The sequence below is a fragment of the Humulus lupulus genome, chromosome 2, assembly GCF_963169125.1.
Source record: "Humulus lupulus chromosome 2, drHumLupu1.1, whole genome shotgun sequence".
Classification (NCBI taxonomy): domain Eukaryota; kingdom Viridiplantae; phylum Streptophyta; class Magnoliopsida; order Rosales; family Cannabaceae; genus Humulus; species Humulus lupulus.
The window spans coordinates 191928256-192000344 of record NC_084794.1 but is presented as its reverse complement, the minus strand read 5'-3'; the positions used below and the strand labels follow the sequence as shown (position 1 = coordinate 192000344).

The 72089-nt window shown below is 38.8% G+C and overlaps 2 protein-coding genes and 1 long non-coding RNA gene across 7 annotated transcripts; 1 reads left to right on the top strand and 2 right to left on the bottom strand.

The window, feature by feature from the left end:
* Positions 1 to 24378: 24378 nt before the first annotated feature.
* Positions 24379 to 25814, bottom strand: LOC133816469 (uncharacterized). The gene is made up of 6 exons (XR_009885267.1): positions 25769 to 25814; positions 25023 to 25118; positions 24837 to 24931; positions 24688 to 24751; positions 24508 to 24595; positions 24379 to 24425 (listed from the first exon to the last, which is right to left on the bottom strand). It is a non-coding gene; the product is annotated as an uncharacterized LOC133816469 (long non-coding RNA).
* A 10284-nt stretch (positions 25815 to 36098) lies between these two features.
* Positions 36099 to 46819, top strand: LOC133818828 (protein-tyrosine sulfotransferase-like). 5 transcript variants are annotated; one of them, XM_062251909.1, is made up of 16 exons: positions 36099 to 36322; positions 36466 to 36526; positions 37515 to 37548; positions 37892 to 38069; positions 38158 to 38229; positions 38474 to 38762; positions 39088 to 39228; positions 39914 to 40018; positions 40210 to 40357; positions 42867 to 43001; positions 43603 to 43693; positions 44695 to 44883; positions 45957 to 46055; positions 46170 to 46276; positions 46424 to 46476; positions 46580 to 46819. In XM_062251909.1, the coding sequence occupies exons 2-10, from the start codon at positions 36494 to 36496 to the stop codon at positions 42959 to 42961; spliced, it is 1095 nt and encodes a 364-aa protein (XP_062107893.1). In that variant the 5' UTR covers positions 36099 to 36322; positions 36466 to 36493; the 3' UTR covers positions 42962 to 43001; positions 43603 to 43693; positions 44695 to 44883; positions 45957 to 46055; positions 46170 to 46276; positions 46424 to 46476; positions 46580 to 46819. The 5 variants fall into 5 exon arrangements, with proteins under 5 accessions (XP_062107893.1, XP_062107892.1, XP_062107894.1 ...); XM_062251908.1 differs by having other exon boundaries at positions 46421 to 46476; XM_062251912.1 differs by having other exon boundaries at positions 36100 to 36322; positions 42862 to 43001; positions 46421 to 46476.
* A 2070-nt stretch (positions 46820 to 48889) lies between these two features.
* On the bottom strand, positions 48890 to 50389 carry LOC133815034 (uncharacterized). The gene is made up of 3 exons (XM_062247925.1): positions 50084 to 50389; positions 49652 to 49790; positions 48890 to 49491 (listed from the first exon to the last, which is right to left on the bottom strand). Exons 1-3 carry the CDS (start codon positions 50387 to 50389, stop codon positions 48890 to 48892), a joined length of 1047 nt encoding a protein of 348 aa, XP_062103909.1.
* Positions 50390 to 72089: the final 21700 nt, after the last annotated feature.

The following is a 72089-nucleotide window of genomic DNA, read 5'->3' as shown; positions in this document are numbered from 1 at the left end:
AACCACCATTTGATCTGTCCTTGGTAAAGGAAAGCAGTCTTTGGGCCAGGCTTTATTAAGTTCGGTAAAGTTAATGCAGGTTCTCCATGTCCCATTGGGTTGGGTACCAGCACCAGGTTTGCCAACCACTTGGGTTATTGAGCCTCCCTTATGAAGCCATTGGTGAGCAGCTTGTCAAATTCTGCTCTAAGCACCTCCACCCTTGTCGTGTCAAGTAGTCGCCTCTTTTATTGTATGGGGGCAACGTTTGGATCCACGTTTAGGGCATGGAAAATGGTATTTGGGTCAATTCTTGTCATGTCTGCATGAGACCACGCAAACACGTCTTGGTTCTCGTGGAGAAAAGTGACAAATGCTGCTCGGACCTCCGCCTTGAGATTTCTCTCAATCTTGGTCTTTTTACTTAGGTTAGCCTCGTCAAGACTGACTTCCTTTAACTTTTCTGTGGGCTCAATAACTCGATCATCTTCAAGTCGGGGATCCAACTCATTCGTTTGTTCTCGCTCATGGGCAAGCTGGGCTTCAGGCTCCTTGATAGGACGTTGATCGGGGACTGCCTCAATCACCATTACTCGGTGTTTGAGGGAGACATTGTAACACTGGCAGGTTTTTTTCTAGTCCCTGCGAACTAAGCCAATTTCGACCTCCATGGGGAACTTCATGCAGAAGTTTCGAATTGAAGTAGTGGTCCCAAACTCAACTAAAGTAGGCTAGCTCATAATGGCATTTTAGGCGAAGGAGCAATCAATCACTACAAAGTTGTAGTACTTGAACGCTTGTCTCAAAACTTCCCCGAGTGTTACTAGAAATTTAATTTGTTCCAATGGGATTATTCCTTTGCCCAAGAAGCCGGAGAGGGCTGAGGTAGGAGATCGCTCGTCGACAGGCTGATGTGCTCAAATGCTTGTTTGAACAAAATGCAAACCAAACTTGTGTTATCCACCAAGACTCGAGCAACCATTTTGTTTTCTATCTGAGTCTTGATAACAAGAGGGTTATGTTGGGGGAAGTGCACTCTCCGAGCATCTTCTTCAGTGAATTTGATCACTTGGTCTATCATTTGCAGAATTTTGGCCGGGACTTGGACTCATGCGTAGACTTCATCTTCATGGTTAAGTGCCCAAGCATACCTATTTTGGGAGGCTCACAATTTCCCCCTGATGTGCTATCCACCAAAAATTGTTCCAACCCTTCTGCTAACAGGAGGAGCCCCCTGAGCCATAGGCTGTGGAACAGTTAGTACGGGTATTGCCCTTACACTCAGTACTAGTTAAGCGCCACTTGTTGTGGCTGCTGGACGATCACCGAGGAGCTCCTGCTGGGTGAGCACAAGCTCAGGTGTATTGATGAAGGTTTCCCAACTTGATGAGGGTCTCAATCTCTCTCGCAGATGTACTACATTCATTGGTGTTGTGACCAATGTCATTATGATACTTGCAATGTTTGGTTGGGTCCCTCTGCTAGGGGATAAGGCTAGTAACCTTGGTTTTGTATTTCAACTCCAAGCAATAATAACAAGTAATCTTATTCTAATGTAAGATAATCACAAAGTACACAAACACAATTAAGTATGTATAGAATGGACCTTTCTTGAAGAACAACCTTCTAACATAAAATCATGAGTATATGATTTTATGTGAACCACAAATGTTACAAGGCTTGACACAAATGAAAATTTGTTGTCCAAAAATCTCTATTCTTAGCCTTCTCCTTCGAATTTCTTGAAGCTACAACAATAGAATGAGATTGCAATTCACAAGCCTTGATCCTTCATACAAGTCAAGCTTTCTTGATGAAGATCTTGGAGAAAATTAGTAATCTTGAAAGGTAGAGAGAGAGAGAGTTCTTTTAGAGAAAGAGAGAGAGGATAGTGATCAAGTCACCAATTAACTCAAATGAACCCTTTAAATAGTATAGGAATCTCATTAGACTCATCCAATGAGATTAGAGCATTTTAATTTAAATTTTGGAGCCAAAAACACGTCACAGTACGGACCCATACGAACGGCCCAGGAGACGCATTGCCTGGCACCAGGCAATGCTTCGCCTAGTACCAGGAAACACATCGCCTGGTATATCATTTCGCGGCCGAGCAACGCGTCGCCTCTCCCAAGATTTTGGTTACTCTTCTATACTCCAAAGAAACACTTTTAACCCAAAAAGATGATTTATAAATGCCTATACCAAAAGTCAACTTTCACATGTTGACTTTGTGAAATCGTTATGGTTTTTTGCACCTCTTCGTGTCTAGCCAATCACTATGTATTTAACCAATCACTATGGTTTTTTGCACCTTTTCACTATGTATTTAACCAATCATAACAATCCTCCACTTGGTTTAAATACACGTTCTTTCTCTAGCCCAAACAATATTAGTGCATAAAATAAAGCACCTTTTGGGTTTTAACTTTATCTTAGTGAAAACACTACAAAGCTTCTACTGAAATGCTATGATATTCTTAAAATATTGAACCCAACATTCCTAGTGATAAAATATAGTAATGTCTCACACAACTCTATCTGATTACTCATATATTTCCCACTTTTCGAGCTTAGCCCTTTTAATGGCCTTGTGCTTGATCCATTCATGAACCATCTAGAGAGAAAACTCCTACTCTCTTGAGAGGTGGCTCCATCTCTAGGTTCACATACGTGAAATTCTTCCAGCATCTTTACTACCTTTGGAGATGCTTGTTGCTGTTCAACTGGGTTTCATTAAAAGCCTATGGCTTAACCATCATGTCCGATAGTAACCAACATTAACTCATCATTGATGGGACCCTTAAGTTGTTAATGTTGAAACTATTCCCTTATCAATTACTTGTTCTTACCCATTACACTCTCCACTTGATGTATACAAGTTTTGAGTTGGGTTGCCATCATTGGGGAATCTATTTGTCAAGGAGTTTTAGTCTCATCCTTCTATTTGTGGAACTCAAAAAATCTCTCCCAAGAGGTTTGGTAAACGGATCCACTAAGTTCTCACAATATTTCACATATGAAATTGATATGATACTCTTATTAGTCAATTATCTCACATAGTCATGTCTTAGACTTATATGTCTAGACTTTGCATTATATATCTTATTGTAAGCTCTAATCAAAGTGGCTTGATTATCACAATGTATCGAAATTGTCGATACATCAACCGTGGTTTTCGATATCTCCAACATGAGTTCTCTTAGCCACTCGACCTCTTTATCAATTGTCGTTAGAGCTACAAACTCAGACTCCATGATTGAGTGACAAATACATGTTTGTTTCTTAGATCCCCAAGAAACAGCACCTCCACCAAGGGTGAACACCCAACCGGTTGTGGAGAGATTATCTCCTACACCGGATATCCAACTTGCGTCAAAATATCCCTCTAGTGTCTTAGGAAACTTAGAATATTGGAGGCATAATTCTTTGTTTCTTTTATGGTATCCAAATACTCTTTCCACGACCTTCCAATGTAAGATACTTGGGTTGCTAGTAAACCTACTTAGTTTACTAACTGTAAATGCAATGTCTACTCTAGTACAATGGGCGACATACATCAAACTCCTAATTACACTTGCATACTCTAGTTGAGCTACCGCTCTCCCTTTATTCTTTTCAAGCTTTAGAATTGAATCGAAGGGTGTGTTTGCCTCAACATAATCAAACTTGTCAAGCATTTTCTAAGACTCCATGATCATACTTGTCAAGCATTTTCTCAACATAATGAGCTTGACCTAAGGCATACCCATCTACATTTCTTCTAACCTTTATACCTAGTATGGTATCAACCTCTCCAAGGTCTTTCATTTTGAAGTTAGAAGTTAGAAATATCTTCGTTTCAATTATGTCTTTCATGTCATTACTTAATATCAACATATAGACACACTATAATGACATAGTCATTTCAAGTCTTAGAGTATAAGCACTTGTCCGCACTATTGTGTCTAAACCCATCTGAAAAAATTGCCTCATCAAACTTCTCGTACCATTATTTTGGTGCTTGTTTTAAATCATATAATGATTTAACAAGCTTACACACCTTATGTTTATTTCCCCTTAGAACAAACCCTCCAGCTGTTCCATGTACACCTCCTCATCGAGCTTACCATTTAGGAATGTCGTTTTGACATCCATATGATGAACATATAGGTTGTGTATTGATGATAAGGCAGACAATAATCTTATAGATGTTGTCATTGCCACCGGTGCATAGGTATCAAAATAATATATGCATTTCTTTTGTCTAAACCCTTTGGCCACCAATCTTGCCTTATAGGCTTGAATGGTCCCATTAGTGTTGTATTTTCTTCGAAATACCCACTTACAACCTATTGACTTTGATCCTTATGGTAGATCAACAATCTCCCAAGTGTGGTTAGCCATAATTGAATCCATCTCATCATTTATTGTCTCTTTCCAAAAGTTTGAGTCCCTTGAGGACATAGCTTCTTGGAAAGTTTTAGGATCATCCTCCACTTGAAGTACCATAGTATACTTCCAAGTGACTCCCTTGTGGTTTTGCTTTACTAGGTAAAGAGTCTCCACTTGAGAGGTTTTATTTTGTGATCCACTCTTTTTAAGCCTTTGGCTTCTTCTGGGCAATATCGGTTGCTCTACAACCCTTGAAAGTAACTCCTCTTGAGTTCCTTTTAATGAGATCGGTTCTTCAGGCTTATTTTCACTACACAACAAACTCTCATAGAACATAACTTCTCTTGATTCAATTATCACATTAGACTCCAAGTCTAATAGCCTATAGGTCTTGTTATTTGAGGCATAGCCTACAAATACACATTTGATGGCCCTTAAACCAAAATTGGTCGTTTTAGGCTCTGTGCTCTTGCAATAAGCGAGGAACCCCCCACACTAAGAGATACCCTAGGTTGGGCCTCTTTTCTTTCCATATCTCATTTGGTGAAATTTGATTCTTCTTTAGAGGAATCTAATTTAGAATATGACAATCGGTAAGCAAGGCTTCTCCCCATAACGCAAAACTCAAATTTGCATGTAATAGCATAGCATTATCATTTCAACATATGTTCTATTCTTTCTTTCCACTATACCATTTTCTTGGGGTGCATAAGGGGTTGTACATTCATGTATTATACCATGCATCTCACAAAACACATTAAATGCATTGGAAAAGTATTCACCACCTCTATCACTTATAAATACTTTAATTTTCTTTTCCAATTGATTTTCAACTTCGGCTTTATAGATTTTAACATCCTAAAGGCATCATCCTTATTCTTAAACAAGTACACATATGTGAATCTAGAACAATCATCAATAAAGATAATAAAATACCTATGTCCAACTCTAGTACTTATTCCATTCTTTACCATCTTAGATATAACACATAATTCACATTTATCATGCTCAACATCATTGCATACAATTAAACTACATTTGATAACTCTTTTAATTGTACTATATCCTATATGAGCAAGTCTATTGTGTCTCAAAGTAATAGAATTAAAACCAAGCACATAAAAGCAAGATGAGTCTACATTATTATAAAAACAATTGTCTTTGGTACGAAATTTAATCATCCCATCACACACATACTATAATGCCCTACTTCCTTAGAGTCGTTACTATGTGAGTTAAAAATGTGCCAATAGCTCGCTAGTCGAGGTTTTAGGTTAAAAGTGTGACTAAAATGTAATAAAACTCGATTGAAGACAGTAAGTATTAAAATTCGGTCTTCCACTAAAATCTTAGATAATATTACAATTGGGATTCCAAAATACTGTTTAGAAAATACATTACAGATTAAAATATACACATGGTCGACTTAGGCGACAAAACAACTAATACAGTACATTTTCTAAAAAATATCATTGGCCGTGGCAGCCAGGCAGACCGAACATGTACCCGTCACTCCACACTCTCCATACTCATGGTTGGTCGACCTTTCCCTTCCCCTTACCTTCACCATAGAGCACCCGTGAGCCGAAGCCCAGCAGAAAACTTAACACAAAACATATAACATATGCATAACTATCCACATCATACAACAAAACAGCCAAGCTAAACACATAGCGACCAACGCCGTCCCAGGAACTTTACAAGGCCACAGGTCCATGGTCTTCATCAAGAGGCTAGCTGTAGCACCCTAGGAGGGTCTCTCCCTAACGGCCTACACTCCGTGTGCTCAACGCCAATCCCGGCCCCTTGTCGTACTCGGCTTCTTGCCGTTCTCAGCCTTCGCCGTTCCCGACCCTCGCCGTTCTCGGCCTCACTGTTCATTCATAAACATACATAATAATATTCACTGATATTTAAATGTATACAAAACATAAACATTATGATCGCGCCCTGAAATTCAAACAATAGGGCCACGCCCTGCTCTACGGGTAAAACCGTTTTCTTACCTGTGTCCCAAGTTATCTGAATATCGCGATCCCGAGCACAATTCTCTATCTCGAGCCTCGTTGAAAACCTAGTCACAACACATTCATAATAACCATCCATCAAGTTCTACACCAATAAATAACTTTGAAATATTAATCTAGCCTCCGGTACCTTTGATTCTACTAATTTGGGTAGTAAAATCCTTCCTAAGCCTTAACACTTGAGTTCCCAAGCTAAAAACCTTAACTTCCCTTGTTTTCCCATTTAGGGTCGTGGCTTGTCCCTTAGGGCCACAACTCACTACTTGGCCAGAAGGCCAGGCCCTCCCTGCTAGAGGACACGGGCTGCGACATGCTCCCCCCTACCGCGGCACCCGGACGAACCAAAGGCTTCTCCAGCCTCTTCAAACACACAGGTCGCAGCTCGGGCCTCCGAAACCCATAAACCATCATTTTCTATGCATATTTACTTTTACCTAAACCCTTAAGTCTCACCCCAAACACCAAATACAACCAGAATTGAGCCCAGATTTCTTATCCATACAGCCTAGACATCATAACCACTTAAAAACAACTCCCTAATCGTCACCTACACACAAAATCAAATCAACCCATCCATGGCAGAATTCAACAGCAAAATTAAGTTTAGGAGCTTACCTCAGAAATTAATTTGACCCTGAACCATTTTCCAACACAACATGTTGCCATTTCTTAAAAGGCTTTAGCCTAAAATCCATAAGGTGATTAAAACTTCCAAGCTCCAAGAGTGGGAGAGAGAACCGTGGGATTGAGAGAGAGAGAGAGAGAGAGAGCTGGGAATTCCTTTTGTTTCCTTTCCTTCTGTTTTCTTCTAAATGACCCTAGAATCTCAGCTGCCTAAGTGATCAAACCCCTCCCTAGTCAAAAAGTCCAAAATACCCTTTTAAGCTTATCTAAATCAACAACATCAATCAAGGGAAATTCTGTCATTTTCCATGTCTCGCTAATTCCTCGAGTGTTCCTATAAATCATCACTTAATCTCGACATGCCATATCATTATTAAACTACTACCTGTTACCCGATAAATCCCGAACACCAACTGTGTTCCCAAAATACCCTTAGGCTCCTCCTAGGCTGGGTATTTGACCCCGTTGTGACTATCTAGCTAAATTGCTCACTAGGACCGTCTCAGATCATACATCACAAATATATCACCACTCACTCATGGTGTCAATCACAATATACACAAATATTACATTTATTCCCTCAACGGGCTAAAATTACAAATATGCCCCTAATAGCCAAATGGGGCCCGCATGCATATTTAATTCACCTAAACATGCATCTCTAATCACATTATCATCAAATTCACATATTAATGTAATTAAATAAATTATTTCCCTCCCGACATGATAATCAAGGTCCTAAGCCTTATTAGAAAATTTGGGACACTACAACTATCCCCTCCTTACAAAAAATTCGTTATCGAAATTACCTGAACAACTCGAGATGCCAATCCCGCATATCTGTCTCAAGTTCCCAAGTCACCTCCTCCACTTTGTTGTTCCTCCACAAAACTTTCACTAAGGCGATGGTCTTGCTCTGCAAGACTATATCTTTTCAGTCAAGAATCCGAACCAACTTTTCTTCATACGATAAATCCTGATCCAGCTCCAAGTTCTCATAACTCAACACGTGCGTAGAATCTGATACATACTTTCGGAGAATGGATACATGAAACACATTGTGTACCCCTGATAGAGGTGGAGGCATCACCAATCTATAAGCTACCTCTCCAACCCATTCCAAAATCTCAAAGGGGCCAACAAACCTAGGGTTCAACTTGCCCCAGACTCTAAACCACTTCACCCCTCTCAAGGGAGAAACTCTGGGTAACACATGGTCACCGACTTAAAACTCTACGCTCCTACGTCTCAAGTTTTAGTAACTCTTCTCCCGTCTCTGGGAAGCGAGCATTCCAGCTCTAATCTTCTCAATTGCCTCATTGGTCCTCTGAACAACCTCAGGACCTAGATACCTCCTCTCTCCTATCTCATCCCAATGAATGAGTGATCTGCACTTCCTCCCATATAACATCTCATATGGAGCCACTCCGATAGTCGCTTGATAACTATTATTATACGAAAACTCAATCAAAGGGAGATACTTACTCTAAGATCCCCCAAAATCCAGTACGCAAGCTCGCAACATTTCCTCCAGTATCTGAATTATCCTCTCAGACTTTCCATCCGTCTGATGATGATAAGCGTTACTAAACCGCAACTGTGTGCCCATAACCTTATGCAGGCTCTCCCAAAACTTGGAGGTGAAGGTAGGGTCCCTATCAGATACTATCGACCTTGGAGCCCTGTGTAGTCGCACGATTTCCTTCACATATAGTCTAGCATATTGCTCCACAGTATAGGTCATCTTAACAGGCAAAAAGTGGGTTGATATGGTAAACCTATCCACAATCACCCACATTGAATCATGCTGTCCCACAGTCTTTCGTAATCCAACCACGACGTCCATGGCGATATCCTCCCATTTCAACTCCGGAATCCAGTACGCAAGCTCGCAACATTTCCTCCAGTATCTGAATCATCCTCTCAGACTGTCCATCCATCTGAGGATTATAAGCGGTACTAAACCACAACTGTGTGCCCATAGCCTTCTGCAGACTCTCCCAAAACTTAGAGGTGAAGGTAGGATCCCTGTCGGATACTATTGACCTCGGAGCTCTGTGTAGTCGCGCGATTTCCTTCACATATAGTCCAGCATACTGCTCCATAGTATAGGTCATCTTAACAGGCAAAAAGTGGGCTGATGTGGTATACCTATCCACAATCACCCACATTGAATCATGGTGTCCCACAGTCTTTGGTAATCCAACGACGAAGTCCATGGTAATATCCTCCCATTTCCACTCCGGAATCCCTAGAGGCTGCAACAACCCTACTGGCCTTTGATGTTCAGCCTTTACTTACTAGCAAGTCAAACTGTAACGACCCAAAATCACTAATAAGGCTTAAGGGCCTTGATTAGTGTGTCGGGAGGGCATAGTTGTTTTATGTGTGAAATTATTAAACTAATGCATGATTATATGATAAGCATGCTTGTACGGTTATATGAATGTACATGACATGGTCTATGTAGGGCCGCGACATAGTTCTTGGTGAGCTGCGGCTCTCTGAAGCTGATGGATGTTGGAGGTAGAGGGTGGGCCACGACATGGTCTATGTAGGGCCGCGGACCGTGTTTGGTTCTGAGCCTAGATGGGCTATATTTTGGGGCTATGCTGCGGCATGGGAGGCTTGAGTCGCAACCCTTAAGGAAATTAGGGGATTTTGGATTTTAAGCATGGGAATTTAACCTAGGGTGCTCGGGATTGAATCTACTACCGTGTTTGGTGGAATTCGATGTTCTAGAGACTAGAACCATTTTTAGAAGCCCTTTTACAATTATTAATGGCATCCCTTATCAGGTATAAGCTAGGGGCTCGGGAAACGGATCGTGCTCAAGAGGCATCTCGCGTAACCAGTACATTTGGAAACTAAAGGTAAGAAAACTGCACCCAGTTGTGGATTTATAATGGGACTAAGGGTTCCCTGTTTTGTATGCTTTAAGAAGGATGGTATTATGCCATGTAAATAGTAAACAAACAAACTAAGAGTGCCGAAGTTTACATTAGCGCACAGGGCACGGCTCGGCCACTGATAGCTGAGGACATCTTATTATGCACTGAGCTCGGTTTAAGCGGGATGGAGTTAGTGGGGGTAAACAGAGGGTGCAACCTAAGGTGTCGACCTTGATTATTATTTGATTTGATTGTTATTATTAATTGGTGGATTTGTCATGCTGGATAGCTGAGTGTTGATTGGTTGAAACTTTGGTTATGTCTACGTGCTATGTGATTAATATGGTATGTTAAGTGTATGAACATGCTTAAAGGGGGTTATTCAATTGTTATCATTGTTTGTTATATAATGTTATGTTTTCTTGCTGGGCCTTGGCTCACGGGTGCTTCGTGGTGCAGGTAAAGGCAAGGGCAAGCTTGATCAGCCCTGATTCAGAGAGCTCTGAGAGCAAAATGTACATGATCAGCTGCTCAGCCACCACAGTTGAGGGGGAGACAGGAACAGGAGAACCACAAACGTCTGTTTTTCCCTTAGAGTGGCTAGTGGTTGTTTGAACTCTGGAAATTTTGTAAACTGACTTTTAAACGTTGTTCCTTTTTGGGATCCCATGTGTAAAAGTGTTTAGTTAAATGAAATGCATCTTTTGAGACCAAAATATTTTAACCCTAGCACATTAATGGTTGCAGTGACACATTTTTAACTAAATGACTTGATTAGTAAGTGCTGCACCTTTATAAGTACACAGTGTAGCGGTCTTGGCAATCTAGGGCGTTACAACTTGGTATAAAAGCGTCCTAGGTTTAAGGGTTCCTGAAGATCGGCTGGACATGTACATTCGCTGCTAGAGACAAGCTCGATTCAGGGTTTGGTAATGTGTATATGTGCTTATATGCTTGTATGCTAGGAAAGAATTATGATTATTGTTATCTGTTGAATTTCTAGGAAGCATGAGATACTAATAGGGTCTGGCCCTTGACTGCTGTGTGAAAGTATTGAGGCATGCTTATTAGCATCGTCGTGCATGTAAATGAATATTTGAATGATTAACTGCATATTGTGTATCGATGGATGTTTATATCTTAGCTGTTGTGTGGTAATGTTGGGGCATGCTTATTAGCAATGCCGGTGCATGTGGATAAATGCCTATATCTTGGTTTTTTGTGATTGGTTATGTTCCTTTGGTGGATTTTGGAGAAGCTTTTACCCTATCATCATGGTTTGATTGCCGAGTCGTTGATGGCAGATTGACTTGGATAGCTGTGCGTCCAAGAGAATCTATGCGACTAGCCGGCACAAGGTCTAGGACCGAAGGTGATTACCAGGGCTAGATTCCTCCGCTAGTCCCTGAGAACTGGCAGCAACTTATGGCAGATATGCAAGCACGGCTACAGAGCCAGGATGAGCAGATCCGTATTCTACGACAGTAGGCTCCATCAGGGAGTGCTACCCCTACTGTGCCACCTGCAGTGGTACCAGTTGTATAGCCAGGAGTGGTTAGGAATAGATGGGAGCCATTGTATGAGCGGTTCTGAAAGCAATATCCCCCAACTTTTGAGGGAGGACCTGACCCACTGAAGGCCGAGCAGTGGCTGACTATGATTACTACTATCTTGGACTTCATGAGGATAGAGGGGCATGACAGAGTGGCCTGTGCCACATATATGTTGAGGGAGGATGCCCGTATTTGGTGGGAAGTGGCTTCACAGACCAGGGATGTCACAGCTTTGAGTTGGGAAGGATTTAAAGATTTGTTCAGTCAGAAATACTACAATGTTGCCATCAGGGCAGCGAAGGTAAATGAGTTTGTAGGGCTAGTTCAAGGCAGTATGACAGTTACAGAATATGCCCTAAAGTTCGACATACTAGTGAAGTTCGCACCAGACCTTGTGCCTACAGATGCATCCAGGAAAGACAGATTCATTAGGGGGCTTAATGCTATGATAGCCCGGGATGTTAGGATCACAACGGTACCTGGGGGAACAACTTATGCCCAGGCCGTTGAGAAGGCTCTTACCACTGAGGAAGTGGAGAACAAGATTTGGAAGGAAAGTGCAGTGAGGCGCGAGGGTCGCAGAGTGGTGCCTCCTTATTCTGGGTCAGGTAGGGGCGGAGGCCCCAGTGATTTTAAGAGAAGGACTCCTGACACTTGGACCACTGTTGGTCCTGATAGGTGGGGTCGGGGTGGTCAGGGTGGCCGTCAGGGCGGCAGTGAAGCATGGCGAAGTTATCTAGAGTGCTCGAGATGTAGAAGACGCCAACAGGGTGAATGTCGGGCTAAGGCTTGCTATGTGTGTGGAACGGTGGGGCATCTCAAGAAGGACTGCCCAATAGTGAAGAAAGGGGAAGCAGGAAAGGTGGACAGCTTGGCTCCAGCTCGAGTGTTCACCTTGACATAGGCAAAGGCCGAGGCTAGTCCCTCGGTAGTGACAGGTCAGCTTTCTAGCGCTGGCTCTCCTTTTACTGTATTGATTGAATCTGGTGCTACACATTCCTTTGTTTCTAGTAAAGTGATTGATAAATTGTGTAGACCTAGTGAGTATCAGACTGCAGGGTTTGGGACTTTATGGCCTACAGGGGAACTGGTAGTCTCTAGGAGGTGGATTAGGGCACTGCCAGTGATGTTTGATAGTAGGGAGCTTTCGGTAGATCTAATTGAGTTAGACATGGAGGGTTTTTACATGATCTTAGGGATGGATTGGTTGGTCAGGTATGGGGCTACTATTGATTGCAGGAAGAAGATGGTGACTTTTGAGCCTGAGGACGAGGATCCTTTTGTCTTCGTGGGTGCGGTATGTGGACCCCGCGTACCCATGATATTGAGAGCCAGAGACTTGTTACAGGGTGGATGTATAGGTTTTCTAGCTAGTGTGGTGGACACTACCAGGGTTATGCCAGCAGAGTTGGGGGAGACCAGGGTGGTTCGTGAGTTTTTGGATGTATTCCCTGAGGAGTTACCAGGATTGCCGCTGCGTAGGGAGATTCAGTTTGTTATTGAGTTAGCACCGGGGACAGAACCAGTATCAAGAGCACTATATAGGATGGCACCAGCAGAGTTGAAGGAATTGAAGATACAGCTACAGGAACTTCTGGATTTGGGATTCATCAGGCCTAGCTACTCTCCATGGGGCGCTCCAGTTTTATTTGCAAAGAAGACGGACGAGACTCTAAGGATGTGCATAGACTATAGGGAATTGAATAAGTTAACCATCAAGAATATGTACCCTCTACCAAGGATCGATGACTTGTTCGATCAGCTACAGGGAAAGACGGTGTTCTCAAAGATTGATCTTTGATCTGGTTATCACTAGTTGAGGATCAAGGACGAGGACATACTGAAGACAACCTTCCGAACACGGTATGGGCATTATGAGTTCTTGTTCATGTCTTTTGTTTTGACCAATGCCCCGGCAACTTTCATGGATTTGATGAATAGGGTGTTCAAGGACTTCTTGGATCAGTTCATCACTGTCTTCATCGACGACATCTTAGTGTACTCTAGTTCAGAGGTAGATCATGAGCGACATCTTCGACAAGTCTTACAGAGGTTAAGGGAGCATCAGTTATATGCCAAGTTTAAGAACTGTGAGTTTTGGTTGTCAGAAGTGACTTTCCTTGGGCATATAGTTGGCGCAGAGGGGATTAAGGTGGACCCGTCCAAGGTGGAAGTAGTGAGAGATTGGCCGAGGCCAAGGAATGCCTTGGAGGTGCGGAGTTTCCTCGCATTAGCAGGTTATTACAGGCGGTTTGTAGAAGGATTCTCAAAGATTGCTGCATCGATGACAGTGTTGACTCGGAAGAATTAGAAGTTTGTTTGGTCAGAGAAGTGCGAGCACAGTTTCCAAGAGTGGAAGCAACGACTTATTACTGCACCTTTGTTAAGTCTTCCTTCGGAGGAAGGAAAGTTTGTGGTATACTGTGATGCGTCGAGGATGGGTCTAGGTTGTGTGTTGATGCAGCATGAGAAAGTTATAGCTTATGTGTCGCGGTAGCCAAAGGAGTATGAGCAGTGGTATCCTACCCATGATTTGGAGTTGGCGGCAGTGGTATTCGCACTGAAGGTTCGGTGGCATTACCTGTATGGGGAAAAGTACGAGATATACACTGATCATAAGAGTTTGAAGTATTTCTTTACCCAAGAGGATCTGAACATGAGACGGAGGCGTTGGTTTGAGTTGGTTAAGGATTATGATTGTGACATTCTTTACCACCCAGGGAAAGCCAATGTTATGGCAGATGCAATGAGTCGGAGGGGCTCGGGGTAGTTATTTAGTTTTGTTCAGATCTCTAGAGAGTTAGCAGATGAGATGGCCAGGGCAAAGATAGAGCTGGTGGTGGGATGGTTGGCTAATATTACCTTGCAGTCGACCTTGCTAGAGCGGATCAAGGAGGGTCAATCGGTAGATGCACAGCTACAGGAAGTTCGAAAGAATGTCTTAGCAGGGATAGCTAAGGATTATTCTATTTCTGAGGCTGGTATGCTTCGATATCAGGGGCGGATTTGTGTTCCGGCAGATGAAGGGATCAGACGAGAGATACTGGATGAGTCTCACAATATGCCATACTCGCTTCATCTGGGTACCACGAAGATGTACCAGGATCTACGGACATTATATTGGTGGCTTGGGATGAAGAAGGATGTGGTGGAGTATGTGGCCAGATGTTTGACATGTTAGCAAGTGAAGGTTGAGCATCATCGACCAGCGAGATTGCTTCAGCCTTTGGGTATTCCGGAGTGGAAGTGGGAGGACATTACCATGGATTTTGTGGGAGGTCTACCCAGGACAGTGGGACTTTATGACTTAGTGTGGGTAATAGTGGACAGATACACCAAGTCAACTCATTTTCTGCCAGTGAAGTTGACTTTCACAGTGGAATAGTATGCAGAGTTGTATGTGAGGGAGATAGTTCGTCTCCATGGGGTTCCTAAGTCTATTGTATCTGATCGAGACCCTATCTTTACCTCCAAGTTCTGGGAAGCTCTGCAGAGAGCCATGGGGACTCAGCTGAAATTTAGCACAGCCTTTCATCCCCAGACTGATGGACAGTCTGAGAGGACGATTTAGGTGTTGGAAGATATGCTTAGGACGTGTGTGATTGACTTCGAGGGATCTTGGAGTAAGTATCTCCCGTTGATTGAATTTTCGTATAACAATAGTTATCAATCCACGATTGGAGTGGCTCCTTATGAGATGCTATATGGAAGGAAGTGTAGGTCACCCATTCACTGGGACGAGATGGGTGAGAGAATATATTTGGGGCCAGATATGGTTCAGAAGACAAATGAAGCTATTGAGAAGATCCAGACCAGAATGCTAGCTTCACAGAGTAGACAGAAAAGCTACGATGACCCTAAGCGTAGAAACGTGGAGTTCCAAGTTGGGGACCACGTGTTTTTGCGAGTCTCACCATTGAGAGGGGTGAGGAGGTTCGGAGTAAAGGGCAAGCTGAGCCCTCGGTTTGTTGGAACTTTCGAGATTCTAGAAAGGATTGGACAGGTGGCTTACAGGTTGGCCGTGCCACCGTTGTTGTCGCGAGTTCACGATGTATTCCATGTCTCTATGTTGCAGAAGTATGTCTCAGATATGACGCATGTGCAGAAGTATGAGGATTTGGAATTGTAGACAGATTTGTCTTATAAGGAATGACTGGTTCGGATTTTAGATTGGAAGGATAAAGTTCTACAGAATAAGACGATTCCGTTAGTTAAAGTATTGTGGAGAAATAGCAAGGTCGAGGAGGCAACCTGGGAGCTTGAGACAGTGATGCGGGATTAGTATCCCGAGCTATTCAGGTAAATTTCGAGGAAGAAATTCTCAGTAGGAGGGGATAGTTGTAACGACCCAAAATCACTAATAAGGTTAGGGCCTTGATTAGTGTGTTGGGAGGGCATAGTTGGTTTATGTGTGAAATTATTAAATTAATGCATGATTATATGATAAGCATGCTTGTATGGTTATATGAATGTAAATGTGATTATATATTATACTTGTGAGAACCACATTAGTATGTGGGTAAATCTGCAGCATGCGACTTGAGGCAATCCTAGGGAGCTAGTTAGCGGGAAAGTCACACCGGGGCTTAATACTTGACTTTGGGCAAGTCAAGGGGTATTTAAGGTATTGTATGGTTATTTAGGTTATCGGGTTATGGAAATAAATAATTGGAGATATATTTGAGGTTAGGAAGCTTAGGTGGGAATACTGGGGAGTTTCACCATTTTTCCTCGGGGACGTTTCCGGCACCCCGAGCCTCGGGATTAACTTAATTACCTAAGGATAGACTAAGTAAAAACCCAGAACTCGGTGGAAACGAAAAGAACCAACCTTCCCTCCTCTTCCTTTTCTCTCTCAAAGGAAACCACTAGAACTTAAGGAGAATGTAGCTGGAATTCAGTGGATTGAGCTGAAGTTTTGGAGGATTAATCTAGTGTTCAACTAAGGAGTTCAACCAGAATTAAGGTAAGCTAAAAGCTTTATGCATGGTGGTTAAATTCTGTGTTTATGGCTGAGTTTTGAGGTGTTATGGGTTTTGACATTGAAGGATTGAATTGAAGCTTGGAATCTAGGAGTTAGCTCAGAAATATTTTAGAGAGCTCGTTCATCAAAGAAGGTATGCTTGAATTTATGGTTTAATGGTTGAAGTTTAGTGTTTCCTTGACTGGTTTTGATGTTTTTAAGCTTTTAAGTTTCATAGATTGAAGTGAGATTTTGGTAAGTTTCTAGGCTAAGTATTTGCTGGGTTGTGTTGCTGGAATTGTGTTGGAAGCTTTGTGATGATTGAGTTGTGGAATTGGGATAGTTTTGGATGGTTTTGAGTGAGGTTTGAGATTAAAAAATGGAGGTTTTTCTGGGTTCGAAGGGGTCGGGCCATGGCATAGTTCTTGGTGAGTCGCGACCCTCTGAAGATGATGGATGGTGGACGTGGAGGGCGGCCCACGACATGGTCTATGTAAGGCCATGGCCCGTGTCTGGTTCTGAGCCTAGATGGGCTCTGTTTTGGGGCTATGCCGCGACATGGGAGGCTTGAGCCGCGACCCTTAAGGAAATTAGGGGTTTTTGGATTTTAAGCATGGGAATTTAACCTAGGGTGCTCGGGATTGAATCTACTACCGTGTTTGGTGGAATTCGATGTTCCAGAGACTAGAACCTTATTTAGAAGCCCTTTTACAAATATTAATGGTATCCCTTATCTTGGTTGTGACTAGGTATAAGCTAGGGGCTCGGGAAACAGATCGTGCTCAAGAGGAATCTCGCGTAACCAGTACATTTGGAAACTAAAGGTAAGAAAACTGCACCCAGTTGTGGATTTATAATGGGACTAAGGGTTCCCTGTTTTGTATGCTTTAAGAAGGATGGTATTATGCCATGTAAATAGTAAACAAACGACCTAAGAGTGCCGAAGTTTACATTAGTGCACAGAGCGCGGCTCGGCAACTAGTAGCTGAGGACAGCTTATTATGCACTGAGCTCGGTTTAAGCGGGCCGGAGTCAATGGGGTAAACAGAGGGTGCGACCTAAGGTGTCGACCCTAAGTATTATGTGATTTGATTGTTATTATTAATTGGTGGATTTGTCATACTGAATAGCTGAGTGTTGATTGGTTGAAACTTTGGTTATGTCTACGTGCTATGTGATTAATATGGTATGTTAAGTGTATGAACATGCTTAAAGGGGGTTATTCAATTGTTATCATTGTTTGTTATATAATGTTATGTTTTCTTGCTGGGCCTTGGCTCACGGGTGCTTCGTGGTGCAGGTAAAGGCAAGGGCAAGCTTGATCAGCCCTGATTCAGAGAGCTCTGAGCAGAATGTACATGATCAGCTGCTCAGCCGCCACGGTTGAGGGGGAGACAGGAACAGGAGAACCACAAACGTCTGTTTTTCCCTTAGAGTGGCTAGTGGTTGTTTGAACTCTGGAAATTTGTAAACTGACTTTTAAACGTTCTTCCTTTTTGGGATCCCATGTGTAAAAATGTTTAGTTAAATGAAATGCATCTTTTGAGAACAAAATCTTTTCACCCTAGCACATTAATGGTTTCAGTGACACGTTTTTAACTAAATGACTTGATTAGCAAGTCTTGCACCTTTATAAGTACACAATGTAGCGGTCTTAGCTATCCAGGGCGTTACACAAACACTTAGCCACATAATCCACCACATCCCTCTTCATTCCCGGCCATCGATACAAAGTTCTCAAATCTTGGTGCATCTTCATCGTACCCGGATGTAAAGAATAGTGAGTGGTATGAGACTCATCTAAAATCTCTCGTCAGATACCAGAATGCATCAAAACGCAAATTTAGCCTTTATACTTCAATAATCCCATCTCTGAAATAGAAAAGTCTTTAGCCGCTCCAGCTAAGACGCCCTCTTTGTGCTCTCTCAACTGGGGATCCTCCCTCTGTGCCTCCTTGATCCTTTCAAGGAGCGTAGACTAAAGAGTGATGTTGGCTAACTGACCAACCACCACTCTATACCTACTCTAGTCATCTCTTCAGCTAACTTATCTGATATCTGCCTCGAAATGAACAACTATCCTGGGCCCCTTCGACTCAGCGCGTCGGGCACCACATTGGCCTTTCAAGGATGGGATAGAATATCACAATCGTAATCCTATACCAATTCTAGCCAATGCCTTTGGTGCATACTCAGATCCTTCTGAGTAAAGAAGTACTTCAAACTCTTATGGTCGGTGTATATTTTGCACTTCTCGCTATATAAGTAATGCCTCCAAACCTTAAGTGCAAATTCCACCGCTGCCAACTCCAGATCATGTATGGGATACCTCTGTTCATACTTCTTCATCTGTCTCGACGTGTAGGCTATTACCTTTCCAACTTGCATCAGTACACACCCCAGGCCCTGTCTGGAAGCATCTCAGTAGACTACAAACTTCTCATTGTTTGACAGCAGACTTAATACTAGAGCGATAATCAGTCACTGCCTCAATTTCTTGAAACTGTTCTCACACCTGTTAGTCCATACATACTTAGTCTTTTTATGCGTCAGTTCGGTCAATGGTGTGGCTATTCTGGAGAATCCCTTGACGAACCGCTGATAATACCCTGCCAATCCCGAAAAGCTCTTAACCTCTGATACACTACTTGGCCTGGGTCAATCCCTCACTGCCTTAATCTTACTTGGGTCAACCAAAATCCCCTCCTTACTAACAATATGACCCAGAAATGTTACATCCGGTAGCCAAAACTCTCACTTGCTAAACTTGGCATATAACCTATGCTCCCTCAACTGCTATAATACCAGGCGTAAATGCTGATCGTGCTCCGTCTCTGACTGGGAGTACACCAGTATGTCATCAATGAATACGATCACAAACTTGTCCAGATAATCCTTGAAGACCCTACTCATCAGGTCCATGAAGACTACTAGGGCGTTGGTTAATCCAAAGGACATAACCAGGAATTCATAGTGTCCATAACTCATGCGGAAAGCAGTCTTTGGTATGTCCTCCTCTTTAATCCTCAACTGGTGGTAGCCTAACCGAAGGTCAATCTTAGAGAATATTGTCTTCCCTTGTAGCTGATCAAACAAGTCATCAATCCTAGGTAGTGGGTACTTGTTCTTAATGGTCAACTTGATCAATTCTCTGTAGTCAATACACATCCTTAAGGACCCATCCTTCTTCTTGACGAACAACATTGGAGCACCCCATGGCGAAAAACTCGGTCTGATGAATCCTAAATCCAGTAAATCTTGCAACTGAATCTTCAATTCCTTCAACTCTCCCAAAGCCATTTTATAAGGTGTCCTAGATACTGGCTCTTCCCCTGGTGCCAACTCTATGACAAACTCGATCTCTCAGTGTGGTGGAAACCTTGGCAAGTCTGCGGGGAACAAATCAAGAAACTCACATACCAGTATAGTCTCATCCAGTCCAAACCGACACAACTCTGGAGGTATCCACAATGTTTGCTAGGAATCCTATGCAACCCTCCTGGATTAGGTCTCTAGCCTTCAGTGCCGAAATCATAGGTACTCGCAGTTCCACTCACTGTCCCCATGAATACAAGGGGTACTTCCCCTTCTGGTTCAAAGGTCACCATCCCACGCTTGCAGTCAATCGTTGCCCCATACTTCAATAACCAATCCATCCTTAGGATCATATCAAAGTCATCCATCGCTAACTTAATCAGATCCATAAACAACTCCCTACTATCCATCTTTACTGGCAGTGCTCTAACCCATCTCCTAGAGACTACCAGTTTCCCAGTCAGCAACAAAGTCTGAAATCCCCTAGCATACAAATCACTAGGTCTACAAAGTTGATCTATCACTCTAGCAGAAACAAATGAATGAGTAGCCCCTGAATCAATCAATGCAGTAAAAGAAGAACCAGCACTAGAAATCTGACATGTCACGACTGAGGGGCTAGCCTCAACCTCAATCTAGGTCAAGGTGAATACTCTAGCAGGAGTAAGATTGTCGCTCTATTTTGGCTCTTCCTTCCTAGCTTGTGGGCAGTCCTTCCTTAGATGACTAATGCCCCCACAAGTAAAGCAGGCCCTAATCCTGCATTCTCCCTAATGTCTTCGTCTGCATCGAGGACACACTGGGAAATTCCTCCAGTTGTCTCCTCCGCCCTGACGGCCACTGAATGCACCCCGTGCCCTTCTATCCGAGCCAAAAGAAACAAAAGAGTCTGGGGCCTTTCTTTTCTGCTCACTGGGGCCACTACCCTAGCTAGATCCAGTAAAAAGAGGCACCGTCCTCCGAGCATCACGCCTAGCAACGCCCTCTCCCCATATCTGATCCTCGGCCCCCTCAGCTGTAAGGGCCTTGTCCATTACCTGTGCATAAGTGGTAGTCCCCGAATCCAAAGTTATATTGACGTCGTGGACAATCATAACATTCAATCCCCGCGTAAACTGATCTCTTTGTGCCATGTTAGTCGGCACCAATCCGGCGCAAATTTCGGTAAGTGGTCAAACTTCAGTGCATACTTAGTAACCGTCATCCGGTTCTAAGTCGGGTCGGTAAAGTCATCCACCTTCGCAGCTCAGTTTGCGACACTGTAATACTTCTCATTGAATATATTCCTGAATTCTTCCTAGGTCATGACTGCAGTATTCCTTCTTTGATACACAACATCCCACCAGGTGCGGGCATCTTCTCTCAACATGTAGCTGGCACAAGCTACTCTCTCATTCCCTTCCACCTTCATGAAATCCAGGATAGAAGAAATCATGTTCATCCACTGCTCTGTCCGCAGTGGTTCTGCACCACCCGCGAAGGTGGGAGGATGCTATTTCCTAAACCTCTCATACAAAGGTTCCCATCTATTCTCCATTACAGGCTGGGCTGGCAGTGGTACCATAGCTTGTGGAACCTGTAACCCACTGCCCTGAGGAGGGGTCTGCTACCTCAACTTTCGAAGCTCTTCTCCAGTTCAGTAAAGTCTAGCTTCCATCTAGACAAATAATTATTACCAATTTAGTGGGGCAGATTGAGGGTTCTGACCCTGATTGTCATCCTCGGCCCTATTGCTGCGGATTCTAATTGATCGTCGAGGCATTACTGCAATATGCCTACAACCAATGACGCCATACATCAGGCTTGATAACAACATCCAAAACCACCTCCCAATTTTATCAATCTACCACAACCAGCAAATCCACATAACACAGATAACATACAATAATCAAGGGGGCCTTGCCCTAACATCATGCATATATCAACACATTCATCATGCTTTATCTATATATTCACGTAAACAAGGCACTCAAGCAAGTAATTAAGCATATAATTCATTACTTACCAACCCTGAGTCGAGCTTGTCACTGGTAGCGAGTGTACATGTTCGGCCGATCTCAAGGAACCATAATCCTTGGCTTGCTCTGATACCAAGTTGTAATGCCCTACTTCCTTAAAGTCGTTACTATGTGAGTTAAGAATGTGCCAATAGCTCACTAGTCGAGGTTTTAGGTTAAATGTGTTACTAAACTGTAATAAAACTCGATTAAAGACAGTAAGTATAAAAATTCAATCTTCCATTGAAATCTTAGATAGTTTTATAGTTGGGATCCCAAAATAATGTTTAGAAAATACATTACAGATTAAAATATACACATGGTCGACTTAGGCGACAAAACAACTAATATAGTACATTTTCTCAAAAATATCTTTGGCCGTGGCAGCTAGGCATGCCGAACATGTACTCGTCACTCCACGCTCTCCATACTCATGGTTGGTCGACCTTTCCCTTCCCCTTACTTGCACCATAAATCATCTGTGAGTCGAAGCCCATCAAGAAAACTTAACACAAAATATATAACATATGCATAACTATCCACAACATACAATAAAACAACCAACGGGCTAAACATATAGCGGCGAACACCATCCTAGGCACTTTACCAGGCCCTGGGTTCGTGGTCTTCACTGAGAGGGTGGCTGTAGCACCCTAGGAGGGTCTCGCCCTAACAGCCTGCACTCTGCGTGCTCAATGCCGATCCCAAGCCCTTGTCATACCTGGCTTCTTGCCGTTCTCGGCCTTCGCCGTTCCTGGCCCTCGCTGTTCTCAGCCTCACTGTTCATTCATAAGCATACATAATAATATTCACAGATATTTAAATGCACACAAAACATAAACATTAGGGTCAAGTCCTATAATTAAAACAATAGGGCCACGCCCTGCTCTATGGGTACAACAGATTTCTGACCTGTGTCTCGAGCTATCTGAATACCGCGATCTCGAGCATAGTCCTCTATCCTGAGCCTTGTTGTAAACCTAGTCTCAATGTATTCATAATAACCACCCATCAAGTTATAAACCAATAAATAACTTCAGAATATTAATCTAGCCTCCATGACCTTGGATTCTACTAATCCGGGTAGTAAAATCCTTCCCGAGCCTTAACACTTGAGTTCCCGAGCTAAAAACCTTAACTTCCCTTATTTTCCCATTTAGGGCCGCGACATGCCACTACAAGAAAAAATTCTTTTATTAACACCGAAAATGTGTTATCAAAATATACGATAACACTTTCTGATAAGACCGACTATGTTATCGTAGGTCAGGGTACTTTACATAACACTTTATCAGTGTTATACAGGTGTTATTGTACTGTCAACGACAACACAATTTCTGTGTTATTTTAATATATAGATAAGTGTTTAATTATGTTATTTATAGTCGATAATATAACACTTTTTTTGTGTTATACTACACTTTAGTATAACACTTTTTTTGTGTTATACTACACTTTAGTATAACACATGTGTTATATTAGCTTAGAGAAACATAATCTTTTTTTACTTACACAAAACTAGGAAAACAAATATGAAAGTTGAAGCCAAATAAGGTAACATAAATAGATTTTTATTAATTACTCAAATGTAATTACAATATTTAGTCTACTAGTCTAGGCTTAAGAAATCATATTACAAAATAATTTATTCCCAATTCAGATTCCTTTATCACTAAATACAAAACAAGAAATGTATACAAAAATTAGTGAAATACATTCTTCCATTCTAAAGGCCTCAACTACAAATGTTGTCAAGAATTGCTCCAAAGAAATCATCTCAATATACCTGCACATTGTAAAAAAAAAAAGTCCTTTTATTATTAAGAACAAAAGTTCTTGCCACCACAACAACAAACTTACAGTCTTTTCTTAAATGATACATTGAAAACTTCAAAAGAAGAAAATGGAAAACTAAGATAAATACTTATCTGTTTTAGTTCAATAAAATAAGAGAGCTATCAAGAAAGAGGTAGGGAATTTTCAGATGAACAATAAAATAAGAGAGAATCAGTAGAGAATTTCTCTATGGTGATGAGTCTGATGATTCAAAACAGTCAGTTGGGACTGTAGATACTATACTGCTATTTATAAACTATCATATTTAATGATATTCTTTTATTCTTATATATAAATAACTATCATAACTGGTTTCTCTACCAAAGCTAGCTAGCTCATGTTTAGAAATCACTTACATAAGAAACTATACATGACCCTGAAATTTTCATAGTATTAAAACAAAAGTGACCTTCCAATTTGAAATTCAAGTTATAAATGCTAACCAAAATGCTGAAAAACAAAATCATATTTACAAATAAAATGAAGAGAAATAGATCAATCGTGCTGAGAGAAACATGTATTTTGGTGATTCAAGCTTATAGACAAAATAATGATGGCCACATACCAGTAGTATATACAGTAGAAGAAGCCAATACAACATGCCAACTCATATATACATATATTGCAAGGGAACAATACTGTGGAATCAGTAATAGAAGAAATTGAAGAAACAACATGAAAGAAGAACTTCGAAAGATCATCAGAAAATCAACAAAAAAATGCAATACTTTATGTGCTGTCATTTCAGTTTAAGCACAGGGGCACTATCATGGTTGATACTATCAGATGATTCATTTTGGTGTTATGTGTTGTCATTTCAGTATAATCAGTTAGTAATGCCACTGATTCAAAGACTGCAGTATAGTCTAAGGAAAAGTATAATACATCAATAACTTTTCAAATAAAGTAGTTGAAAATAATAAATAGCTTCTGTAACATATAACCCACCTGTGGAGCCTTCCAAAGCAAGAGTATCAATACAGTGCCGGATAGAATCACATATGTTTGCCAAAGCCCAAGAAGCAGTTATTCGCACCTGAAACAACAAACGTATAGGAAAATATTACTCCCTTATGAACAAATTAGAGAGCAGGGTTATTATAAAAACTGAAAGTAAAAGAGAAATACCGATATTGAGGGGTCGCGGGTATTAATCTCCACTGCGTGAATCAATTTGTTCAGGATCTCTGCACTATACCATTTAAGTTTCTAGTAATTCTTCTGTCTATATTTCGAGCTCAAAGAAACATGAAAGCATGAAAAAAATTTAAAATCACCTCTAGAAAACTTCAGGAAAACATGAAATGACACCAATGGCTCAACAAGAAGCTGATCTAACTGAAGGCACCTTGTCTTGTTTGGCTGCATTAATCTGCAAAGTCTCTTAGTTATAATGCATAAACTTGTCTGCAAATAATTAATTTCCAAGAGAAACAAGTCAAAAACACATAATCAATGCTTACCGCAACAGAAAGAATGAAATCTTGTTTCTCCTTCGCAAGAGAGAAGAATACAGAGGAAGTTATGCCCGCAAAACATGTTACTGATGCAGCTCTCACCTTGCATAACACATAGAGGTGGTTCAGAAGTAACTACAGACACTTAAAAGTCCAAGCTAAATTAATAAACTGAAACTTCAGGGGCTTATAATCAATCTTTAAAAATCCTACCTAAATTAATAAACCTAAACTTCTGTCAATTCTTGATAATTAATATTACAAGGGTTGTTAAACAGATTAACACTTTGCAGAGAAAGAAAAAAGAATGATAATGAATTGTCTTTTCTTAGTTACTTTATACTTAATGATATCAGATCAATGTTAATCAACCATTGCCGAAGCATGTCGCAGAGTCAATGGAAAATGCTTGAGCAGATACTACTCAAATCTTCTATTCGCTTCTATTTTATCTTTCATAATCTGTATAACTAACTAACGAAAACACATACCCTAATACACACTCATGCCCCTACTTCACACGAGATAAATAACTACAATTCTAACAGGAAAATGTATTCAGAATTATATAATATCTATAGCAAAAAATAGCTAATTCCACCATTGAAAACCTGATACATCCACACAGGCATACAAATAGTAAATCCAAGATTCCAAATACAGAGTACTTCAAGCAATGCCTAGATTCTTGACAAGAGAATAATTTCTGACAACCATAAAGCATGGTATTTCCAAACTAACTAATAGGTTACCTGGAGAGCCTCTAAGCATACTGTGTGATTGTTTACTTTTTCCAAGTAATGAGACCTTATGAACAAAATAAAGATAAACAAAGCAATAACAAATTAAGACAAAGCTATTACTAACAAACTTTTGAATTATCAACACTAATACAATCTAATCTAAATGAAAATTTTGTTAATTTAAGAGATGAACTCTATCTCTAAACAGAGAGATACACCACAAAATGTAAGAAACCTATCATAACTTAAAAAAACTTTAAGAAAGATCACTCATGCAACTAAGAAGTTTATGCTCAGTCTAATATAAATTAAAATACTAAATAAGAGGAACACCTCATGTAGTTAATGACCATTAAAAAAATAAGCTCCAAAGCTTTTTTAGAAGTTCAATAATGGTATCATGAATTAATATGCTTTAATTTACAACAAAAATGAATTTAATACCTATAACCGCTCTGTGAATATTGGGCTAACAATTCAGAGAAAGCAGGATGACTTTTAAGCTGCAAATGGAATAAAAAAAACAGAGATATTATGCTACCTAAAATTTATGAAAAACTGAAAGAAAGTGAACAAGTTCCAGTTAAGATTTTAGTTAAAATGCGCCCTCAAAGAGCTCAATACTTCCCAATTAATTTAGGACAACATGCCTGCTATTTATCTAAACTAACTATACCAATCTTAAAAGGGAAGCAGCAAACCTTTTTAGACATGGTGCTCATCTTCTGAAGTATTGATACAGATAAACTTCCAGTATCACCAGCAGCTAATTTCTCAATCAAATGCACCATGACTAAACTGGCAGAAAGCAGCATATATTTACAATATAAATTAACTTAAAATGCCAATAATCAGTAATCACATCAAAGAAGCCATCTAAAACTATATGATCTGCAAACATTTGTCAGGCATCAGATATTGAATAGAGCTATATAGGATTAGTGTGTTGACTTGTAAATTTACTCAAGTTCTATTGGTTGGCTAGTAAGTGTTATTGTTAGTCTATAAATAGTATAAGAGAATACTTGGAAGGGATATATAGAAGAATTTGGTTACTGTTTAAAGTTTAGAATTTCTACTCTGGGAGTTTTTGCTAGGTTTTCTCAAATTAACCTAGACTTTGTGCAAGATTTGGTTCTTTTCAATACAATTCGTTTATTCTTAGAATAAAGCTTACAGAATCTTTCAAATCAGCAACCTAGACAGTGTATTAATTAAAATATATTAAATGAGAAACAATGGGTCAGTTGTTCAAATAAAAAAATTAATGATCAGGAAAGAAAATGCATTAACTCGAACACGCTAAAACAACAAACGTATGGTGTTGACTTTAAAATGACTAACTAAAATTCACCCCAAACTTCATGCAAGAAAGAGCCATATATAAGTTTATACCCAAAAGTAGAAAAAAAATGCAATATGGATTAGCGCTAGATTTGAACGCTGAAAATGGAGACAGCTAACCTCATTTTGGCATGTTGAAGTTAATATGTTAGATATTGATACAAGGCAGTACTTATAAACTGGAGCAACTGGATCCAAGGCTTTTTTACTTGCCTGAGAAACAAAAACAAGGCAGTTCTCATATATTTCAGTTGAGGAAACAAAACTAAGTAGACTAGCAAAAACAGAGGACAAATACAATTTTAAATTAGCAGGGCTTATAGAAAAGGTTTTATTGTTATATTAGCACTGCCTTTAAGATTTCCATTGAATGAGATGTTACTTACACTGTCATTTATCATAACATGAAGTTTCTGCCTTGTGCTAGAAGTTCTAAATTGTCCCAGTTCCAACCCAGTTCATATATCTATTCATACAACAGAAGAATCCTTTAGAAATTATCCTGTCTAAATCAAAATATGACACAATTAGTAAAGCAAAATTCTAGTTATGTTGCTCACAATCAAGAGATGTGATGAAAATTTTAGGTAAAATTACCCATTCAATGATCTCACTACCCAATATTACAACCTTTCCAATAACAATTTTACACATATGGATAAGAAAGGAAGAAACATTACTGCTTTTTATATTTTTATAAAGCAAACCTTTTTTTTTACTTGGAAAACTTGGAAATATCTTAAGAGTAAATAATTTTGTATGAGAATAAACAAAATGCATACCATTGGCACCAAAAATAAGGCAACATCTGCAACACGAGAAGTTATTACTACATTAGGTTGGTGCTTTTCCAAACACTCAACAATGGGAGCTGCTCCAAGATATGTGCTAATACCCTTCATCAATCATACTAAAAAGGTAAGGTCCAACATCTCAAAAGACCACATAAAGTTGACAATACTATAAATTTCTAATGGGTCACAATCTTAATTTACAGCAAATAGATATTTCATGACCAATTTGCAAAATGGTACCATAGACTGGTACAACTAACATTTTACAGTGAAATAAACAGGCACAATTATATCAAACTTTAGAGATGCAAATATTATTTACCAATCAAAGTTACAATTAGAGGTAGTAGAGCCTTACACCTTCCATGCTATGTGATTTCTCGTGAGGTGATCTCGAACCTACATAGACAACAAAATGTAAATTTTGTTAAGATACATATACTTGTTGTTATCCAATTAAAATAAAGACATAATTAAACCAACTCTTTATTAGCAGTTACTCCACAAAAGTGGTGTAGAAGATACTCCAGACTATTTCTCTCCAATTTCAGTACCCTTGAGGCTTGAGGCAAAGAAAAAAGAGAAAAACAATTTAATAATGAAATAATAGCAGATAAATGTTTAAATAATTAGTAGGTGGAGGCATTTCAAAATTTAGAAGAGTAACAACACAACTCACAGTTACTCCTAATTAAAAGGAAAATCACTATAGCCTAGTTCTATAATCACTGCTCACATATGGTATTATGTTACCATCAGAATATCAATTGACAAAATTTGAAGCATTATAAGAAAAACAAAATTAGTCAGCAACTACAAGGCAAGAATTTATTGTTACAGAAATCCCATGATTTATATTTATATATAGAGAAGATAAAAAATTACATTATCACCCAAGGAAGAAAAAAATACATCCAATTGATATATTGTATTAAAATATCAAACATACATGAAGAATTTATTCAACAACCTGGAGTGAAAACTGCAAATAGATTTCAGGTAAAGAGGAGTGTCCTTCAATCAACAGACTCCCAATACAAGATCAGGGGTAAAGGCTAATAGATCCATGAAAGCTGCTTATTTTTAAGAATATTTACCAACCTCACACATGGTTCATATAAAATAAACTAAGACAATAAAGAAAAGATTAATCCAGAATTACACTACAATATCTACAATTTCATTTATGTTTAAAAATTCAAGACCTTAAGAAAGTAATTAAACATACATAAATCAGGAAATGGTAATTGTACAAAGAACATATTTCTAAGGGTTTGGAGTGGCATTGTGATCACGAATAGTTATTAGATGCATCACTTTTTTGTCTTGGAATGTTCAGGAAAAAATCATAATAATAAAGAGCATAATTAACAAAAATCTGGAACCACCACTGAAAGTATGTACACCAAATATCCCAAAAGAATGAAAATGAAACAAAATGTTGAGGCTAAGATACCAATGAAAATAAGAAACTACTTCTCCATGTGTAGAAATTATACATATTAATCAATCTCCAGAAAGAGCAACTGAAATTAACTCCAAATACTAGTAATTTTTATAGTACAATACCTGGTCGGTGCCAAACATATTGCAGATTTAAATGCCAAAATCTCTTTGAAGCCAAAAAATATCACGGTCTGCTCCGTGCATCACCTAATTCAGTTCACTATCTTTATCGACAAAATTCATATACAAAAACTGCTTCTGCACCCATTAAAGAACGCTACCAATCATAAACAAAACAGGAAATCAACCCAAGAACAGAGAACCAAGAAACTACTACAAGCAAAGCCATTATAACTATATCAAGCTTAAATAAACAAAGCCTTTCAAATAATTAATTAGATGAAGATTAAAGAAAACCAGAGATTACTAACCAGCGGGTGAATATACTCTTTACAATTACCATCCTCGCTCTTCTGCAACCAAATATGCTCAAACGGTTGGCTCACATTATTAACAAAGATTTTGAACTCCTGTTGAGGTCTCGGAATCGACAGTATATGAAATGGAGTCTTCGGTTTCGTCCCAATGATCTTATCCTTTGTCGCCACCTTACGGGTGATGAATTAGAATCCTGCCCACTCGGCAACTGACTCGCCCCCTTCTTTTTCTTCCCACACACTAACTGAAACCCATCATCCACAATCGAAGTCCCATTCGTCACCCTCCCATCATCCAGCAAACTTTGAGCAAGAGAACGAGAGAGGCAGTGAGAAAAAAAAACAAGAACAAAATTAACCCAAAACTCAACACTCCAAACATACATATATGCATATATAAAATAGAGAGAGCTGAAAGTGTCGGGGGTCACAGAAGAAAACTATATATATTCCTGAATATATATGTGCAGAGGGAAATCGGAAGAGTCGAAAAAAACTGAGAAAAAAAATTAAAATCAAGAGTTGAGGGAGGGAGTATATACGCTATGCTAACTAAGGGATGGAGAAATGTGAGTGGGTTTGGGGGTTTCGGCGTTTGGGTTTGGGGGTTTCTCCGTTTAGGATTTCTGAAAGTAAAAAAGGGAAAGTGACAAAAACTCTACCAAAGGATGCGAGAAGCCAGTGATAGAAGCCATAGATTTGAGGGGTGGAGGAGATTTGAGGGATGAAGGAGACCGAAGCAGGGATTGAGTTCGGAGACCGTACGTAGCCGAAGAAGAAAATGGGTCACTGTTCTTTGTGTCCGAAATGTTGAAGATAGTCTGAAAAAAAAATGCTAAGTGGCGGGCTCACTAAAAAAACTACCGCCCTTTTTTCATTAATTTGCCACATATAATACTTTTCATAACACATTTTTATTAGTATTATATTCGTGTGTTATGGAAATGGGTATTTGGTGTAGTGTGCCCCTTAGGGCTGCGGCCCGCTACTTGGTCAGAGGGCCAGGCCCTCCCTGTTTGAGGACATGGGTCGCGGCATGCTCCCCATGCCACGACGCCTGGATGAACCAGAGGCTTCTCCAGCCTCTTCAAACACGCGGGCCGCAACACCTGTAGAACAAGGCCGCGGCTCGGGGCTCAGAAACCCAGAAACCATCATTTTCTCTGCATATTTCCTCAAACCTAAACCCTTAATTCTCACCCCAAACACCAATTACACCCAGAATTGAGCCTAGATTCCTTATCCATACAGCCTAGACATCATAACCACATAAAAACAACTCCCTAATCCTCACCTACGCACAAAATCAAATCAGAATTCAACTCTCATGCAAGCTTCCCATCCATGGAAAAATTCAACAACAAAATTAAGTTTAGGAGCTTACCTCAAAACTTAATTTGACCCTGAACCACTTCCCACCACAACAAGCTGCCAATTCTTCAAAGACTTTAGCCTAAAATCCACAAGGTGATAGAAACTTCCAAGTTCCAAGTGAGGGAGAGAGAACCATGAGATAGAGGGGGAGAGAGAGAGCTGGGAATTCCTTTTGTTTCCTTTCCCTCTGTTTTCTTCTAAATGACCCTAGAATCTCAGCCGCCTAAGTGATCAAACCCCTCCCTAGTCAAAAAGTCCAAAATACCCCCTTAAGCTTATTTCAATCCTCATGTGCCACCAAGGGCGATTCTGTCATTTTCCATGTCCCGCTAATTCCTCGAGTGTTCCTATAAATCCTCACTTAATCCTGACATGCCAAATCATTACTAAACTACTACCCGTTACCCAATAAATCTCAAACACCAACTGTGTTCCCAAAATACCCCTAGGCTCCTCCCGAGCCGGGTATTTGACCCCGTTGTGATTATCTAGCTAAACTGCTCCCTAGGACCATCTCAGATCGCACATCATAAGTATATCGCCAATCACTCGTGGTATCAATCACAATGTACACAAATATTACATTTATGCCCTCAACGGGCTAAAATTACAAATATGCCCCAAATATCCAAATGGGTCCCACATGAGTATTTAATTCACCCAAACATGCATTTATAATCACATTATCATCAAATTCACATATTAACGTAATAAAACCAATTATTGCCCTCCCGACACGCTAATCAAGGCCATAAGCCTTACTAGCGAATTTGGGACGCTACACATACCCTTTCCCAACAAAGTAGTAGCCCTTGGATAGAATTAGCTTGCCGGACTCAAAGACCCATTTGATGCTCGGTTTGCTCAACATATGCCCATTCACAAGATTCCTACTCATAACTGGAACATACAACACATTGGTCAATAAAACCTTCTTTTCGGATGTGTAGTAAAGATCAACATTCCCCTTGCCCAACACCTTGGACCTAGGGATGTTCGTGGTGCGGTTTTTCTCTAATTTTTTGGACCGCACCAAATATGCTATTTGAGAAATTTTCCAAACCGCACCGCAAAAATGCAGTGTGGGAGGTTTATACCTATCACCAAATAATTTAATAATTAAACATTATAATTAATAAAGATTCATATAACTAAAAGTGTTTAACAAAACAATTAAATGTACAACAAACTTATAAACTTTTAGCAAAACAATAAAAATACAACAAACTAATAACAAAGAAAAATGTAATGTTAAACCCAAATTTTTAGAGTAAATAAACCCCCTCGAAATGTAGGCTTGTAAATTATAAGCTTGGGACCAACAAGTGTTAGCATTACACTTGTATAATTTGTTATGAAGTTCCAGAGCTACATCATCAGCGCTTGAGCATGAGTTGCAGGCTCGAAGGTAACAAAGGTCTTTCCTGAAAGATGAGATTGAAAGACCAACCAAGTAAGGAGGTAACAACAACTGGAATGATGAGCTTGAAGCTATGTGTGATCTCGAAAGCACGTTGGGGCAGTAATCAAGCTTGTACACAGGGAAGCTGTTGGGAAATCCCTATTTCCTTGGGATTTATTAAACCCATGTATTGAAACCCTATTTTTATGGGATCTTTATTTAATAATACACTTTAATTGGTATTTTGATTCAGATATTCATTTGAATTTAAAACTTGAATATATGTTGTAACTCCCTAAATTGGTGGGAAGATATTCTTGTAACCAGGTCTATAAATAGCCTGGAACTGGTCATTTGTACTCACGCACAATTTTGTACTGAGAAACACTCTGTGAAAATTACTTTTTCTTGAAGCTTTAATGCAGATTTTAATAAAAGTGACTCGTGAACGTAGACAGATTTTAACTGCTGAACCACATAAAAATCTCTTTCTTTTCTTTTCTTCTTGTTTAATTGTTTTCTGCATAATTAAATTGATGAAAAACATCATCAACATGTAATATAGAAGTAATGATTTTAATTAAGGAGGAATATCTTTAGATTGAAGTAGAATATGTCTTAGCATCCTATTAAACATTATATTTTTTTTAGATATTGTGTATATTATACTATATAAATATTTATGCATTAACTTTAAATGAAATAAAATATAAAAAAGTCAATATATATAATGATTCGGTGTGGTGCGGTTTGAACTGCATTTATAAAATTTAAAATCGCAAACTGCACCGCACCACACGGTTTGGCAAAAATGAAAACCGCACCGTGAAGGGTTCCAAATCACAAATTGCAGTGCAGTATGGTGCAGTGTGGGAAGTTTGTGCAGTGTGGGCAGTTTTATGAACACCCCTACTTCGACCTATGCTCCTTGCTCATTTGGATCTCATGACCATCTTAATTCTTTAAAGTTTTTGAAGACCTCTCTATCATAAGTCACATGAATGGTGGCATAAGTGTCATACCGCCATCCATGAACTTTCCCTTAGATGGCATTCACCTCACTCAAGGTTGCAACCAACTCCTCTTCGGTTGTGTTGACCTTGGATCCATGATTATAGGGCTTTTGATACTTACATTCCCTAGCCATGTGGTCACTCTTACCACAAACAAAGCAAGGGCCTCCCACACCCTTGAATTTCCCTTCATTCTTCTTAAGGGCTAGATAAGTATCCTTATTTGATTGGGGCTTCTTGTAAGTCTTCCCTTTGGATTGAGAGGGTTTCTCTATGGCGTTATCCTTGCATGTCCCAATATTAGACTATTCCATGCACTTGTCTCTCGAATGAGACTCATCTTCAATCCTTAGATGCTTCACGGTCTCTTCCAAAGATATCTCTTCATTCTTATGGAGGATCTTCTTTATATAGCTTCTCCAAGATGGAGGTAACTTAGCTATAATCCCTCCCACAATGAAGGGTTTCAGCAATGTTATCTTAAGAGTAGACAACTTATTCACAATAACTTGAAGTTCATGTACTTAGGGGAGTAAGGGTTTAGCATCAAAGAATTTAAATTCCATGTATTGAGTAATAATGAATTTCTTGGTACCTTCTTCTTCAGTTTTGTACTTCTTCTAAAGAGCTTCCCATATCTCCTTTGTTGATGTAGTGTTTGTGTATAGATTATAGAGACAATCCGACAAAGCATTGAGTATATGGCCTCTACAAATGAGTTCATCCACTTCCCCTTTCTTTCTTTCTTTGATCACATCTTGAATCATCATCCTTTTGGGGCTCCAAAGTCTTCAAATCTTTGTCAAGAATGTAGTGCACCTTCAAAGTTGTGAGGAGGAACTTGATCTTGTCTTGCCATTTTAAAATTTTTTGATACATCGAATCTATCTAGTCTCACTAGATCTTGAGACTTGAACTTGAGGGGTGAGATTGAGGAGCTTTCTTCCATGGCTTTGGTTAGTAGAGAAACCTTAGAGATAGACAAACTTTGATACAAAAAAAAAAGGTTTTGAGATAGAGATTTTTTATTGTTGGGGCATAAGGCTAATAACCTTGGTTATGTATTACAACTCAAAGCAATAATAACAAGTAATCTAACTGTAATGGAAGATAATCACAAAGTACATAAACACAAATAAGTAAGTATAGAATGGACCTTTCTTGAAGAACAATTTTCTAACATAAAATCATGAGTCTGTGATTTTATGTGAACCACAAATGTTACAAGGCTTGACACAAATGAAGATCTGTTGTCCAAAAATCTCTATTCCTAGCCTTCTCCTTGGAATTGATTGAAGCTACAACAATGGAATGAGATTGGGATTCACAAGCCTTGATTCTTCATACAAGTCAATATTTATTGATAAAGATCTTCGAGAAAACTAGAAATCTTGAAAGCTAGAGAGAAAGAGAGAGAGAGAGAGAGAGAGAGAGAGAGAGAGAGAGAGAGAGAGAGAGAGAGAGATGTGAGTGATCAAGTCACCAATTAACTCAAATGAACCCTTTTAATAGTATAGGAACCTCATTAGACTCAACCAATGAGATTTAAGCATTTTAATTTAAATTTTAGAGCCAAAAAAATGTCACTGTACGACGCGTTGGTCTATCATTTCGTGGATGAGTGACGCATTGCCTATTAGAGGTGACGCATCGCAAATGCCACTGACTTGGCGCTCCAAAACTTGTCTCAAAATATCCCCAATACTCCCAAACTTTTTGGGTACTCTTATATACTCCAAAGAAACACTTTGGACCCAAATAAGATGATTTATAAATGCCTATACCGAAAGTCAACTCTCACATGTTGACTTTGTGAAGTCGTTATGGTTTTTTGCACCTCTTCGTGCCTAACCGATTTCACCATGTATTTAACCAATCATAACACCTTCTTCTCACGGTCCCTATAGAATGGTTGAGGTCTAGAGTAGTGTACCTAGTGCTTGGTGTCTATGAACACATTCTCTCGCGAATCAACAAGCTCGGTGTACTCAGAGTATTGGGCGGTATACTATTCTTCCGGATTCTTTTTCATTTTCTTGTTCCCTTTGTTTTATTCTCACACTTGCTCCCACTCGAGCCTACACTAGGCCCTATAGACTGGATGGAGTAGATGGTCTAGCGCTAAAGCTTGGCTGATAGGCACTGAACCCCATAGGAGCTACTCCATATCCCGTCGGCATCACACTATAGCTGAGCTGAAGAGTGGTGTAGTTGTACAACGGAGCACTCATTTGTGTGAGAGTATACTATGGGAATTGAGAAATCTTCTTAATGGTGGTGGTAGGCACACTAGGCACTGGTACAGACACTGGGCCTCCAAAAGCCCTTATCTACGCATCTTCCCTATTGATAAATTCTTGGACCCGACAAATGAAATCATCTAGCCTATGGCATCCTCGCCTCTGTAATTCACACTACACCAAATATCCCTTTTTATAACATAAAAATATAATACTAATGAAAAAGTATTATGATATACATATATATATTTATGTGGTAAAAGGAAAAAATGGCGATAATTTATTTGGGAGCCCGCCTATAATAAAAGTTATGTTTTTTCGTGTAATGAACGTACCTTCCGACATTTTCTTTATTCTTTAAGCAAAAGCTTGAACCACCTCCATCTTCACCTTCTTCTTCTTCTACTGGTTCTGGATCTTCCTCTGTCTTCATTCTCCTGCTAGGGTTTCATTTTCTCTTTGGTATTTATGCTCAATGTTCTATTGTTTCGACCTGTACTAATCCTTCTCAAGGTATTTACTATCTTCTTCTGTTTTGCTTTTCGATCTCGATCCGTACATATTCGAATCTTCTCTTTTGAGATATGGATAATGAGAATGGTGGAGTTGGAGTGAGTTTAATTGTATTGATCTCGAATCGTTGTTTTCTATGGCAGCTTTGAATTAGTTTTGGAAGGATCGACAATGGTGGATTCTGGACCAGTAACGCCTGGGCAGGTGCGTGGTTTTCTATTTTGGCTTGTTCGAGGTGTGGTTCTTAGTTTATAATTGAATGTAGCAGACTTTAGCTGAGAAGACAGATATAGAAATAGAAATTTTGAATTTTCGGAGTTTGATTTGCAGTTTTTGGTTGAAGATCTCTTTATTTGCTTAAGATATTTTCTAATGCCTTACTTGTGGAGCTTTCGATCTGAAAATGATTGGTCTTGTCACCATTTATTTTTTTTGGCGGTGGGTGGTGTGTAGTACTGCATTTAATTAGCTGAACGAAAGAGATTGGCTTGGTGTGAAATTTGAATTTAATTTTATAAAATGGATTCATATGCATCTATAAAAGTTAATTTCTTAAAGGAACGAACTTTAGTTCATTTTTCGTGTCATTTTCTGCATTGTATCGTTCGCTGATCTTTCATTTGACTTCTTAAGATGATCATAGCGTGTATGATGGTGCTCTTTCCCTATGATGGAAGAACTCATTGTTGGAAACAAGTTCTCCTTGGTTTTTCATCATTGCCGTTTGCATCTTTGCCGCCTCATTATCACCACCACCATAACCATCTTTATCTCTCTTTTTCTTTCTTTCTATCTTTCTTTATTTACTCCTCTCTCTCTATCTCTTTTACGAGGTGGGTGAAGTTGTAAATGGGCTTTGAAGAAAAATCTGTGGTTAACAAGGTTAATGATCTGATATAGCTATGAGATTTGAGCTTTGGAGAGTGGTGGAGATTCTTCTTATCATTTGAAGTTATTTTTTCTAAATTTCTTGTTGGCTTTTATTTATTTTTTAAAAATAAATATCTCTATAAGTCTCTCCCTCCCTCTCTCTCTCTATATATATGTTTATACATATGTATATATATTAAAATCGTGGAATATTTCTATGTCTCTGTATGCAGATATGTGTATATACATTTTTGGTTTGTAATCTTAACATCCATGTTCTAATATTTCACTGAGGAATAACGTCTATATGGATCCTGCTCAGAAGTTCTCCTTGCTGCTGTTATTTCTTGGATTGGGTATGGTATTGTCTTTTATTGAATTCCCCATAGTTCTTGCTTTTTTTATGTTCCTTGTGATATGTGTGAAGAGAACCTGTTGTTTTATTTGAAGCATTTTGTTTTATTGAAATTTTGTAATAAAGATGCATTTTTACACCCTTTTGTAGCTCTTTTCTTTTATGCTTGCACTTTCTACTATTTCAAAAAAAACTATTCAAGATGAACATCAAGCTGACAGTACTTTTCCAAAATTGCCACAATTCATTTATTTTTATTATTGTTATTATTTTCTTTCAACTATTTTGTACAATTATGGGAATCATCTTATGTTTTTGTTTTCTTAACACTTCCTCTTCCTCAGTCTGTGTATTAGCGAGCGCCTCTTCTCTTAAGTATGATTTTGGGCATTGCAAAAGAGTTGTCAAGGAATGGGCTTTTTCTTCTCTTGAAGAAGAAATCAAAGCAGACAAACACACATTAAGGGATTTGCTGTTCTTCCTGCACGTCCCTAGAACAGGAGGACGGACATATTTTCATTGGTATTTCCATATTTTCAATATACAATAAGCACACTTGGCATTGATTCGTGTACTCATTTATGCATCTGACTGTAATCTTTTGATGCAGTTTTTTGAGAAAGTTGTATCCTAACTCTTTGGAGTGCCCCCGATCTTATGATAAACTGCGATTTGATCCAAGGTAACATCTCTCTCTCTCTCTCTCTCTCTCCCTTTCTCTTTGTGCATTAATGCTAGACATTGATTGACTATAATATTGTCAGCATTGTTACATCTTGTTGATTTCAAAATGACGAATTTTCCTTTTATTAGCACACACCTGCTCCTTTTTGAGGTAATTGGATTAGTTTATATAATTTTACTCCACTATCTTGCTAAGCTTTTGGTTTGGAATTGTACTTGGTAGTAATTTTCTTCATTTGCAGAAAGTGCAAATGCAGGTTTCTGGTTACTCATGATGACTACAGCATGGTATCCAAACTTGCAAAGCAGAGCACGTTAGTAGTGACAATACTCAGGGATCCAGTTGACCGTGTCTTTAGTACTTATGAATTTTCAATAGAAGTAGCAGCTAGGTTTTTGGTGCATCCTAATTTAACTTCTGCAACACAAATGGCTAAACGATTGTGTGCTAAAACAACTGGTGTAAGCATACTGGATATATGGCCCTGGAAATATTTGGTTCCATGGATGAGGGAAGACCTTTTTGCTTGTGTATGTTTGCTTTCTTTTTCTGCTGTTTGGTGTATCTTCTTTTGATTTTTATTCATACATATGTGTGCACATGGATTTCTATTATGTTTAGTATTGCTTTGACAAGAGCCATAATTTTTTTTTAAAATCATACTTGGTTTCTGGGTTTAGTTTATCTATGTCTGATAAATGGTAGCAATATGAAAAAGAATTCTTCTTGGGAAACTGCCAATGGTAGTCATATCTTTCTTAGTTCTTTTTTTAATATATATATATATAAATCTTGAGATGTTGCCTTCTTACCCGCAAGTTGGATATACTAATGTGCGTGTATATATATGAACAGAGAGATACTAGAAAGCATAGGGGCTTAAATGACATCATGAGTAGTGACCCATATGACACGCCGGAGATTGCTATGCCATTGCATGAGTACATTCATGATCCTATTGCTCATGACATAGTTCACAATGGAGCAACATTTCAGGTAGATAGCCCATGTTTTTATACAGCATCATGATTTTATTTTATTTTGGGTGGGACGAGGGGTTAACACAATGCCATTATGTTATATGTCCATGCATGTAGTATATTTACAGCAAAGTTGCATATTTCTTTGTATGTACTGAAGGTAACTATTTCCACTTGCTTAATATTGTATCAATATCTCATTATACCATTGCATGAGTACATTCACGATCCTATTGTTCTTGTTCATGACATAGTTCATTTAACAATTGAGCGATATTTCAGGTAGACAGCCCATGCTTTTATATGGTATCATGATTTTTTTAGGGGGGACAAGGGGTTAACACAATGCCTTTATATTATATGTCCATGCATGTAATATATTTAACGAGAAGTTGCGTAATACTTTGTTTGTAATGAAGGGTAACTATTTGCATTGGCTTAATATTGTATCAATATCTCATTTTAAGAATTAATTCTATTAGGATAAAATAAATAAAAACATGGGCGAGTTTGGTATTTAGCCTTGTTGTTTTACCTTTTCACCTTTTTTTAAAAGATATTATGTTTGGGCATGTAACATGGAAGTACATCATAAAAGCTCTCAAGTGGACTAGAATCACTGTTTTTTTTTTACATTTCTGTATAATCTTTCATCTGTCTGGTGTTCATTGAGGCTCAATACCTGACCACTTACCTTAAAGGTTGCAGGTTTGACAAACAACTCCTATACTCCAGAATCACATTTTGTGCGCCATTGTGTGCAAAAGTACAAGGTTCTTGGTCATCATGTGCTTCAAGTAGCAAAGGTGATAAATTAATGTATTCTGCACAGGACTTTTGTAGTGGATTGTCTACCATCAAATACCTGTTATTAAAAAGTAGTCATAGTGTTAGACAACTGACTTAATTGTAAAGTAATGAAAAATTTGTCAGTATATGTCTTTTCTCATTTTCTGGTTGATAAATTGTCATGACGAAAATTTTCTAAATCTTGCAGAAAAGATTAGATGATATGTTATATATTGGTCTTACTGAAGAACACAGAAAATCTGCAACCATGTTTGCAAATGTAGTTGGTTCGCAAGTGATTTCCCAGCTCAGAGCATCAAGTTCAAAAACAAAGGGAAGTGCTGGCAGGAAATCAGGTTGGTGTAGTGAACACTGTATTTGCTATGTTAATCAACCTTTTGTATGTGGCAATTGCAACATTTGAATATGTTTGAAAGCTGGAGCTTGAGTTGAATAGGAGACACTGCTCTGATTTTGTGTTTATTCGAACTATATTGAAAAATACAAAGGTCTGCTAGATCTGCTAAAATCAGAGAGATTTGAATTTAAATATGAAGGTCTGATAAAATAAATGGACTAAAAAAACAGAATAAAAAAGCTGAAACAAATATTTTGAAAAAATAAAATCAAAGAAATTTTAATAACTATTATATGTTACATGTACTTTTGTATGTTAATATGTTCCTCAGTGTACTACATTAACACCCTTTATGTTTTATCATCGATTGACATGAAAAATTCATTACTTGAATCAGGAGAATTGTAAAATCTTATTTCATGTGAATTGTTCTAAACAAGTGAACGAGTTGAATTGTTGAACTAAATTCAATCTGTGTATAGCTTAGTAAAATGTATTTGTCTATGTTCTTGTTTTAATGTTGAGGATTGTAGTTTCATTAGCCCAATAATGAAAATAGTAGTAGTTTCAAATAGGTCCATGATTTTTCATCATAACCGTTTCCATCTTTAGATGGTAACAAGATGATCTTTTTGTTTTCTTTGCATTCTCTCTCTAGATTGGTGAAGATGCAAACTGGTTTTAATGAAAATCATGGTTATGTGCTTGAGTATAAAAAAGGCTCCATTTTGATATGTTTTTAAAATGTGTATATCTAAAAGAATTGAGGGCTTTATCTCAAATGACTACTATGTTTTGATTTCGTTTTTGTGTTGTTGTTCATGTTGCAATTTTTTTTTTGTAAGTGTTCTTATTACTTTCTTTATTTCAAAATTTGTATTTTTCTTAATTGCATTATGACTTCAAGGATATATTGTTGGGGTTTTATGCCCTAATTAAAACCCAAATTCTTTGTAATCTCATTTTATTATCAATAAAAGAATAGAAATCATTTTTTGACTTGGTCAATCACGTTGCTCACATGTTTTATTTTCATGATTATTTGTTTAATATAAACTTCTATTAAATCCCGAGCATATAGCTAATTTTATTTATAGTGACATAATCACAGTGGAATATAAATATGATTATATGTTCAAAAATAAGTTAGTCCTAAGATTAGTCAGTGCACCGGATTTACACTGACTTGCCAATCTACGATATGATCTACTTACACATTACAGTGTTATGTTCTTTCCAGAACATTAGCAAAGTAGATAAGATCGGATGTATTTGTTACATCGGACAGGACCGATATTGACAGTTGATAAGATAAGTAAACATACCGTTATTATCTATTCTAGTCATATCATATAGTTGACCATAGGTCAATTCAATCTCAATTCTGAGTGGTTAGTATTCTAACTGATTGTATTATTTGAGTTCTTTGACTTGTTCGTTACCAGCTTACCCTACGGACTAGCCCATACTTACATCTTAGGAACTCGGTAGTATAATTGAGTGGGAGTGTTAATCATAGATATGAACATCTATAGCTTCTGATGAAGAAGTGAAACGATGGTTTCTTTTTAGTTTGGTTCAAGGTGTTAAATGATAGAGATCTCATTTCAGTAATTAAATTAGTTTACTGAAATATCATTTACAAGGAACTAAGTGTTTCAAGGATAAAATACAATGATGGGTAAAATGGTATTTTAGTCCTATCTCATTGTAGACCGTCTATAGAGGATTGAGTGACAATTATGGTTGTAACAATGGATAATTAATAGCGTATCTATATTTGTTATAGAGCGTTCTATGAATTCAAGAGTGCAATTCCAAATCTATAGTGGAGTCACGAGGAATTAATAAGTTAGTAAATTTATTTGTTAGATTTATGATAACTTATTGGAGCTTGATTTCATAGCCCCATGGTCCCCATTGTACCTTGGATAAAATCATCTAGATAGTCTCAATTAATTGATTTAATCATCAATTAGAATTATCAAAGTTGACCAGGTCAATTTTGGATAGTTTCACAGAGTTGTGTAATTTTGAGAAGAAAAGAGAAATTATGGCAGATTTATTAATTAAGATAAATTGGTATCTAAATTAATAAATAAGTTTAAATCAAGGTTCAAATTATAAATAATTAATTTGATAAAGGATTTAAATAATTATTTAATTAATTAAATCAATAGAAAATAATACAGGCCTTGATTTTAAGTCCAATGGGCTTATAATCAAATGGGAAATTTCACGGGCCTATAGCCCATGATAATTTCGACCTAGGGCTTCAAAATGGCTGATATTTTATTGATTTTTTAATTAAATTAAATGGCCTAATTGATTCTATAAAAGGAGTGCTTAGAGAGAAGATTTTAGAGACGGCAGATAAGTCACAAGTCAGATTTTCTGATAGTTTTATATTCTTTCTAAACACAAGTCCTTTTCTAAGCCACTTTGTTATTTTCTCTTCTTCTCTCTATATCTATCTCATGTGTTGAGAATTTCCCACACTAGTCTAGGTGGTTCTAAGGATACATTGGAAGATCGTGAAGAAAATAGAAGATTGGTTCAGTTTCTTGATAATACTCTGCGACAGAGAGGATACAAGAGTTAGAGAAACTGAAGGAAGGACTCTTAATTCCGCTGCGTATACTGTAAGTATTATACCATTTGTTTCTCTTTGAATTCAATTTTAGAAACATGTTTTAGGCTATCTTGTATTAATTTGTTTAATATTAGATATACATGAAAATAAATAAAGATCCTGTATAAGCTAATCCAACATATATATGTCTAGTGCTAAAATAATCATAATTTTGTGGGGACATTACTTTTACAAATCTAATTAATTAAACCTGTTTTGAGTAGACAGTCCTTACTAGTTGGCTAGGAGTGTGAACACAGCCAAAATTGTGACAGATTTTACTAGAGCATTGATGATTGAGAAAACAAACAAGTATGCAACCACTTGTTTTCCTTACAGTTGTTATATAACATATGGTATGAATTACTTTTGGTTTGTGCACATGCTCCTTTTGATGGTTTATGTATTTGGCATAAGTAAAATAATAATAGTTAGTGGTAGTTTATTTTATGAAATTGGTGAGAAGATGTGTTTATTAAAAAAAAATCTTGTATTTTCTTTGATTAGATTGGGGTTTTATTTATTTATTTCTGGGCTTTGTCACCTCTATTTTTGTTTTTAAGTTCTTTATGTTGAATTTATTTACTATAATAATTTCTTTTTTGGTATAGGCTGCTTTTAGAATCTCAATCATGCAGTTTACTACACAAAAAATCCCTTCTTGCAACACATAAGGAGCGCCTAGCAACCTTGAAGGAAACGGTATGGAGCGCCTTTAATTTGTACAATATTATGATAATTAATATCTCGTTTTTATTGTTACTATGTCCCATAAGCTAATCTCAATAATTTTATTACTGTTGTGGTTGGATTAGTATTGAAAGTAAATTTTGTTTAACTTCTCTATCCTTTCCCCTCACACATATATACATGAACACATATTTCTTATTATTGATATTCTTAAAATTGTTGAGGGCTTTGTGGTAGTTTGAATTATCAAAACAAATTTTACTTATTTTCATAGAGTTTATATCTATACTAATTGTAATATGGAATTCTTGATATTTGAAAGAACATGAAATCATATACTTGGGTTTTGAAGGAATTGGAACCTAGAGTGTTCTTTTTGATGAAAATGAACACTGTGTTCAAATAGTCATTGTAGCTGTTTGAAAAGTGCACTAATCTATCGAGTCCATGTCCCTAAGATGATGCTATTTGCAAGTTTCTTCTCTTTTTCCACTTGCTGCCCCTGTTTTGCATTATGAGTGAAATCTGAAGAAAAAAAAAAGGGGGTTTATTTAAGCAAAAGATGGTAGAGATATCTGAAGAAAAAAAAAAGGGGGTTTTATTTAAGCAAATGATGGCAGAGCTATGCTTATGAATTTATATATGTATATATATATTGTCTTTAGATCTTTGCTTGCTTGTTGAATTATTGACTTGGCACAGCTAGTGTTTAAGTTTATAGCATCAATTAAGTCATTAAAGTATACTCAAAGTTTTGTTGCATACCATCTGTTTGAGGAAAAGTCTGAGTTAAAATCAGTATTCTTTTGTTTTCATTCTTCATTCTTATTTGTAATTGTACAATTAGCCATTTTGGTGTTGTAAAATTTCTATTTTAGATGAATAAGCTGGTAGATTAATAAGATGCTAAACCAATTTCAAATTTTTCAATGTCTTTGTCAGCAGCAACTTCTCATCTTGTAAGAGTGTAACTGAACTAATTATCATATGGTCAATTTATCTTCTGATAACAGGGAGTTTCAAGCTGTGTGAAAGAAGTAGTCATTGGATTTATGATGGCTCCAACATATCATCCAGCAATGAAGCTTGTCCGCTCAGTCAGGAAAAAGCTGAAAGTAAAAATTGTATTTAATATATTGGGCCCTATGTTAAACCCAGCAAGAGTACTGTATGCTGTTGTGGGTGTCTATGCAGAAGAATTGGTAAGTTTTTTGTCAGATTTTTATAATTTTAAACTTTACTTCTACCTATTTTGTTGAATTGTGGTCTACATATGATGTTCATGGCGACTAGCAAATACGACTAGCATATCTAAGGATTTTACATAAATGATGATGGAACCGTTTGTAAAACAAAAAAGATAAAGTCCACATAGGAACAAACAATAAAGTTCTGAATGCCTTTTTCATTTGAGACTTGTGGTAGAACTGGAGAATTTCAGATTGTGACTTGTGATACTCTCTATCATGTAACTCAGTCTTCTGTAATTTTAGTGTAAATCGTAAGGACCCATCTAGCTGCATGGAACCAGTTTCACTAATGAAAACAAGGTGTTGGGGCATAGTATTAGAAACAAAAAAGAGAAAACTTTCTTGTTATTCTTTCTGTGAAAAGTGTTCTGTACAAAGGTGAACAAATCAAGCTTATATAGCTGGTTAAATAACAACTCACTAAACATAAAATTTAACTAACTTAGGTAACTAATTAATCACAGTGTTTAATACTCCCCTCAAGATGGAGTGTGCATATAAATTTTTTACACCCATCTTGGAATGATCTCAAGTTTGAACTAACCCTGAGATCAATATTTTAGATCTCAAAGCTTGAAATAAAAATAATAAGTGTTGTAGGTTTCATCTAAATTATGGCTAAGACATCAATATAATATAACTAGTTGGAATATTGTAATTTTAATAGAGAGCATTTTTGTTGAATACATACAGGTTCTTTTATATTGTAACATCATTTAGTAGATTGATACTCATATGCAGATATGCTTTATGTATAGATTTTTCATAGGGGAATCCTCATTCAAGCCAATATATTTGATGTTCTTGGTATTTATATGTTACATTTGTAATGGTGTAATCCATGTAGTTGGAATAAAAGGGACTGCTTTTCCTGTAACTAGTTAGTGCCAAAGAGCCTTGTCCAAATGGTCTTTTCGAATTTTCCTATAACATGCTTTAATACCTTATTATTGGTTGCTTGGCAGACTCTGAGCTTTAATTGTCCTATTTCTTGTACTTGATTTATTTCTCTGCACTGTTTGCAGAGGCAAAATCTGGTCAAAGGGAATATGCAACTCTTTTCAGTGAAACAACAGAGAAGGCAAGCTCTGGAAGCTCATGCTGCTGCTTTTGCACAATTTAAAGTGCGTAAATTAACTTCTCCCTCTCTTTTTCTCTCTTAATTCTCTTGTTTTTTATCGCACTTGGTATGCATATCATATATGCATATTTGTTGATTGATTATCGATTTTATACAGGTTCCAGGGAATGAGAATCCTTCTACTCATTTCCTTTGCAACAAAGACTTTTAATGCTAGCCAAATTACATCAAAGTTGCATGTTATAGAGCTTGGTGCCCAACCAGGTTAGCTTAGTATTATTTAATTCACCCCCTTTATTGAAAAAGATAAATATGTTTGATTGGTCTAGAATCTTAATCAGAAATTTATTCCTTTCTTTCTGTCTTGATGAATAATTTTTCTCTATTTTATCATTGCAAACTTATTAGCAGGAAAACCTTATTTTACAAAGAAACAAGCAGATCTTTTCTTTCCTCCAGATTTTGTATGTGGTGTCCTCTCTTGGAAATAATTTCCATAGCATTTTTCTTGAAGTAATTTGTGATGCTAGATAATAACAATAAAATATTTCTTTGTTTATTTTGCAGATGTGACAAGCGAAATAGAAAAATGATATTTAATTTTGAAGGCTTTGTGTTGGGCAGCTGTAGAATATTTTGTGCTGAAAGTAGTAACTTTTCAATATGTTGAATATTTAAGACTACTTGAATACTTAAAGAACATTTTGTTGTTGATGACAATGTTGAATGTTTTAAACCAATTTGTAGATTGTTAATACAATGTTGAATGTTTTTATTTTTTGTTATTTGAAAATCAAGTTCATTTGATGATGCTAGTATATATTAGAAAGCTAATTTTAATTATATAAATAAAAAATAAAAATATAATAGAATAAATTAATGTTATATAAATGAATATATAATGAGAATTTAAACTTATCTAAATATTAAAATAATACGAAAAATGTGTTATAATATCTATTACAATAACACTTTTTATAAGTAAAGAATTTTGTTATGCAAACTTTATTCTATAACACAAAAAATGTGTTATACTAAAGTGTAGTATAACACAAATTTATAAGTATTGAAATGTGTTACATAATCGACTATAAATAATATAATTAAACACTTATCTATTTATTAAAATAACACAGAAAATGTGTTATCGTTGACAGTATAATAACACATCAGTATAACAATGATAAAGTGTTATGTAAAGTACCTTGACCTACAATAACATAGTCAGTCTTAACACATCAAAAAGTGTTATGGTATGTTTTGATAACACATTTTTGGTGTTATTAAAAGCATTTTTTCTTGTAGTGTCATCCCACAGAGGAGAACCTAGTTGGATGCCTACTTGTAAGGCCATGAGTTGCTGGCCATCATCCAACCTTTTAGTTCTCACAGCTTCCTCCTTGAAGCGCTTGTGTAGGATTTAAGGGTCTCAAAAGGCCCTTCCTTGATATTGGCCAAGGCGTTGACCTCGAAGTTCACCTTCCTTGCTACAATGAACTGTCTCCGAAATTTGGAGGACAGCTGGAACCACGAGTGGATTGACCCTAGTCTATATTTCTTGAACCACTCATTAGCTGCTTCGATCAGGGTCAATGGGAAGTAGTGGTATCGAGCATCATCAGACACTTGGCAAATCGGCATAAGGTGATTGAATATAGAGAGGTGATTGGAGGAATCTATCATCCCACTATACAGAGTTATGTCAGGCATTTTGAATCCTTTGGGTAGTAAGGCCTCCACTATATGTCTGACACACAGCTCTACATCCTCATCCTCAGATTCTGATTCATTCCCCTGCCTCTTCGCCATTTTAAGCATTAACTTCTTAAGACTTTCCAGCTCTACTCGAATGGGGTCATTATTCGCATTGTGAGTCGGAGAAGGTAGATTGTCAGGCATTGCTTCTTTCCTACGAGCATTGAGATTGTCTCGCACGTTAGGTTGTCTTTTCTGTCCTCCCTGGTGGGTGTCTTTGGGTGTGACACTGTTTTTGCGAGCATTAAGAATGTCTCACAAATAAAGTTGCACGCGCTCTCGACCACCATCTGTTAAGGTTTATGCCTTAAAATCATGTGAAAAGATATTTTTTTATTTAAATAAAAGTACATTTTAATTATATTTGAATGTTTTTTTTTTGGTGAATAAGAATCATTGTATTGCTCAAATCCATATCATTTACATTTCCAGCCTTTGAATCTAAGTTCCCTAAAATCCCCCTATCCTGACATCTATATAATCATGAAGTGTATCTTACAATTTTAAAAACCAATCCCTATCTAAAATCCTTGTCTTAATTGGCATTATCATGTGCAGTCTAAGTTTAATTTCTCTTTTAATTGCCTCTACAGTATGATTTACATGCCAAAGTTTATGAGACCACAATACATCATTTCGCACTCTCCAGATATGATACACCAATGTGGCAATAGTAGCTGTGAGAATACTCTTTCTGACTTTGCTTAGGTGCTTCGCTTTGGTAATCCACTGAATCGGTTGTTTATATTGCTCTGTTTGTGCTCTCCATTCTAGCCAATTCTTCACTTCCAACAAACAAGACTTGCTATATGTATACAGAAAAAATAAGTGTTGAATATCTTCATTGTACTCTCCACACAATAGACAAGATTAATCCAAGTGTGAATTGTAGTTGCTAATATAAACTCTGGTACGAAGCTTCTGTAACATCACTAACCAAAAAATGAACCTGTGTCTAGGGATGTTAAGCCTCTCCCAAACCATATTCCTCCAATGCACTTTGAGTGGGGGAGCAAAGAGAATATCGTGCCCTGATTTAATCTTATACTTCATTGCTATAAAAGATGCCATATCCAATTTGGATTTAAAAAAATCTTTAATAGCAACTAGTTTCTTCCAATACTAGCTGCAGTCTGATTGAGTTTTATAGTCCCACCAGTCCACTTTGGTCAAATAAACACTATGAATCCATCTAACCCACAACTTATCCTTTTTTGCTACAATAGCCCATACATATTTCCCCAGGGCCGCAATGTTCCAGTCAAGAACGTTCCTGAAGCCCAATCCTCTAGTTTCTTTGGGAAGACAAATATTATGCCAAGCAACTAAACTTGGCCCCAAGTACTCAGCCATTCCTTTCCAAAGAAACGCTCTATAGATGGCTTCAATATCTCTTAGTAGCTTCTTTGGTAATGTCATTATTTCAGCCCAATAAGAATGAATGGAAAGGAGTACAAAGTTAATCAATGTAGCTCTTCCCATATATAATAACTTCCGTGAACTCCACTGTTTAATCTTGTGCACCATTTTCTCTAATATAATCCCACATTCAGTAGAAGAATTTTTTTTTGAACAAATTGGAATACCAAGATAATGGAAAGGTAGATTACTTCTTGTGAATCTCGAGACTTCCAGCACCCGAAAAACCTCATAATCAACCATACCATTACAATAAAGACTCATTTGGAAAAAGAATAGAAGTCCCAGAGAACAGTTTGAGACCCCTAAGCATCCAATGAATAGAGATGTAATCTCCATGACAAAATAATAAGAGATCATCCGCAAAAGACAAATGATTTAATTTTAGTATTGAACATCTGTCATGAAATCTATAACCAGGTAGGGATCCCAATTTAAGCATAATTCGAGACAAGTATTCCATACCTAGTACAAAAAGAAATGGAGACATTGGATCCCCTTGACGCAGTCCTCGTTTAGATGCAAAGAACCCATGCATTGATCCATTGATCATCAATGAGAACCTCGGTGTTCTAGCACAAATCATAATGAGATTGATAAGCTTCTATGGAAAGTTAAAAGCAACTAGCATCTCTTCAATGAAATCCCACTCAATCGTGTCATAGGCTTTCCTCAAATCCAACTTGATCATACAACTCGGCTTGCAGCTTTTCCTTCCATAATGACGAACTAAATCTTGGCAAATCATGATATTATGTGCTATATACCTCCCATGAAAAATCCCCCTTGGTTCTCCGCAATCAATTATGGGAGAACTTGTTGAAGCCTTGAACAAATCATCTTAGATGCTGCTTTATATATGACATTACAACAAGAAATAGGTCTAAAATCACTTACATTATCTGGGCAAGTTGTCTTATGAATGAGAGTAATGGATGTGGCATTAATCTCTTTGAGAATCTTACCCGTGGATAAGAAAGATAGGACAGCAGCACTAACCTTTGAACCAACCAAATTCCAGTTATCTTGATAGAAGAAACTACTAAATCCATCCGGTCTTGGATCTTTCATCCTTGAAATGGAGAAGACGACCTCTTTAACTTCCTGAGATGTGAACTCTGCGGAAAGTATCCGAGTGTGAACCTCAGAAATGACAGGACCTAAATTCACTATTGTTTGAGAGATCTTCCTCCTGTGTTGCATAGTTGTCCCCAACAATCTTTGATAGTATCCTAAGAAAGCATCTTTGACTCCATCTGGTGTATCTATCTAAATACCATTCTCAGATTTGATTGAAATAATTATGTTCGGTAATCTTCTAGTTTTCAAGGACGCATGAAAAATATAAGTATTTTCATCTCCATTGTGAACCCAAGTTGCTTTAGATTTTTGTGCCAAAAACAGAATATAAGCTTTATGGAGATGAACAAACTTATCCCTAGCCTGTTGTTCCTACTTAATAAGAGTAGCATTGAGAGGATCTTTATGCAAGCCTTCCTGGGTCTCCAACAGATTAAGCTTTGCTTGAAATTCTGCCTTTTGAATATCATGAAACCCTTCTCTATTGATGTCCAGAAAAGCTTGTTTCAGGCTCTTCAATTTTGTAACCAGTTTAAACATCTCAGTACCCATAACAGGTGCATTCCAACTAGTACTAACCTTGACCTCATAAGAGGTATCTTCCTTCCACATCCAAAAATATCTGAATGGCTTCTTCCCCAAATTCACCTCAAAATAAAAAGATACAAGAATAGGGTTGTGATCAAAGATGCCTTCTGGAAGAAAAAAAGCTTCAGAATCCTGAAAAGTAGCAGTCCACTTCGAGTTAACCATAGCACGATCTATCTTTGAATATACTTGTTCCTCTACCTGCTGTTTGTTATTCCAAGTATAGAAGCACCCTGAGAATTTTAGATCTTCCAATTGGCAATAAATCATACAATCTCAAACCTTGGTATTGGTTTTTTTCCTTACCTTTTTACCTATTTGTTCTTGCTAATAAAGAATCTCATTATAATCCCCCACCACCATCCATGGATCATCAATATGCAAGGCCAGTCCCTAAATATCTTGCCACAACCTTTCCCTAGTCATCTCCTCATTAAATCCATATACAAAAGTGATGAAAAATATTCCTGCCCGGTTTGGAACTTGAGCCAAACAATGTATTAGCTGGCTAGTACATACTCTAATATCAAGAGAATACATACTCAGATTCCAAGCTACAATTATTCAGCCTTTATCAATCCAAGGATTGTTATTAGTAAAACACCAACCAAAAAATAAATTTGAATAAAGTGACCCCATATTTTTATTCTTCACCTGTGTTTCGAGGAGACTAACAAGCCCAACTCTCTTTGAATTGATTAACTGCTTAATCTCGCGATGCTTGTGCTAACTGTTCATCCCTCGTACATTCCAACAGAGTATTCTATCCATTGAAGATAGAGGGATCTCCCCCTCTTCCAGTGTTTAGCCTTTGTATCTCCTCTGTGACATGTTCCTCTGCCAGCATATAATACTAATTTGTCATTGTAGTTGGAATTTCCACAGTCTCTTGCCTTTTTGTCCCCTTAATCACTTTCTGAAATCCATCTTCATCAACTATTGGCATCAGCGATACCTGTTCTGTCATGCTCTTCTTAGGAACCCATGCTTGCTTAACTTGTTGTTTCTTCCTGCATAACTGAGTCTCATGTCCAAAACCAGAACAATGTTGACATACAATTGGTATCCATTCATACTCCACTTGAAGCTCAATTTCCTGATCAAATTCGTTCATAAGCCCAATTCTAGATGGAAAATCCTGATCCATACTAACCTCAATAAGAATTCTAGGGTAGCAAAGTCTATCCCTATGTTTTGTAATGTTATCAACTTGAATTGGTCTCCCTATCTGTCCCACAATCTTAAAGAGAGATTGTTCACCCCAATACTTAATATCTAAACCTCCCAATTGAATCCAAGTAGGTACTGAAGTGATATCCTCTTTAGAGAAATCATCTACTGAATTCCATGGTTTCATAACAAGATGCTTTTTCCCAAAGAAAAAATATCCACCATCAAGAATTCTATCGCAAAATGCCAGAGAGTGAAATCTGATGATGAAAATACCATGAGAAAGCACTCCTACCTTATCCACATTATCTTTCCATAATCGCCTCACAAAACAATCCAGAACACTGACTGGAGGATTAGATCCTACTACATAGAAAAAAATTGAAGGTTGCCAGTAGCTAATCTCCTCAGCTATATCCTCAGGTTCTATTTTGATTCTAGATTTCTTCTCCTGAGTCAGATGAGAATCATGTAACGTCCTGCCTTTCAGGTAACTTGAAACGACTCGGGTCGGGATTGTTTTCCCCGAGTTAAGAATAGTATTTTAAATAATATTATATTATGTTTGGAATTTATTTCCATGAGTTATTGCTAGCCAAATTATGAATTTTGTGTTTAAAAGTCAAGATAAGACTTTCGGTCTTGGACTGACACAAAAACCCTGATCGGGTAAAAATCTCGAAAAATAAAATGAAAAACTACAGCAAATATATTTTGGGAATAAAATACATTCATAAAAATTAATGTTTGGTCAAAAATAATAAACCTAAGAGAAAATGGAAAATTTAGGTCATTTTGTGTTAAATGCTTAATTTTGCCGAATTGGGGAATTTTATTCCATAAATGGACCTTAGGTTAAATTTTATTGTGATTAATTAAATTAAATGTGAGAGACATTTAATTTAATTATTATGTGTTAATTTTTGTGTTTAAAACTTAATAAAGATGAAAAAGGTTATAGGAAGTCAAATTAGATTTTTCTTCTTGGGAAATATTTATTAACCTTCCATGTGAAAAAGGTTATAGGAAGTCAAAAAAAATATATGATCACATATATAATATGTGTGGTGGCCGGCCATGTGAAGGATTTAATGGGGTTGACCAAATATTTTTTTTTTAGTTTAATCCCAATTTAAATATAAGGGTTAAGGCATCAAGTGGATGGTAAGAAAAAAACACTCAAATGTTTAGATATTTTCTTAAGTTGATATGCTCTTGTAACCTTCCCCAACTGACCCCACTCTCTCTCACTTTCACTATCATCTTTTTGAAAACTCTCTCAAGTTTTCTCTCCATCTTCAACCTCAAGAACACTAGGGTTTTCACACTTAGTGCAAAAATGAGATTTTGGAACTTAAGGTAAAAAGTAAAATTTTGCTTATTGCAAGATAAAAATTTGGCAAGTCTTGAAAACATATTTTAACCTAAAATACCACTTTGAGTTTAGTGGGAATTATTTTTATTAAAGAATTTTTATTCTTTCAAAAAAAAAAGAATTTACATATTAATAAGTAAATAAATTAAAAGGGGGTTTAAAATCCTATATTTTGAGAAAATAATTGAGTGAATTATTTATCAAGTAAGTAAACTTGATTAATTGACTTCAGAAAAATTAACTAGTCAAGATGGGAAATTTTTAACGGTTTTCCTAATTTAGACAAATTAGGCAATTTTCTTAAAACGATTTTTAGAAATTAAAACCTTAAGAAAAATAAAAGAAAAATTAAGAGTTTATTTTCTTTAAAAATAATTAAGGAATTAATTAATATTCTCTAGATATAATACCGGCTAAAATCTTCCATATATTTAATCGACTTGAAGTACGGGTTAATAGCGATGTGTTTAAAGAACAAGATTTTTAGCGGATTGTGGGAAAATACTATTGTGATACCCGAGCCTAGGTATCGAGACCATAGGGTAGGTCTCCCCGAGACTTAGGGTTTAGTCTCAAATATTTTTGTATGAGTTTCCTTAATGGGTTTAAAAACAAACAAGGATCATTTATCCTTACAAATGATTTTTTTAAAATGACCAAACTGCCCAAAATAATAATAATAAATTATGAGTGCCATAATTAATCCGAGTATATTGTATGAATAACTACATTATTGGCTAGCGTAACTGGACTGAACGTTGGAGGGTGAAATCCTGCTGAGAGCTAAGGACTCCACGTAAGTCAACTTATAATGTGTGGCTGCAACATGAAACGACTATTGTATTGTATGTTAGTACAGGGATACATGCACATATATACACTGTCGTAGAAAGTTTGCTTAGAGACGTTAGTCTAGTTGGTACTGATTTAGAAAATATGACCGATAGATATCCGTCATATCCTAGATGGCTGATCCCTATCACACTGGTTGATTTTATTATGCCTGGTTCATTACCGCGACGAGTGGCCAAGAGGTAAGGATTGCGGGTTAAACCTAGGGGCGCCAAAATGAATGGGACCTAGGGGCCCTCATGCTTACTTAATTAGTGAACGGTTAGAACCCGAGCAAGTGCTCTAATAAGTTATTCCCAGATAGCAGCCGTGAATATTGGCCATTCAGTGAGAGTGCCTAGAGATACTAGGGGTTGCCAAGTTTGAGTGAGGCTGAACACCCTAAGGGCAACTGCTCACTAGCACCACTGATTACCATAGAAGTCTCTATAAAACAGTGTAAATTCTATTACACTATTGGATAAGTAGTGATGCCCTAGGTAACTTGATGGCTACCCTTGTGAGGGATTTACTCTTGGATAAGTAGATGTCCTAGGTAACACGATAGTTACCCTTGATGGGGATATTTATTGGCTAGATCTTAGTGTTGACACTTGGTTCTCTCTTATAGATTAGCATTTATGTTGGAGGGCGTGTTATGCCCGAATTGTTGGAAGTTGTCGAGCGTTGGTCTCGAATTATATTGTGATATATTATATCTGCTTGCTTTGAGATTTTCTGAGTGCAGGGATTTATTTGTTGATAAGAAATAGTTGTGATATAATATATATGCTTGTTCTGGGATTTTTTGAGTGCGGGAATTTATCTTTTTATATGAAATAATTTGTCATTGGTTATCAGGCATGACCATAAGTTTGTCAGGATGCTTTTGTGTTCTTGAAATTGATTGTGTAGGGTCCGGATGGATTCGAAACCCTAATTCTCTACATGCTTTTGTTTTAAAGTTGAACTTACTATGCGTTTTCGCTTACCTTGTCATTTCCTGTTGTAGGTAAGAACAAGGGCAAGGCAGAGCAGTGAGCGTTGAAGTCTACCTTGCAAATGTACATGTGGACCGACCTTTTGGAAAGCCGTTTTATTTTTGGAAATGTTGTGTAATTTTCCTAAACTAGGCTCACTCTACTCTTTATAAAATATGTTTTTAATTAAATGTTAAGTATGGCCATATGACATTTAAAAAGTGTTTTTTTATACGAGTTTTTGAGACATTTTGTTAAATGAAAACATTTATATTTCTACATTATCGAGTCTTGAAAATCTGGGTCATTACAAATCGATTCTATTTGATTAATCTCCTCAAGAACTTGTTAGAATCTTCTCAGAATGAAGAGATCGTAATATCGGAGAAGAAGCAGTCTTACCTAAATCCACATCCTGCAAAACTCGATTGGAAGCACATAACCAATCCTCAAAATCCTGTCGAAATTCACTATGTCGTTGTACTGACTCCTCTGTCACCTTAGGGGAACAAACCCTTCCCAGTTGCTCAGTATCCTCTTCTTTATCCTCGATTATTTCCAGCTCTTGAACCCCAAAATTGCATCCATTGATCGTGTTTTGATAATCCTATCAGAAGACGAAGGTCCAGCTTTCCTGACTTTGCCCTTTGCTTTAGCTTTCCCCACATTCCTAGCTCCCTTAGCCATGGCTCCAACGAGTATCACTGAGAGAGAATAACTATATTATATTTTAATGTTATAATTATTGTTTGAATAATTTATATAAATATTAGAAAATTCCATATTCATTTATAAGAATATGATCTTGTATGCATACGAGAGAATTAAGATCATATAAAATGAATAAAATAGTCAGCAACAAATTAAAGTACATAATCTTTAATGAATGGTTTCTAGTACGTTTTACTAAGCATATGGGATGCAAGTAATCTATATTCGAAATACTGATGTGGATAGACATCTTGGTAAATGTGTTGTATATAATAGTGATTATATATGACAGGACCGATGTGAATTAATTATCTTTATAAACTTACCAATTGACATAAAGATTTAATTCATATCTTAAAAGATAATTATTTGTATATCAGTCGAAATCCTGAGTAATCATGAAGTCCTGTTTCTATTTATTGGGTCTTTTGATTCATTCGTTAAGGTCTCTTAATTTAATGAGGCTAGTGACTTTTGTTTTAGAGATTCAATATCATGTATGGTTGGGAACATGATTTTACAAAAATGGAATCCATGCTTTCCTAACGGATCAAATATTGGTTCCCTTAAGGGTATATTCTGGGAATGAATAATTATTGAGTTCAAATCTATAATTTGATTATAGATTAATTATTCACTGGTGAATTAATGGTACTTAAGGAAAATGAGGTAATTAGAGGGGTAAAATGGTAATTATGACCAACTCTAATTAGCGAACCAATAAATGGAGGACAAAGCTACATTTATTGATTACATCAATGGACTACAAGTGTAACGACCCAACTATTTCTAAGACCTTGAACCATTAAAACTACTAAACATAGCTACTATTTTGGGAAACATACATAAGAAATAACATATCTTTATTTGAAACCCCAAAAAAAATATTGTGCAAAATACAAAGTAAAATATGAAATATAAAATACGGTATGGGTACCCATTGTTGTAAAACATAAAACATAAACTTTAATTGTTAAATACTAATTGCAGAAATACATCAAAACATAATTCAAAAGACTTAAAAATAACATCATCCTCGATCGTTCACGCAGTCCATTCAATCCATTCATCCTCAACACACAAGTCAAGCTACCATGAATCTTTCCGCCTTCCATATTCATTTTCCTGCATCAAGCTAAAAATAAAGGAATGAGCCCAATGCCCAGCAAGGAAAATCTACTAACAACATATATCATAAATCATAAACATAAGATTATATATGTTATCCCCAAAATTTGAAAACAATGACGTGGCAATAGAAGTGACAAATGGCAAGGAATGGCTGGGTAATCTGGCTTAGAGTGATCTGGTAGAGTTTTTGTCAGACCGGTGAAGATTTTTGACTGACCAGTCAAGTGTCACGACCAACCAGTCAGGTGCTTGTCCGACCAGTCAGGTGCTTGCCCGACCAGTCAGGTGCTTGTCCGACCGGTTAGGTGTTTGTCCGACCAGTCAGGAGCTTGTCTAACCAGTTAGGTGCTTGTCTGACCAGTCAAGTGCTTGTCTGATCGGTTAGGTACTTGTCCAACCGGTCAGGAGCTTGTCTGACCAGTCAAGTGTTTGCCCGACCAGACATGCGTTTGGTCGACCAGTGAGGGTTTGGCTGACCAGTGAAGTGTTTTGGCCCTTCAGTTTTCCTTCTGGGTGTGATGTGGACCGACTAAATAGATCATTGCTATGCAAGAGATCCCAGTAACAGCTTCAGCTAGAATTGGTCATACCTGTGAGAGAATCTCTCATATTATCCCAAAGAATCACATATTGTTGTATTTTAGATGTTATTATTAATTAAATATTGAAAGAATAACAGAAAGATCCCGATTACGAGGGACTGCGTTTGTACGTTCCTGGGCTTATAAATAAAAAGCTCATGGCATCACAGAGAGGATTCGGATTCTAATTTTCCTAAGAGAGCATTTGTATCTTGAGAAAGATACTGTATTCTTTTCATCTACACTGGAGAAACTCAGTTGACTCAGGTTCATCTGATCTTGAGTGTAGATTCATAATCATAACTCTAAGTGGACTAAGCTATTACCAACACATTGGGGCTGAACCACTATAAAAATTGTTTGTGTCGTATTTTTCTCTTGAAGGTTTATTGTCGTTTTGATGTCTACACATCATTGGCCAAAACCGCGGTCAACATTTTGATGCTTTCATTGAGAGCCTGAAGAGAAAAACAAACAATTACCGTAGCATTATGGCGCCTAAGAACACCAATGCGGCCTCCAAGAAGCCAGGTTCCTCTAAAGAGCCTGCTAGATCAGAAGGTCCTAGTCCTCAAGACCATGAGACTGAGCCTAGAGTCTTGCTTGAGGAAGTGAATCTAGAGGTTGAACAACTCCAGGAAGCCATGGGGGCTTTCCAAGAGGAAATGGCACAATTCAACACCCAATAAGAGTCATTCGATGAAGAAATGGCTAGACAGAAGGCTGCATTTGAGCAGCAAAGACGGGAGATGGATGCCAGGAGCGAAGAGATCATGCGACAGCAGGAGGAGGCCGATAGGCGACATCTCAAGGCTGCACTCGCTCTGGAGGTAGCTACGCAGCTGGCCCAGGCCAATGCCCAAGCTGCAACACGAGGAGCAGCCACCCAAGGAGCAAGGACCACAGAAGCTGGTCGAAAAAACACTGACAGACCCAATTCTCGAGGACCAAATAGAAGCGGTAGTAACCCACCTGGTCGGGAAGAAGATGGGATTCGATCGAGCACTGCCTCAACCTAAAGGGGGAACTCTAGAACCCCTCCAAGGAGCCACCAATCAGAGACTTCCAGATCTGGAAGTCACAAGTCAGGTAGTAAGAAAACTCCACCTGAGCAGGAGCAAAATAGAGCTCCTCGAGAAAAAGGAAACTTCGCACTTCAAAGACGGGCATGGTCATGATGAAGCTGATAGTCATCACACTGACTAGTCGAAAGAAAGGAATGACAACAACCAGCGAGGAGGAAAAGACCGCCCAGCACAGACAGGAAGGCCACCACTACATCCCAACCAGCAGCGAAGTGGCAAGGAGCATGTCCCTCACGGCAGGCCTTCCGAAAAAACTTGAAGCACGGTGTTCGATCGGTTAGGAAGGCATACCTCTCAGAAGGATCTAAGAGATGTCATTGCCGACAGAAGAAGGACCGTCTCGGTTGAAGGGCAAGATCCGAACTGGCCTACCAGTCAAGTTGAAATACTTGATAATGGTGCACCAGATAGGAGCGCTCGACTAGGTGGTCCAGAACTTGAGCCCCCGACAGTGGCCCCAGGCATCCAAGCCCAGCTTGATGTGCTGACGGCAACAGTTCAAGGTCTGTCAAAACAAAATTCTGCAATCGATCCAGTAGACCACAGGAGTGGCAGCCCATTCTGTGCTCGAATTAGAGCAGCCTAGCCACTAGTGAAGTATAAAGCACCAGTACTGCCAGTTTATACAGAAAAGGCAGATCCGATAAGGCATGTGGGGAAATTTGAAGACCAAATGGAGCTACTCGGAGTGAGTGATAACTATCGGTGCAGAGTTTTCCCCACCACATTATCCGACACTGCCCAAGAGTGGTATTGGAAATTTAAGCCAAACTCCATCACTTCTTGGGAAAGTTTCAGGAAAGAGTTTTGCAGGCAGTTCAGTGCTGCTCGGACCCCTCTGGTTTACGCCAACCACTAGGCGGATATTAATCAAGGGAAAGATGAATCTCTCAAGAACTACATACAAAGGTTCATGAGAGAAGCCAATGGAGCAACTGCGGTTGGAGATGAAAAGAAGATGGTGGCCATTTCTTCTGGCATAATCTATCAAAGTCCTTTATGGGACAGTATTCATCGCAACCCAATTTCAACGTTACAACAATTTCTTGAACGGGCGGATAAATATATGAAATTGGATGACGCGATTGAGAAGGGAGAGAAGGGCCTGAACATTCCGAGCGGATCAAATGATCCTCCCAAGAATGGTGGAAATGAACAAAGTGGTGGTAAGAAACGTGGAAATAACGGGTGTGACCGCCACAATGAAAAGAAGGCTAAGTCGGGACAAACGACAACCCAACTAAGTATGAACCTCGGTTCACCAATTACACCACTCTTTTGGCCAGCTGAGAGGAGATATATCTTGCGAGTCATCAGGAGGTCCCCTATCGGAAACCCCCACCCATCAAGAAGGAGATGAGTAAGAGAGATTTGAATAAGTTCTGTCGTTTCCATGGAGACTATGGTCATGACACGAATGAATGCAATCATCTCAAGGACGAGATAGAAATTTTCCTTCGGTTGGGGAAATTGAAAAAATATCGAGCAAAAAAGACCCAAGGAGAGGGAAGTAATAATAATCCTGGGTTTAAGCAACAGCGGTCTCCACCCTTACAACCCGAGCCTGTGGACTTCACTCTTGACACCATATGTGGAGGTCCACATCTGGCTGGGGATAGCAACAAAGCAAGGGAGAGATATACTCGAACACTTCAGCATGAGTTGGACGCAGCATCAACGTCCGAAGTCATGACTGTAGAGGAGCGGCCTCCGAAGAACCCACGGTACGAAAGTGAGTCCCTTACCTTCACCGAAGATGATGCACAACACATGAGATATCCTCATAATGACCCTCTCATCGTGACAGTCCAAATAGCAAACATGAAGGTGAAGAGATGCCTGGTCGACACGGGGAGCTCTGTCAACATCATCTACAAATCATCCTTTGAAAGGATGAAACTATCTATCAATGACCTGAATCCATGCTCTTAAGTCATTTATGGATTTACTGGAGAAGGGTTGTCACCGGCTGGAACGATCAAATTACTGGTCACAACAGGAAATGCTCCCAAACATGAGACAGCTATGACGAAGTTTTTGATAGTTGACTGTGTGTCAGCATATAATGTGGTCATTGGTCGACCACTACTCACAACTTTGCATGCGGCAATCTCTATAGGCTGCGTCCGAGGAGACCAGAGATGTAACGCCCTACTTCCTTAGAGCCATTACTAAGTGAGTTTTAAGAGAAAACAGTGTGCAGTGAACTCGCTAACTGAGGTTTTGAAACAAAAGTGTGACTAATTGAAAGATAAGGCTGTAATCTTAGAAAAACGCGTTGATTCAATAAAACTTCTAGTAATAAACATTTGGGATCCCAAAATAAGGTTTGAAAACCATTTACTTCTTAAAATAAGTTTACACTTGATTAGTTATAAAAATCATAGATTATTACAGCCATTTTCGAATAAACCCCCAACCAAAGCAGTCGGGCAGGCCAAACATGTAAGCGTTGCTTCACGCTCTCCGTACTCATGGTCGGTTAACTCAGTCATTGCCCTTACCTGCAACACGGAGCACCCGTGAGCCGAAGCCCAGCAAGAAAACTCATGCAGAACATAACACATGCAATTTATACAGTTTATCATAACAGATAATCCACAGACAAACAAGTCAACCATTAGACTAAGCAAACACGGCCATGCCACCTCAGAAGCCTTACCGAAGCCTGGGGTCTCGGTCCTTACCGTAGGGATATCACACGTATCCCCTGGGTCCTACCCTGACCATAAGCATCCCATGTGCTAGGTGTTACTTCCGGCCCCGCTGCCGTTCTCGGCCTTGCCGCCCTCGGCCATAGCCGTTCATTTCACTATAATCACATAAAGCATAAATCAAACAACATTCAAACAAATATCAATGCATTTAAGTCTACACCCTAACATGTAATGCAATATAGGGCCGTGCCCTGCAATCATCTCATCATGCAATATAGGGCCGTGCCCCGCAATCACACTATGGGCCCACGCCCTATCCTACGGGTGTTATAGTTTTCTTACTTGTATTCTGAGCCTCCTGATGCACTAAAGCCGCGAGCACGGTCCTCTAGCACGAGCCTCTCCAATAACCTAGTCACAACACACAAGAAACATCCCTCAAGACTAATCAAATCATAAAACCGTCTCCCGGGACCAATCCCACACTCTCGGGACTCCAAAATTCCTAAAACAATTCATCGGAAACATCCCCCGAACCCCCGGAGCAAAAGCTGAAAAATGCAAATTTTGGTGTCCTGAAAATGGCCTAGCGCCGCGGCTCAGCCCTACAGGGCCGCGGCGCTTAACAAGTCAGAGGCCACACCTCCCCTAGAACCAGCCTTGCGCTGCGGCGCCCAAGAACAGGGCCGCGGCGCGCCCTTACGAACCCGAAATTTCTGGGTTTCTCACCTTCAATTCCTTCATCCAAAATACCTCCAAAACAGCCCAAACTCATATCTCAACCCCAAAACTCAATTCCAAAATTCATAGGAACCATTTAACAACTCAGAAATACAATCAAAGAAACCCAAACACACAATCAAATCCCCAAAATCCACATCTTTGATTTTCAACTTCATAAAATATTAAACCCAAAACCAAACTTAATCAAATTTCAAAATGCTTTAATTCCTCAAACCATAACAAAAGCAAGCCTTAAATTTACTTAGAATCCGTACCTCGAATGAAGAATCCAACCCTATGCATCCTTGATTCATCTCCTAAGTCTCAAATTCAGCTCCTTCACCCCTCTTCTTCTCCTTCTTCTCCTTCTTGCCCTAGGTCTCCTTCTAGCTTTCTTTTTTCTAAATTTTGAATAAAACTATCAAAATGGGTAAGTGCCAAACCGTTCCCCCTATATAACCCAGCTGAAATTTGCCTATTACCCTTGCCAAATGACCACATTACCCCTCCTTGCTCATCCTTTCCTAACTAAACCTCAAGGGCTTACTTGTCATTTCCTATCCATTACAATTCTACCATTTTACCATCAAAACCTGTTACTCTCTATGGTTACTAACAGCTACACAAGTTACCAAATTACCAGTCACCAAAATCTCTCAAGAACTACGTTACAAAATCCTCGAATTACTCCTAGGCTCCTCCCGAGCCGGGTATAAAATCCCGTTGTCACATTTGAGTTAACTAGCTCTCTAGGACCGTCTCGGCACGTGCATCACAATAATAACACCACACTCACGTGGCCCAAATCACAGAATACAATTATCACATATCAATACAGCTATGCCCAATCATGGCCAAAATTACAATTATGCCCTTCAAACACAGTCAGGGCCTACATGCATACTAATACACATAGTCATGCATCACAGATAAATAAATAGTCAAATAACATGCTTTAAATCATAACCATGCATTTAACTCATAAAATCACACATAAATCCCAACATGCCCTCCTGGCACACTAATCAAGGCCCTTAAGCCCTATTAGTGATTTTGGGTCGTTACAAGAGAGAAGCCAGAGAATGTTATAATGCCTCGATGGCTAAAGCACAAAAGGGGGCTAAAGAAAACAACATGATTGTATGTGCAGATAGAGAGAAGGTAGAGGAGATGGATGTTGACCAAAGCTTTACAGTCGTAGCTGATCAGGAAGGAATGTTTGAAGAGTTTGGTCAAGAAAGCACTCTTTGTTTAAGTGAGCAACAAGCCCTATCCGGTGATGAAGTCACCAAATAGGGTGTTTCCCAAAGCGAGGGAATGGATTTTGATCCTCATTTTGGGGATTATGATAGTGAGGTGGGACCTACGGAAGAGTTAGAGGAGGTTCCAATAGATGAGAATGACTCGACCAGAGGGGTCAAAGTTGGAAAAAATCTAAAGTTAGAAGTAAGAGCACAGTTGGTAGAATTTTTACGGAGGAATCAAGATGTCTACGCCTGGTCTCACAAGGATATGTGGGTATCTCACCAACTGTGATTAGCCACATGCTCAACGTGGATGAAAGTTGTCCAATAGTGCAGCAGAAGAGAAGGTTGCTTGACAAGGATCGAGCAAAAGATCTCAAGGAGGAGGTGGAGCGGCTAAAGGAAAACGGGTTTATAAGGGAAGCATATTACCCCGCCTGGGTTTCAAACCCAATATTAGTGCCCAAGTCCAATGGGAAGTGGAGGACTTGTGTGGACTTTACTGACCTGAACAAAGCATGTCCAAAGGACTATTTTTCTTTGCCAAGAATAGACAAGTTGGTTGACGCAACCTCTGGTCATGAAACTTTGTCCTATATGGATGCTTACTCAGGGTATAACCAGATTAGTATGCATCCTCCTGATGAGGAGCATACCAGTTTCCGAACAGACATAGGGCTGTACTATTATAAGGTCATGCCATTCGGCTTGAAGAACGCAGGAGCCACATACCAGCGTTTAGTGAATGGCATGTTCCGTGACTTAATCGGTAAGAACATGGAGTTGTACGTAGACGATATGCTGGTGAAGTCAAAGGAAGTTGAAGGACATGTACGAGATTTGGAGGAATGCTTTGCAGTATTGAGAAAATACAGCATGAAGTTGAACCCCCTCAAATGTTCATTTGGAGTAAGTTCTGGAAAATTTCTTGGGTTTATTGTTAACTTGCGAGGAATAGAAGCAAATCCAGAGAAGATAAAGGCGCTTGCAAAAATGAAGTCTCCAGCCAGAATTAAGGATGTGCAAAGCTTGACTGGGTGGATTGCTGCTCTAAGCAGGTTCATTTCTAAATCAACGGACAAATGTGTCCAGTTTTTTAACTTGCTTAAAGGGAGCAAGAAGTTTGAATAGTCGGAAGAATGTGAGCAAGCTTTTCAAGACATAAAGGAACACTTGGCTTAACCTCCTGTTCTTTCGAAGCCAGTTGATGGGGAAGACCTCTTTGTTTACCTAGCAGTCATAGAGCATGTTGTCAGTGCTGCTCTAGTGCGAGAAGAAGATAAAGTGCAGCGTCTGGTGTACTACGTTAGCAAGCGACTAATAGGAGCAGAGTCCAGGTATCCCATGATCGAGAAGTTGGCCTATTGCTTGGTACTTGCATCCTGCAAATTGCGACCGTATTTCTAGGCACACCCCATTAAAGTGCTTACCCACCAGCCCCTACGTCAAGTCTTACAGAAGCTAGAGTCATCTGGTCGTCTACTTAAATGGGCGGTTGAATTGAGCCAATTCGAAATCAAATACCAACCGAGGTCTCCTATTAAGGGACATGCTTTGGCAGATTTTGTTGTTGAATGTACTGGGATTGCTGATATTCTCGACCAGCAAGAGCATGTGACTGGGCAGAGAGAGGATCTTCCTACTTGGCAACTTTTTGTTGATGGGTCATCAAACAAACATCATTCGGGAGCAGGAATTATATTAGTCACGCAGGAGAAGCACCGAATTCATTGCGCATTAAGGTTCGAATTTAACGCTTCTAATAATGAGGCGAAGTATGAAGCCCTTCTAGCAGGCTTATGCTTGGCTAGAGATGTTCGTGCCCGGTCGGTTGAAGTAAAAAGTGATTCCCAATTGGTGGTCTTCCAAGTCTTAGGGGAATATCAAGCAAGGGGCCTACGCATGATGGCGTACTTGAATAAGAATAAGGATTTGCTAGCACAATTCGAAGAGTATACTATTAAGTTGGTACCACGGGAGTAGAACTCTAACGCAGACGCTCTAGCAAAATTAGCTAGTGCAAAAGATGCTGAAACTTTTAATATAGTACCAGTGGAATACTTGGCAGAGCCGAGCATTAATGAACAAAAAGCCATGCCCATCACAATAGGTGACACTTGGATGATGCCCATCATTACTTACCTTGAGCAAGGAATCCTCCCAGATAATCGTAATGAAGCTAAGAAAGTTATGAGGCAAGCTGCTAGGTATCTTATGATAGATGGGGTGTTGTATAGAAGAGGGTACTCTTTGCCACTACTAAGGTGCATAGCACCCAACCAATCAAAAAACTTATTGACTGAAGTGCACGAGGGGTTCTGTGGAGATCATGTTGGGGGGCAGAGTCTATCTAAAAATATTTTACGGCAAGGATTTTTCTGGCCTACAATGAATGAAGATTCCATGGAGTATGTGAAGAAGTGTGATAAATGCCAGAGATTTTCTAAAGTACCCAGGGCACCTCCGAATTTCTTGAAGCAGATGCAGAGCCCGTGGCCTTTTGCAGTATGGGGCATTGATCTAATCGGGAAACTACCCAAAGGGAAAGGAGGACTACAGATTGCAGTAATTGTTGTGGATTATTTAACCAAGTGGACCGAAGTCGAACCACTAGCAATGATCACCTCGAAGAAAGTGTTAGATTTTATGGTTAAGAATATAATATGTCGCTATGGTCTGCCTAAGAAGATAGTCTCTGACAACGACACTCAGTTCGATAGTGACTTATTTACCGATTTCTACACTAGGCATGGCATTACGAAAAGTTTCTCCTCGGTAGCTCATCTGCAAGCCAATGGGCAAGTTGAAGCCGTAAATAAGACTTTTAAGGATACTCTAAAAAAGCGTCTAGAGCAAACTAAGGGTGCTTAGGCGGAAGAATTGACAGAAGTCCTTTGGTCATACAGGACTACTGCTCGGACAGCAACTGGTCATACCCCTTTTTCCTTGGCATATGGATACGAAGCCATGTTGCCTGTCGAAGTAGACCCACCATCTCATCGGAGAACCATGTATGACCAGGAGGAGAATCGCCAGTTTTTAGCTGAATCTTTAGATTTTCTTGAAGAAAGACGAGAAAAAGCAAACTTGAGAGTTGCTGCCCATCAGGAAAAAGTGGCCCGCTATTTTAATTCCAAAGTCAGAGATCGAAAGTTCCAGGTCGGAGATTTGGTCCTCAAAAAGGTGTTCATCAGAGACCCGACAGCTGGAGTGCTAGGACCAAATTGGGAGGGACGGTATCAAATTGAGCAAGTCTTCCCACCCGGCACTTACAAACTTTCTCGATTAAATGGAGAGCTGATCAGAAACTATTGGAATGGCGAGCACTTGAGGAAATATTATCAATAAATACTGCTTACAGAGTAGTAGCTTTGTTTCAAGTGTTTAACTTGTTATTTAAGTTTGTTTGTGAACTGGCTATTTTCTAACCAGTCATGTTATTTTTGAACAATTTTATTTTGTTTGAGACTCGTAATTAGACACGCTTTATTTTTTTTTACGAGTAATAAAAGAGAACGTACGCAGCGCGGTCGAAACTTGCTACAAATTTTGCGTATGTGTTGATTATTCTTACTTTGGCAGTGTTCAACTGTCAGTACATCTTAAAACAAAAAAGGTTTTCTGGAGGAAAGACCGGGTAGTGTTCAACTGGTCGGTATCCATCAGATGAATGACCAACGTTAAAATACTTGCACGTTTTTGCAGTGTTTAACTGCTGAAATATCCTCTTTATATTCAATGTGTTTCACGAGTAATAACTGCTCGGACAAATTCGGTCAAGTAGCAAGTGATCAAGGATTTTTCAAACCTCAATCACTTTGGGGGCACATAGGGTATACTGGTATACAATTAGACACAAGCAATAAGAACACGAGCAAAGATATTTGTTTTCAGGCTGACTTGTAAATCTTTGAAGTCAAAAGGGTCGTTAAGCTAACTTGTTTTACAAAGCTTAAGTAACTTGGAATTTTTTCAAAATTTTAAGTTAAGAACAACTATTCGTGTGTAAAAAAAACGCTATGCTCATAAAATGTTAGAGCAATAAGAATGTGAGAAAGCATGCTTAGTAGTAACTTATGAAATGTTTAGAATTTCTAAGTTAGAAAACTAAGTACTCATATGAAAATATAAGGCATCTATTTAATAAAACTTTTAAATGACTCAAGTCTAAAAAAGTGAAGTGTTCATGCCAATAGCTCGGCCATACGAGCAAAGTTCAATAGCAAAATATAAAATAAATGTCTACTAGTCTGGTAAGGAGTCAGCTGGTCGGATGGGGCTCCCTGGTCGGGTTGTCACTCAGGTTGATCAACACCTTCCTCAGCATCAGTGGCTTCTTTCGGTCAAAACGATAGCGTGGGAGAAAAAGGTGTGGTACCAGCAGGATTAGCTGCCTCCTCAGCATCCTTTGCCTCGCATTTGGCAAGCTCTTCTGTTTTGGCCTCCTCTGTGAGAAAGTCGAGGTTGAGGGGTTTGTTCAACTTCCATACCTGGTAGAAGAAATTGAAACAAATCTCCTCGTAGCGAGCGAGATCGGCTTCCTTTTCTCGCTTTAGCTCCTCGTTCTCGCGAGTCAGTTTCTCTACCTGATCAGTCAACGTCTTGCGAATTTGAAGTTGCTTCTGGTTTACATCAGCCAGCTCCTGAAGAGATCCATCCTGCTTGGCAATGGTTTTCTCCATATGCTCAACATTGGATCTGATATCCTTTTCAGAAGAAGTTAAAGTTTCTACTTTGGTTTGGGCGTCCACCAGCTAATCATTCAAGACCTTGATTAATTCCTTGTAGTCCACTGCTCGGTGCTGAGCATGGCTGATCGTAATAAGCGACTGCAGTGGAAAACTGAAAGTTACTACAAGTAAAAATAAAATAATAACAAACTTGGATGTCTTATGATAAAATACTTACATTCATCAGTTGGGTCAGCCCCCTTTGCAGAACAACTTCAACACTAAGTTGAGGCAGACTTTCAAAGCTTTGAATTGTGGTAGCATCGTGAAGAGTTTGCTCAACCAATTCCTTCCCAATGTTGCCAGCAACGCGAAGGGGCTCGCTTAAGCCAGTCGAGCGAGTGGGGGTAAAACTCGCAGAGGGAGAAATTGATGAGGGGGTCAGCTGTGGGATCGTGATGGGCTGGTCGGGTTATCTTCCTTGGCTGGTCGGGGTTGTCCTTGGGACTTTTTTCGGAGGAGTTGAGCCACTTCCCTCCCCAGGTTTCCTCTTTTGGGCAAGGGTAGTGTTGAATTTCTTGAACATCTCTGAATCTGCAAAAGAGTAAACACAAGATTTGTTAGTAAAAAGTGGAGCAATATGTAGATAAATACTTTACTACTACCAGACAACTCTATACATCCCGTATAACCAAGTTATTTATAACCAAACATCACACTATGACTACTGGACCTGAGTTTAGGATTTGATCAAGAAAGTCATCCTCTTCATCAAATGATGAGCTGAAGTCCCTATGAAGCTGAATGGTCTTTCCTTTCCCAGGCTGTGTGGGAATGACACATCTACATTGATCCTCTGGCAGGGGTTCCCTAATGATAAGGTCACCTGGTCTACGAGAGTAGGGAGACGGTCCGGAGAGAACTGATCGATTACTACCTCAGTGTCAGCGTTGGACTGGTCAGTTACATTCGCTTCCTCAGTAGTACTTTCTACTAGGATGTTCTGGTTACTTGGTAACAGCCCCACCATCTGAAGATTGTCCACGTTAACCAACTCTTTTACATTCTTCTCCTCGGTGGACATGTTAGCCAATTCTTCTGCTCGGGAACACATTTCCTTGGTAGGCAAGGGCTGGTGAAATGGACCTGCATGCGTAAAGGCTAAGTTGTTAGCTTTGATATCTGAAGTCAGAAAATACTCTGTATAGTATTTTCTGGGATTTGATTTATGAGCGATACCATGGAGGTATTTGATCCCTTTATGCCTGTGGAATAGGCGGAAAAAACCTGTATTCTTGTGGCTTGGGTTAGTCCTGAAGTCGAAGAGATAATGCACTTCATGAGGAGTGGGTGGATCCCAACCTTGCAGGAAGTAAAGAATGTATATAGCAGACAATGCCTGAATCCCATTGGGAGCAATCTGGAAAGGAGAGACGTTGAAGTAGTCCGCTACTGACCGAAAGAAAGGATGCAGCGGAATGGTAGCTCTTGTGAATACGTGGTACCTAGACCAGGCACAGTAAGGTCCACCAAGCTTGTTGGCTCTCTGATGAGGGCGCAGACATATCACGTTAACCCCTTTTAGGCTCGAGACTTGAATGTGCTTGTCTAACATGCAGGGGTTAAGTTTGGAGGGTTTGGCTGTAAAACAAGAGGGTGTTTCTTCTCCTTCTTTTCTTGGTTTTTGAACAACTAATTGTTGGATCTCGGTGGTAAATTTCTGAATGATTTTTCTCCGAGGCTTGCTGGGTTTTTGTATCTGGCGGGGCGGTCATGAAGAAGCCGCAGTTCAAACTTCACTGCGTTCCACTACTTATTGTGTCGCTCTACGAGCCACCTGAGGGTCTTGGTCCTGAGGAAGTCTATTGGATTTCTTCACCCTCATTTTTGAATGTTCAGCCTGTTGATTGAGAAACTGTTCTTCATGGAGGAAATATAAGGTTGATTGGGAAGGATCTTTTTAAGACGGCGAAGGCGATCTTCGGGGGTGCGACTGCTAGGAGACTTCAATGAAGAGTCATTGCTTTGAGGAGTATCGCTTGATTGCGGAATGGAAGTGTCAGAATTTGTATGGTTGTCACCTCCCCTATAGTCGAAGCGATTCATCTACAAAAAATAAAAATGGGGAGGTGAGTAACCATACAAACATAAATCAATCAGTTCAACAGAAAAATATTTATGTTTACTACTCAAAAAATATTTATCTAAGTAGTAAAAATGTAGCGTGCATAAGGGAAAAATAAATATTGCAAGCCATGCCCGATCGGATGTACAAGCGGATGCACACCATGCCCGATCGGCTGTGTATGTGCATTCGGGTAGTTGAAGGGTGTCCGAGCCAAGGGGTGCACCCGAGGAGCGCAGCAGGCACGCATGTGTGAGCGGCTAGGCAGGCGTGCCTCCGTGCTGACCAATCTGGTGTGGCGTGTCCTCTGAGTGCCCTAGGGGGTGTCCGAAGAGTTACACAGGTGCAGTGTCCGATCGGGTGCATGCTTCTGGGCAGGCGTGTGCACACCCGAGGAGCTGCCCAGGTGTGGTGTCTGCGAAGAGCTGCGTGTGTCTGAGCGGTTAGGAGCATGACCGAAGAGTCCGAGGAGCACCAAAGTGCTGAGGGGCATCAAGGCACCTGAGGGGCCTTTTGTCCGAGCAACCATAGGCATCTTCGAGGGGCTAAGTTCAGTCCGAGGAGAGCTAGGTGATACCTGATCGGTGGGTGATTGATCTGAGCGGATCGAAGGACAAACACTCAGGTGATAGGCGTGTTCGAGCAGCCATAGGAATCTCCGAATATTCAAGCAAAAGAAAAGGGCCATAACCGATCGACCATGGGTGTTTTCCCTAAGCCCATTTTGAGAAAGCCTAAATCCCAAAGAGCATTGACACAAACACTTTTCCTCACTCAAAATACACAACAACAAGATCAAAATATGGGATTTGAAAGGTCCATATGAAGTTCTAGGGATCCTATCTATCATCAAATACCCAAGGACCCAAATATGCAATTTGGCATGAAAAGTTAATTTTTCTTCAAATTTTCATGAAATTGAAGACAAAATCGATTTACCCATAGCCTAAACAACATCAAAATAGCCACAATACACATTATTCATCAAGGATTCAAACACAAGTTCATGGGTGTATGTTGAGTAAGGGTTTCAGCCTACAAGCTTTTTCCCTAAGCTTTGAAAAAAAAACACATAAATGGAGATGAGGAAGAAGAGCTTACCCAAATGTGTTGATCTCTTGAGGAATGCTTGTTTTTCTTTGAAGAAAATTGAGCCTTCTTGAAATCTTTGAAGCTTTTCGGTCAAGAGGAGAGCTTTTGGGGGTGCACGGCCAAAAGAAAAAAGATGAAGGAGTTTGGGAGTTTTTTTATCTTCTTTTTGCTTATGAGATTATGAGCACTTATGGGTCTATTTAAAGGGAAAAAGTGGAAATTGTCACTTATTCTTAGACTCTTGGAATTCCCTTGGGTATGTTATCTCCCCATAATTAGGAGTAGTTAATTATAGTGATAGTGGTCTGCTAAGGCGTCGTGTTTTGTTGCAAAGGCGGGAAAATGTATAGTTAGATTTTTTATTATTGTGCCGTGAGCGGTGAAGAAAAAAGTTTATTATGTGAGAATATCATATAATAAACTTGGGGGGCAAATGTTATCCCCAAAATTTGAAAACAATGACATGACAATAGAAGTGACAAATGGCAAGGAATGGCTGGGTAATCTGGCTTAGGAGTGATCCGGTAGAGTTTTCGTCAGACCGGTGAATATTTTTGACTGACCAGTCAAGTGTAATGACCAACCAGTCAAGTGTCATGACCGACCAGTCAGGTGCTTGTCCAACCAGTCAGGTGCTTGTCTGACCGGTTAGGTTCTTGTCCGACTAGTCAGGTGCTTGTCTGACCAGTCAGATGCTTGTCCGACTGGTTAGGTGCTTGTCCGACCAGTCACTTGTCTTGGCCGACCAGTGAGGGTTTGGGCGACCGGTGAAGTGTTTTGGCCCTTCAATTTTCCTTCTAGGTGTGATGTGGACCGACTAAATAGATCATTGCTACGCAAGAGATCCCAGTAACGACTTC

Bases quoted from the DNA above. Each gene is read 5' to 3' on its own strand.
- LOC133815034 (XM_062247925.1), bottom strand. From the start codon at position 50,389: ATGCAACACAGGAGGAAGATCTCTCAAACAATAGTGAATTTAGGTCCT. The intron at 49,791-50,083 runs GTAAGTGATTTT...AACTTTCCATAG, and splicing joins AGACAACTTGCCCAGATAAT to AAGCTTATCAATCTCATTAT. The intron at 49,492-49,651 runs GTATGGAATACT...TTGGATGCTTAG, and splicing joins TCCATTTCTTTTTGTACTAG to GGGTCTCAAACTGTTCTCTG.
- LOC133818828 (XM_062251910.1), top strand. From the start codon at position 36,494: ATGGTGGATTCTGGACCAGTAACGCCTGGGCAG. The intron at 38,070-38,157 runs GTATTTCCATAT...CTTTTGATGCAG, and splicing joins GGACGGACATATTTTCATTG to TTTTTTGAGAAAGTTGTATC. The intron at 38,763-39,087 runs GTATGTTTGCTT...ATATATGAACAG, and splicing joins GGGAAGACCTTTTTGCTTGT to AGAGATACTAGAAAGCATAG.